Here is a 70,645-nt window from a genome sequence, read left to right as displayed (position 1 = left end):
TTGTCTGTCTTTCCCAGTGAGTTTTCCCCACAGTATGGGCGGCTCCCAACTTCACTAGGTTCTCTGTGCCTGCTGGGCACAGACCCTAGCGCATGGCAGTCATCCCTTAAATGTTAACTAGAGATGACATGTCAGTCAGGATTCTTTGGGGCTACAAGTCGCCCAGTTAAGTACCCAATTAAAGCTAGCTAAAGCAAAACAGGAGTGTATTGGCTAAAAATATCTGGGATGTTCGGAAATAGTTCTAGTTTCAAATGAGACTTGATCAGTAATTCAAACCATGGCATCCAGGACCTAATCAATCTCTGCTCAGCGTCTCTGTCTTGTCTCTGTCTCTCTCATCTCGTGTGGTGTGTCATCGTTAGGCTCCTCCTGGTGGCCCAGATCTCCAAGACCATGTCCTCACACCACAAGGTCCAGGAGAAGAGAGCAGGTCACTTTCGATAACAGCAGCATGTGTTCTAGGAGTGGTGGTGGGGTGGAAAGGAGGGGTCACTCTCTCTTTAGCCTAAATTGGGCACAGGCCTTTCTCTGAACCCATCCCTGTGGCCAAGGGGATGCTAGAGCTGGGGGTGGGGTCAACCCCAGCCAAGTCCCAAGCATGAGGATAGAGAGTAGATGGATTCACAGAGGAAGACAACAAGCGCCCACTAGAAATGAATGATCACACAGGCAGGTAGGAGAATGAGTCGAGTATTGAGGAAGGTGGGCAAATTATCTTCTGCCCAGATAGTTTAGAATCTAAGAAAGGAAAATGCAAGGAAGGAAGGAGCATGGCTCACTAGGCTCCGAGTCCCCAACTCACCAACAAGGTGCAGAAGCAAAATATAGTGACACCCACATCAGTCACGAACCCTTGGGCTTGTGCTCATCAGGTGTGAAGGGTTTCCTTCTCCTTCTCTCTCACCTCTATCCCTCCTCCCTCCCTTTCTCTGTCGGCATGCAGGTGTGTTTTTCCCCATCTCCTTCTCTCTGTGTTGCTGCTATCAGGTATTTGAACTTGATCAAACACAGTTACTACATTATCAACCAAGTAGGCGCTCAATATTTGTAGTATGATTCTGGAACTTCAAATCTCCTTTCTGATAAGTGAATCCTGTTTATTTCCATAGACTATGAAGCCTTAAAACACACTTAGAATGTAATTTGATTTTTAAGAGCCATGACATGGGTCTCCTCACAGAGATCAAAAGGCCCCACTTCCTGCAGGTGGTACAATGGACTGTACCTGTGTGTTGGCAGAGATAAGAAGGGCAGTGCTCAAGCTGAACTAATTTCAGAGCACGCCTGGCAGACTTCTGGTCAGACTTTTAACCGGCTCTGCTGAAATGTCCAACAGCACTGCCTTGCAGCGACCGGAAAGCTCTGGTCTCTGACTGGTGGTATGTTAGGGTCATTTCAAAGAAATGCTTCCCACGTAGAATCAGGCAATCAAATGAAGGGCTTTAGGCAGGAGGGCAGACTACTGACCAGGAAGTGGTGGCAGCCATTTCTGGATCATGTGACATTCTAGCTTCCACTTCACCAAAGCAATGTCTGATCCACACCCATAATGAACCTGACCAAGGGACTAAGGATATTTTCCACTCAGCTCCCAACTTTGGGACCACAGTTGAGACCTCCCCCACAAATTTTGTCCTTTTTCTCCATAAAGGACCATCATCATGGTAATGAAAAATCATTCTGTGGGTGCACTTTCCAGGCCAGCGCCGAGCTAGGCAACTCTTCACCGCTTCATTCATCCTATAGTTCTTCATTGACCAACTACTGAGTGCCAGGCTGTTCTGGGTGTTGGGGCGACCGTGAGGGATAAAATACACGAAGCCTGGGTTCTCAGTGGGAAGAGACAGGTCATTTAAAACGAGTATATAAAGACAGAATATCGAGCAATGAGAAGTGCTCAGAAGAAACCCGGAGCTGAGTCAAGGGATAGCAGGTGAAGAGGAATGCCATTTCTGACAGAGCAGCACAGTCTTTAGGACGGGGTGCCATTTGAGAGAGCCGTAAAGGAAGTGAGAGATCAAGCCACAGGAGAGGGAAGGATGGTCTGAGTGGAGGAAATCGTGTCTGGAAAGGCGACAGACTGCTTGGTTTGCTGGAGGAAGAGCTGGGAAGTCATCAGAGACGGTGCAGAATGAGCAGAGGGGAGACAGTAAGACACGGGACCAGGGAGGTCATGGGCCATGTGGGAGGATCCAGATTTGGGACTTTATTCCAGTGCCATTGGAGAGTTGTGAGATGGGGAGAATCTTGTTTTTTGTTTTTGTTTTTTAAAAACGGTTCTGGCTTCTGAGGGGAAAGGAGGGTCTGGGACCAGAGTGGAAGTGGAGGCACAGTGAGGCAGCAAATGCAGTCGTCGAGGTGAGAGATCTTAGGGCGGGGAGGAGGGGCTGCTGTGCATGGATTTTAGAAGCAGAAGGAAGAGGTTTTGTCGCTGAATTAAGCACAGAGGAGAAGCATACGTGGAGGATAACTGCAAGGATTTTAGCTTGAATACCTGGGAGAACCAGTGGTGCCATTGACACACTAAAGACTCAGGGGCGGAGCTCATGAGGGTGTGGGGGCGGACCCAGGATTTGACTTCAGGTGGGTTATCACTGTTGGGGCTGGGTGCAGGGAGACCAAAAGGCTGAGGAATTAACCCCAGGGGAGTCCATTGTGTGATTGAGAAAGTGAGAATGGCATAAAGGAGGCTGAGAAAGAGTGGCAGGGAGGCTGGGAGGGACCCAGGAGAGACAGGTGACCCCTGCCTGAGGGCAGCAAGTATTCCATGGAGAACCAGAACAGCCGTGTCAAAAGTTGCTGGTAAATGGAGCAACGGAAAACCAGGGATTGACCTTGGAACTGAGCAGACAGCCCAGGGAGGCTCAGTGGTGCCCCCGAGGCCACATCAGCAGTGAGAGGGTTGCAGTGTGGGTGTATCTGTGCCCCCATCAAGGTCATCACACCCCAGCCATCCAGGCTCCTCACTCCTGTGGCCTCTGAGAAGACAGACCTGACTTTACTGCTAAGGGGTTGGTGTCAGCAGGCAGTCCTTTTAGAAAGCAGCTTGACATGGTTCAAAACACGAGCCTGACATTTCGTTTCCATTGTTTTGACTCCTAAAACTTACTAGGTTTTCTCTCGGCCTGGCTTTGAGATGATATCTTAAAAACGTTATCGTTTGTAACTGGACAATTTTTGGCGAGCTAGTTTTGAGGGCTAACTCTGCCCACTTGATGACCAGGGGAGCGGGTGGCCGCTGTCTCCCTTCTCTGTGCCTATCACCCCCTTGAAACTAACGCGAAACGACAATGAGTGATTTTCTTTTCCTGTATCTTTGGACTGTCTTATGGATTACAGCGAACATTAGATACCTTTGAAATACAATTTTTTTCAGATTATGTCATTTTTATTAAACAGCTCGTTACGGAAATTTTCAAACACAAAGTTGAAAGTATTGTGCTGTGACTGCCTATATACCGCCACCTAGCGTCTACATGTAACATTTTTTTCTACTTGCCTTACCCCATCTACCTATTTATCCTGCTGTCTGTTATCAATTGATTTTACTTTTTGAGGCATTTTGAAGTAAGAGGTAGATGTTAGTACACTTCACCTCTGAACACTTTGGTGTATATATCATTAACTACAGTTCAATATTTGCTTAAGAAGGTTTTTTTTTTAGATAAATTTTGCAAAAACAGAGAAATCAACACCTATCATGCATACATATGCTAAACTTGGACAAACACATTCACACCTGGGTAACTGAAACCTCTGTTGAGATGCAGAGGTTTCCTTATCACCCCGGAAAGTTCCCTCACACTCTTGCCCAGTGGGTTCCCACCTCCACCCCAGAGACAACTGCTAATCTGATGTTTTTCACTGTAGATGCCTTTGCCTTTGCCAGGGTTTTGCATAAATAGAATCCTAGAGTGTGTACACCCTGTGTCTGCCTTATTTAGCTCAGCATAATGTTTCTGCAGTTGGTGCTTGCAATAGCGGGTTACGGGTAATCCATTTCCCTTCCCTGCTACTTGTGTCCACTAAGGACTGTATCGCAGGTGGTTCATCCATCCTGCTGCTGATCGCAGTGATTATCTTAATAAAGGAAATTACTCTTTGATGAACTTCTGGTTAAGATGCTTCTGCCTTTCTGTTAAGCATCTGCTCATCGTCTGAAGCAAACCTGACCTGAGTTGTGGCTGCGAATCTGAGCTGTGGCTGTGCGTTGTCTGTGACATCAGAAAGCTCTGGATTCCGAGTCCAGCTCCAGCTGTGATAACCAGGAGCCCTTGGGCCAATTACAGACATGCATGTGCCCAGCGTCTCACATCTGAACATTGGAAGCAGAAGAATCTAAACGATGTGAGATGCGTACTAGGATCGGAGCCATGTATTCGATCCCAGGCTCACTCATGAACTACAGTTAACAAGTGTCTGCTATTCTAACTTCCCTAAGCACTGGGAAAATGATAGGAAACAAAAGTGGGCCCAGACCTCATGGGCTTTTAGTCCAGTGGGCAACATGAACACCAAACAACTGACTGCACAATTAATTAATTGCCACTGTTCTCGGTGCTGCTTGGGGAGCTGTGACAGCTGCTGAGGGCATCAGACAGAGGTGCTCAAGGTGCTGAGAGTGTCATATGGGCCAGAGTGAGGCAGGCCCGGGGGAGCCTTCCAGGCGGGAGCCATCCATTGGAGGAGCCGATGAGCGCTGTGTACAGATGGTCCTGCACATGGCCAGGGGTGGGGAGGGAGGGGGTCGGGGCGTACGTGGAGGCTGACGGGCCAGGCTCCGTGGACAGTGTTCAAAATGTGGGAGTTTACCCGCAGAGCCACGGGCAGCCAGGGCAGCATCACACAAGACTGTCCTGTTTCATTCTTTCTGCTCAGAGCTGTGCCTGCATTGATTTCAGGAGGGGCGAGGCGGCCAGAGGCCAGCAAGCAGAGGTTTGAGATGCATATCTTTCATGGAGCCTTGGTGTGGGGGGCGCGGGGGGAAGCTCAGAGACGCTGGGGCTGCTCGGGCTGCTGTGCCAAAACACCACAGGCTGGGGCTGGAGTGGCAGAAACGCATCTTCTCAGGGCCCTGGAGATGGGAGCCCAAGATGGAGGTGCCACCAGGTCTCCCTTCCCAGCTCACAGACGGCCAGCCTTACGCTGGCGTCTCACAGCCTTTTCACGGTGCATGTGTGGACAGAGGGATCACTTGTGTCTCCTCCTCTTCTTAAAGCGACCACAGTCCCCTCAGACTAGGGCCCCAACCTTACAACCTCTTTTAACTTTAATTAGGGCTTCTCAGGTGGTTCAGTGGTAAAGAATCCACCTGCCAATGCAGGAGAAGCAGGTTCAACCCTGGGTCAGGAAGATCCCCTGGAGGTCTGGCAACCCACTCCAGTAGTCTTGCGTGGAGAATCCCATGGACAGAGGAGCCTGGCAGGCTACAGTCCACAGGAGAGTCAGACACGACTGAGTGATTAAACAGCAGTATCTCCTTAAAGTCCCTTTGCCCCATGCAGTCACGGTGGGGGTTAGAGCTTCAACACACGGATGGGGGCAGCAGGAGCACAGTTCAGTCCACAGCAGGGTGGGCGTGTGGATTCCAGTCAGATTAGGGCGGAAGTGCTGACAGCGTGGGCTAGGTATTGGCAGTGATGGTGAAGGGACACTGGGCAGAAGAATCTACCGGAATCAGTGGAGGACATCACGAGGCGGGAGGGGAAAGGAGGCGTCAATTCCTAGGTTTGTTGTCAAGGGCAAATCCTAGGTTCCTAAAGTACAGTGAGCTGAATGATGGCCCCTGAAAAGGCATGTGCATGTCCCAACTTCTGGAATCTGTGAATGTGACCTTACTTAAAAAGAGGGTCCTGCAGATACAACTGAGATGACATGATCCTGTGTTACCCATGGAGAAGGCAATGGCACCCCACTCCAGTACTCTTGCCTGGAAAATCCCATGGACCGAGGAGCCTGGTAGGCTACAGTCCATGGGGTCGCTAAGAGTCGGACATGACTGAGTGACTTCACTTTCACTTTTCACTTTCATGCATTGGAGAAGGAAATGGCAACCCACTCCAGTGTTCTTGCCTGGAGAATCCCAGGGACGGGGGAGCCTGGTGGGCTGCTGTCTATGGGGTCACACAGGGTCGGACACGACTGAAGTGACTTAGCAGCAGTAGCAGCAGCAGGGTGTTACCCGGGTGGACCCACACTAAAGGACAAGCTTCCTTATAAGAGACAGAGGGGAGAAGACACAGACACCCCAAAGGCGGAGACTGGCCTGGTGTAGCCACAAGGTCCCCAAAGCTGGAAGAGACAGAAAGGACACGCTCCCCGCTGACACCTTGAATTTGAGTTCCTGGTCTCCAGAACTCTGAGGGAGTACGAGTCTGTGGTTTGCAGCCACCGGTTTGGCGATCTATCCTTTGCTAAGGCAGCCCCAGGCAACCAACGCAAAGAGTCCCAGAGTGGGGGTGGGGGGGATCGCTAGGGGGCAGGTCCTGTGGGATGGGAGGAAGAATTTAGGTTTAGAAATATAGAATTTGTGACTCTAAGATGTCAAGGAGCTGAAAGGATAGCAGCCGGGCTCACAGAAAATACTCAATAAATGATAGCTATTCTCCTTATTATTTAGTTTTGGAATGCTCCGATATTAGAAGGAATGGCTCCCCTTAAGCACATTTGGTTTTGCTGGAATCTTGGGAGGGCAAACAGTTTGAAGCTCTGCCAGGACACAGGGCAAAGTGCAGCTCTGTGTCAGCAACACCCCAGAGGGGACCAGCACTTCCTGGTACAAAGTTCTGTTTGTCCCTCTTCACCTCAGGCTGATACCAACCTCATACCCACCTGGAAAGGCTACATCACAGCCACATAGGACAGGTAGCCCAGGGGAGCACCGCCGGCCCTGTGCCCTCCCTTCCCTCCTCCCGGCAGGGCTGTTGGCGGCAGAAGCTCGCCACCTTGTGGACACCCACAGTTCTCGGCCTGGTCTGAAATCAGAATCAGGATTGGAGAGAAGGAGCTGCAAAGACCTACCTACCTACCTCCATATAAAGCCTCATTTAATCAGGCTCTGCAAGTCAAGGTCTGGGTGGAAAATCTCTCTGATCTTGAAAATATCTAAGAAATAAGGAAGATGGCTCCAAGCAGGCCCTGAGGGACGGCCCCTCCTGCCCGTGTCTCAAGGTCTCCTCCCCAGGCTATTCGGCAGGAGCAGCTACTTCTCTCTCATGGGTGGGAGAGCCTTGGGCCCACCCAGACCACGGCTTCCACAAACCCAGAGGAAGCCTCCCCACTGGCTTGGAGACATCACTTGGCTTTATGACTCAAAGCGCAGAGAGCTGGGGTCTTTCTCAACCAGTGTATTCAAAAGCTAGTCTATGCCTCAGTTTCTTCATCCATTCAATGGGGGTAATAACAGTGTCTATGTAATTGATCTGTTGTGGACATGAAATGAGTTAACCTAAATAAGGTGCTCAGATGACTGCTTGAGCAAGCTGGCCCAATACCTGTTAACCAGTATGTGCCCCTCTCCCCACCCACCCCGAACCACCATCATCAAACCCAGCTTTCAGCAATATCCTTACATCTCAAGGCATCCCCACTCACTGTCGGATACCAGTGGTATCGAGGTATGCCAGGTACTGTGGGAGGAGAATAAAAATAGGTAAGTTATAGTCCTTTCCTCCAGCAGTTGCGGGACAGTCCAGGAGCAAGGACGACACACGTACACACCAGTGCCCCGCCTGCTCTCAGATGCCGTCACTGACCTGGTAGACTGAGGCAGCCCAGCGGCGTGAAGGCCCGCTGCCAGCCTTTCTGCAGAGGGAAGCCAGCACTGACAGGCCGCTGCTCCCTTCCAAACCTCGTCCTCCCCGTGGTAGGTAACACCGCTGATGAGAAGGGAAAAAATGGAGTGACTTCTCAAGCAGAGCTCTCTGGGAAACTGGAGTCACTTAAACTTATTTCTCATGACTTCTCAGGCTAAGCTTTCTCTTCCCTGTGTTTGCAAAAGTTGGACAAACATACAGCAGGAGGATTTAGAGGATTTCAAGCATTGGCATAACTGTCGAATTGTGATTTTAAAGTCATCATTCTGTGCTGTGAGTGGTAAAAAAAAAAAAAAAAAAAAAAAAACCACCCACACAGGCTTACATAGAAGAAGGGACTGTGTTGACTCACAAAGCTGAAGGGTGGTGAGATGTTCCCAGTGGGGCTCGACCCAGAGCCTTACGTGATGTTACCAGGTACCTGCCTTCTTTATCACTGAGCTCTGCTTCCCCCACCTGGACTCAACCTCAGAAAAGCTTTCTCCCAGCAGCTCCACCTTACACAGTACCAGCTTAACCCACTTCTTTTTAATGCTCCAGCTAGGGTTACTGGATTTAGCAAATATTTGGGACACACTTAAAAAAAACTATTTCTTGTTGATCTGAAATTCAAATGCAACTAAACATCCTGTATGCTATCTGGCAATCCCTCCTCCAGTACAGGCCCTAGGACTGCATCTGGGCTATCTGAATCACACACCACCTCAGACCCAGTTGCTATGGTCAGGAGGATGGGCTGTGCCAGCTGGCAGACAAGGGTCACCTGCCTGTCTCATGTCAGCCCTCCTAGTACACGTGCCCTGATGTTAGGAGACAGGGTCCCTCCCCAATAACTGGGATGCTGACCCTAGAGGCAGGGGGATAAACCCTGCACCAGCAAAAACAACAGATGTCCACACAATGGCCATGAATGTCCTGGTCAACACTGAGAATAGAAAACTCTGGGTGGTTGTACAGCACACGACGGTTTATAAGGCCTTTGCCACCACTCTTTCTTGCCTCCCTTACCTCTGTTTGGCTGGCAGTGATCACTTCCTGTATTTCTTTGTAAGACCATCACAACAAAGTGCCACAGACTGGGGCGGTGAAGCAGCAAACACCTATCATCTAACTATAATTCTGGAGGCTGGGAGGGCAAGATCAGGGTATCAACAGGCTTGTTTTCTCCCGAGGTCTCTCTCCTTGGTCTGCAGATGGCTGTCTTATCGGTATGTCCTCAGTATATGTCTGTGTATATATCTCTTCCTGGCTACTGGTCATACTGGATAAGGGTTCACCCATGTGACCTCATTTGACCGTAATTTTCTCTTTGAAGACCCAATCTTCGAACCTTCCTGGAGTGCGCACAGCAAGCCCCCTTTGTGGTCCCTACACCAAATAAGGGGGCCAGCCAGCCAGTGTTTCTGAAATAAGCATTCTTTGGAAGGAATGAAACAGAGAAAGAAAGAAAAAAAAAAAAACCTAAAAGAGTTTTAGGAGATTTAGCAAAAAGGAGAGGAGCACAGGAGTACACGCTCATGATTTGAAGGGATTAAGACTTTTTAGAACAGCAAAAATGATGAGGCCTATGGATGTGTAAATGAGCCCCACGAAGAACTAATCAGAAAAAAAAAAAAAAAAAAACCAGAAAAAGGCCCGTAAAACAAGCGAGAGGAGAACAGTGAATATTTCAAGTGTCTTTAGTTCATAAGAAATTCATGAGCAAAACGTGTGGAGATCTTGTTGGTTTTGGTGGTGGGAAAGAATTGTAAATATGTATAATATGTAAATACCTCTGATAATAAAAGTCCATGAAGATAAGCGAGGCTGTCTTCAGAAAAGCTGTGAGCTGTATGAGATGCTAATATCACTGTCGTCACTCTAAGAAATTACCATAATGCTTACAGCGCTTTGAAAGTTTCCCAGCTTTGAAAAGAAATGCATAAATACTAACCAGAAGGCGTGCACTCACACGCATACGCACACACACACCTTTTTTCCTTGTTCCTTCGCTCCTCTCTTCTTCCCTTCTAATCTCCTCTAATTTTTTTAAATATGAGGAAGACAGCCTTAGTGAAAACTGATGTTGGAGTTGCACCTTTCTGGGTTCAAGGGCAAATTCCTATCCCCACGGACCAGCTGTGAGATGCTGGGACGGCCACGCGGACGCCCTGGGACTCACTCTCCGCGTCTGTGAAATGGGCAGACCCCCGCACATCCCCAAGTTTGGGGAGGAGCGAATGGGGGCACACAGGGAAGCCCGCTCGGCGCCCCACCCGCCCCGGCGCGCGCCGGCCCGCGGCCCCGGACCTTCCGGCGAGCGAGCAAGCGGGCGGGCGGGGCGGGAGGAGGGGCCAGAGGTGGACCGCACTGCCGGGTGGACCTGCGCTCCGCCCGGGCCGGTCTGTCCTGGCCGGTCCCGTCCCGTCCGCCCGACCATGGCGCCGGCGGCGGGGCGCAGGGTGTGGGGCCTGTGGCGCGCCTGCAACTGGCTTATGGGCGCCTTCTTCGCGCTGGCGGCCTTTGTGCAGGTTAGCGCCCCGGGCCGGGCGGGGGCGGCGGGAGGGGAGCCCGGGCTCGGACTCGAGGCCGGTTGCGGTGTAGACCGACCGACCAGCGGTGTCGCAGAAGCCGGCCGGGTATGGGTAGGGCGGGAGTTAGGGTTGATGCTTGGGGAACCCCCACCCAGTCTGGGCTGAGACACAGATGCGGTCACATGACCCCGTTTGCTCACTGGCTGGAAGGAGCTGGTTTGGCGCGTGTCACTTTGCGGGGACCTTTATAAAAAGGCAGCCCAGGGGCAAGGCTGTGCACAGCTCGGAGAGCAAGCAGAATAAAAACCCTCACAGCTACTTATCCTTTCAAGTAAGATCTGGGGCCCCCTCGCGATAGCTTTCCTCATTTCTTGAGACTGGAGGGCCGTTTAAACACCCATTCTGGGCTTGGCCCACACTTTGCAGAGCTTCTGTGCACTTCTTTACAAATAAGTGTGGCTGTGTGTTCAAACCAGGTGCTGGGTCAGCCAGAAACACCCCCTACACACACACATACAGCCAGAAGCACCCCCTACACACCTACACACACAACCCCATCAACTAGACTGTCTTACTCCTATTTGTATCCTCCTGTTGGGCTTAGCAAATGGCTGACATGAATGAAGACCAGACCAAATACTGGAATAGAACTGTTGACAGCCTGGGGCTAACGCTGCCGTTCTGGCCTTCCAGGTGAACGATCCGGATGCAGAGCTGTGGGTGGTGAGTATGGACTGCTCTCCCATACCTAAAAGAATCAGGGCACTGCAGGAAGCATGCAGTGTGGCTGTTTGCCTTCCTACCTGCTTCGTGTACTTAAGAGCTTAGAAATCAAATCCTTAGTAAGCGCCTTTTCCTAAAATATTAGGAGGAAAAGTGAAAGTGTTTGTTACTCAAGCATATCTGACTCTTTGCCACCCTATAGACTGTAGGCCGCCAGTCTGGAATGGGTAGCCAGTGCCTTCTCCAGGGGATCTTCCTGACCCAGGGATCGAACCTGGGTCTCCTGCATTGTAGGCAGATTCTTTACCATCTGAGCCACCAGGGAAATGTGAAAACATTAGGAGGAGAAGGATCAAATTGAGAATTCAGAATTTTACAGAGATACAGGGGCCTTTCAGCTGTATTCCCTTTGAATAAAACAGGCCAACTGAGAACACTTTTCTGAAGACAGAGTAGACCTCTCAAGGCCATGTGAACCAATCCTCATGAATTTCTACCCAGAAACTCCAACAAACGTTGGACCAGAAAATGGCAGGCTTAAGGTTTGTGGTTCTGCTAATTCAGTGAGTTATATTCACAAAAAGTAATTAAAGCCCATTAAAACCTACAGTATATACTGAACTGATGCTCTGACTAAACCATTTAGAGGAGGGGGGATTTGTTCCACACATTTTCTGAAATATCTGGATTTTGTTTCTTTTAATAGAGGCACCTAAGACTATACAATATCACAGATGAGATGATCTTAAGCTTTGGAATAATGTTGACTTTGTACAAGTGGCAACAAGTGAAAGCATTTGGAATGACAGTACATACAATATCACGTATAAATATAACCACATTCTTATATTCTTATTGTCCAGATTCTCAGGCCCCTGCATCAAATCAAACTGCCTCTTCCTCAGCACTCTGGTCCATGTCCTTAATTCCAAATGTTATCTCTCCTGCAGTTCCAACTATCCAGCTTAATGGTGAATTTCCAAAAGACTCCTATATCCGTCCACCAGTACGTCACACTGGCTCCTCTAATACGCACAAGGTCCTTTTCAGCGTCTTTCCTTCCAAAACCCACTCTTCCTCCTGACTCACCATTTCTGTTATCTGCAGAGTCATTCTGAGTCATCCTTGCTCAAAACCTCAGCCATCTCTAATATCTCTGTTTTCTTACCACTGTCTTTGAGATCCCCTCAAAAAACAAAATGAAGAACAATCCACCAAAAAGCAGTGTAGGTCTAATTGCTTATCTGTACAGTATCTGTACATTTTACCCTTTACATCATGCTTGGATGATGAAATATAAGCATCAACACCAGACCCCCACAGACATCCTCACTCACCTCCAGTTTAACCCCCCATTACCTCCCGTGTGAACCCTTATGGGTCCTTTCTAATTCTTTGAGCTGTCTCTGATCTCTTCCATTCCTATAATTCTTCCCACATATTGCTTCCTGATTCAGAAACTTTCGTCATTTCCCAAGATGTCTCAGTTGGCCCTCCACAGTATGGCCCTAACCTACCTTCCCAACTTGGTCTTGGAAGCCTAGTCCACCTATATTACTTTTGGGACTTGCCCTGAGAATTCCTGTGTCAGACTCCTATTCAGGTTTCCAGGTCTATCTCAAATGCCATCTCACCACAAAATCTCTCCACCTCTTTCCCATAAGTTCCAAGCATCCTTCCTTTGAACCTTCACTGTAGCACTGACTCATTCTGCTTTGCATTAGAGTTGGCTCTGTATATGCCATCTCCCAGGGGTCAGAGGCCAGTTCCCTCTTCTTGCTTGGCAACCTAGCATAGAGCTTTCCTATGGCAGTCCTTCCAAGACTGACTCTTAGAGTGAAGAATGAACACACAGATGAACTGATACTAGGTTACTGGGTCCTGGGGGCTTGTACTGTACCTGACTGTGATGTCCATGTTCCCTACCACAAATTGTATCAGGATGCATACAGGAGCAAATAACTGAATATCTGACTAGCATCAGGTTATAAACATACAGACCATCTCATGAGAAGAAGTCTAGAGGCAGCTGCTTAATGGTCAACAGTGTCATCAAGGACCTGGGCTTGCTTTCTTGTTTCTCTGCCAATCCTCAATGGGTAGGTGATATATCCTCTCATGTTTACAAAATAGCTGCTGCAGCTCCAGACATCTCATCCCTAGACAAAAGCATCACAAGTAGGAAGAAACAAGGCAGGAGGCAAAACCAGTTTTCCTCCTGTGCTTTTTCTTCCTTTCATCAAGGAGCAAATGTTTCCCAAGAAGCTCCCCAGACAGGCTGCTATCCAGTTAGTACATATTACTACTAATAAGCTTATGGTCTAGGATCCATCCTGCTTGGTCAGTACCCATAAATATTGAGTGTTAAGGGCTCTGCATATCAGCCTTGTCTCCAGAAGACTTTTCTGTACATTTCATTGCTGGGACGTGATGGCCCCTCACTGCTAAAAAGGGTAAGAAAACAAATTGGCTTTTTTAGTTTTTATAGTGGCAGGGAGACAGGGAGAGCGTTGTTAGAAATGACTGTCATGGGTCTCAGTGGCTATATGTTCAATTAAACTAAATACAGTAAATAAATATTATAATACCCTTTAGTTTAAAAAATCCACCAACAAAAAGATAAAAGACCATTTGGATTCTACTGAGTTCATTACTGAGTGCTTATACTATGCATTATTTTTACTTGTGTACTAAAAACAATTACTTTCAGTCTCTCTGGGTGTAAAAAAAAATCCTTAATCTCATTCAAAACAGAGATAAGCATTTAAATAAGGATTAACATGGCACAACTACCATGGGAAACTATTACTTAAGGATTTGTCCTGTTCCTGTGTTTACAATACACTGAAATAAGATCTTAGACCCTTTAATCACAGATATCTGTTATACTTAAATGCACATTTAAAAATCTCTGCCAAACACTTCTTATGGAGAGCACAGTTAAATATTGAATGATGTGTATGTGTTTAATTTCTGTCTGGCTGCCTGTCTCTGTCTCTCCCTCAGTTGCTAAGTCATGTAGTTTTTTACTGGGGGAACTAACTAACCCGTTACTGCTCTAAGTGTGGTCCTTGGAACAACAGCAGCAGTGTCCCCTGGGTGCTTATTAGAAAAGCAGAACCTTGGGCCCTACCCTAGACCTCTGGATTCAGATCTGCATTTTAATCAGACCTCCAGATAATTCATATGCGGACTAATGTCTGGTCTAATCCTCAGCAGCAGGGCTGTCCTTGCAAATGTCGGTACCGGCTGATATTCCAGTCATCACTGGGGACCCTTTGGGAAGGATGAACATGGTTAGTAATACAGATACCATCTCTCCCCACGGTCAAGACAGGTGTTTTCACAGTGACAGCAAATAACTTAAAATGTTGAGCCCTGACAACGTCCAGATAAACTAATGGTTTCTAACTAGGCATCACGATTGATGTGACTCACAGCTATGTTTCTGGGGAGGCCCCCATGCTTCTTATAAACCTCCCACCTCTGCTTGTCCTCTGCCCACGACACACAAGCAATAGGTTTTTCTAGAATCTGCCTGCTTGCTGTGAATGAGGCCTCTTCAGGGCCAGTCTTCACAACTCCAAACCAAGTTATCAGTTTCAGAAATGAAGAACCTGATCTTATTGGGCACATGTGATCCATACACGGTTAGTAAACTTTCTGTGGTCTCACTTGCAGAGATGGAGTATGGGGCTGGATGGCCCATGGGTCTAGACCCAGCAGGGCCACGTAGCTAATTATGGCTTCTCAAGTCCTACTTTTCATAGAGCAATTTTTGAAAAGTAGGGGAAGGCCATTTAGGCATGGATGTCGCTTGGGAGAGATTAGGTCACTGTGTCTTGAGATCAAAGCTCTGCTCACTGCTAGAGCTTGAAAATGAATAAGTCTTTCCTGGAAGAGCCTACGGTCTAGGAAGAAGGCAGGTAAAATGACACCCTGACACGGTAAGTGCTGTAAAAGCAGAGGTTACCACTTCCTTGGTTGTTACTAAAAGCTGGAGGTAAATCATGGCACATGGGACCACCACTGGGGTCATCTTTCTTTACTCCCTAAACGTCTTGGAACATCTCCTATATTGGGCATCCTTCTTACCCCTGTAATTTCCTTTCTGCTTACAGGTTGTGTATACGATTCCTGCCACTCTGACACTGCTTGTTGGACTTAACCCTCTTGTCACAGGTTTGAACCTTGAATTCTCAATGGTGATAGGGAACATCAGATTTCCTTTTAATAACGAGTCTGTCTGCCCAACCCCCAGTAAAAAACTGGAGCCCTCCATGTCTTTCTTCTCCCTGCTGATCCTAAGAGGAGGCGAATTCCAATCTAGATCATCCCCTTCCATCTTCAGGAAAACTTGATGTGGACGTGCCATACTAAGACAGGCTTTATGCACTCGGTCCCAGCATCTCTGATGCTGATGTGGAACAGCAGTTAGGCCGTGTAGCTGGAGAGAGAGGGGCTTCAGTCACTGCGATTATTTCTTAAGCCACTAAGCTAATGGAAAATCAGCAACAATCAAACTGCTAACTTTGTTTCCATATTCAGTGGGGAATCAATGTCTCTTATGTATCTACTCTATACAAATCATTCTCGCAGTACCACTCTGGTTCATCATTTTCTGATTTTCAATTCATCCAAAATGAGTGAGCTGCTATGTATCAGATACCTATGTATCTGAATTGCTACTATTATATAGAAACTGTCTATAATGTCTGTAGCAAATCTCTGGATTTCTCATTAATACATATTGCCCTCTCTAGTCTCCCCATGTACCTTCACAGTGAAAGTGAAAATGAAGTCGCTCAGTCGTGTCCAGCTCTTTGTGACCCCATGGAATGTAGCCTGCCAGGCTCCTCCGTCTATGGGATTTTCTAGGCAAGAATACTGGAGTGGGTGGCCATTTCCTTCTCCAGGGGATCTTCCCGACCCAGGGATCGAACCTGGGTCTTCTGCATTGCAGGTAGATTCTTTACCGTCTGAGCTACCAGGGAATCCATCACAGTAACTCCCGCAATTTCCTGCACGCTTTTATATATGTTTACTCTATCTAGACTGTAGGCCCCTTAAAAGCAAGGTCATGTCTAACTCATGTACCCAATACTTGTTGAGTCAATGAATGGCTGTGTAACAGAGGCTTTATCATGTATTTGTTTCATAACTTATTCCTTGGATTCCTTACACATACATATCCCAAGTGAGAATACATATAAAACATTCACTTAAAATAGCTGGCTTGTATGGGCCACAGGTCACCAACCTCAGGCAGGGGCAAAACATAGCTGCTTCACCTTTTATGGCCCTAAAAATTCATTAAACCTAAGTTGGACAGTTTTATTCTATAAAAGTGTCTTATAGCAGAAAAAAAGAATTTTTTTTTACACTGTTTACTAACATTTTCTTATTAGTGGGGAATATCAGTCATGCAGGTTATTCTTCACTTTCTTTAAATCAGCTTCTGCTAGTGGGGCTGGAAATTTCTCAGGGCCTTAGAATAAAGACGAATGATTCCTGCCCGGGTGGGGAAAACTCCATCGCCCAGATGTACAGGCTCCTTGTACATGCCCGTAGAACTCTGTTTACATCTTTAAGGTGTATCCATTAGGGCTCCGTTAGTTCCAAGCAAGGAAAAAATACTCAAGTCAAACGGCCTATAAGTTGAAGCGAGATGTACTGGGGTCCTTTACTGAAAAGACTGGAGCGGTGCTGGCTTCAGGCGCCGGTGGTGGCTCAGAACTTAAACTTCTCTGCAGTCTTAGTTGCACACCAGCTGCACTTCAGCCCTGGGCTCCACGTGGTGGCCCTGCCGCTCAAAGGTCACAGCTTCACCATGCTAGGTCCAACAGAATCTAGAATCCACTTCCCTGATCGCAAAAGCTCAGGATGGAGCTGCTGCTCCCGATTGGTTATCTGTTCATCCTGAGACAAATCACTGTCACCAAAGGGATGGAATACATTGACCTTGTTAGTGTCCAGTCGTCTGGGACACCGGGACATGTGTGGGAGCATGTGGGAAGGGTGGTTCCCCAGAGAAAAGACGGGTCGTCAGCGTCCGAATGGGAGACAACCAAAATAATACATGTCCACTTAAGTTTATAAATATCGTTTTCACTTGTTTTAACCTTTTGATTTAAGGACAAATCAACAACAGAAAAAAACCCCAGCCTTTTCTGTATGCTTTCCCTGAAGGCAGATGAAAAGCCAATACAAAGAAATCTTGTTTCTCTGGGGCGTGGTTCCATGATTGACAGCACCAGGATATCTGTTTTTAGGTAACTTTATTTGGAAGAGTGTGTCTGCAATACACATATGCCTTTGTGTCCTGTGGGCTATCAGCTTGGCATACAACCTCTTGCTTCATAAGAAACAGAACCTCTTGCATGAGGAGGAAGGCAGGTGAGTGGGTGGGGAAGAACTGAGAAATCTGTGTCTTCACAACACCTTATCTTGGTGATTTAACTTCCCCAATACCTAGAGGGGCAGGGAAGATATCTCCTTTACAAGCTAAAGAAACTGAGGCAGTGATGGAGCTGGGGCCAGGATTTAAACCCAGCACTGCCTACCACACTCTGTGATCATTGCTACACATCACCTTATATTACCATCAGGCACTTGGACCTTGGCCCCCGCTTGTGATGAGCAGTGATGCCATAAAGTGATGTTCAGTCCAGGCTAATGAGGTGAAAACTCCGTCAGCATCCGGGTTCAGTCCTGGTGCAAGACAAACTCTTTACTTACAAGTGTGATTGGCCTCCTCCGGGGGGCCTCTGCCAGCCTTGCCCTTGTACATCTCCTGTCCTCTGCACCCTGTCACCATCACTGGCTCTTGTTTTATCACCTCTCCCACTGCTTCCCACCCCTCGCCCCCGCCGCCACCGGCTTTTATCACCTTTTCCTCTGCTTCCCCCCACCCTTGATTCCCTGGCCTCACAAAGAGGCCTTTCCTTTCCTTTCTGTCCCACTGCTAACATCTGCCAACACCAAGATTGAGAGTCCTGTAGATTAAGTCCCACTGGTTTTGTGCTGCTGTTACAGGCCCTAATCTTTGGAAACTAGATCAGTTTGGGGATGGGAATGCAGAGCAGATGGTTTGAATCAACCTCCACCTACTTGAAGCCCACAAGATTCAGTGAAATCAAAGAGGGGTTTCCAAGTGGTGCTTGGCCAAATACGATTATCTTCTACTCTGTGTAGAAGATACGACCTTTTAACAAATATTTCTAGAAGCATATACCCACCCCCAAATCATTAGACTGACTCATTCGACAAATCATTCTTCTCCTCTAAGACATGACCTGATCTCCTACAATGTGTACTTGAATTACTGATTTGAGCTCAACCTGCCTAACACTGACCCCTCTAAAACAATATGAAGAGAGTGCCTGATCAAATCTGGGATTATGATCTTGACTGTAGTATTCTTCCCCATGAAGTAAGTGATTTATCTGTGGTTTTGTTTTGGTGGTTTCTCTATTCATCTATAAATTGGGAAACAATCATGAAGTTCACATCTGCCTCATAAGATGAAATTTATTTTCATATAGGGCTTTAAAGGGTCTGACAAAAGTAATTTATGAGTCATGGCCAGACTTGAAAGTATTTTGTAGATGCTTGTATCTTGGAGCAAGTCATCAGACAATCAGCAGAATCAAGTGTCATTGTAGATGCTCTGTATCTTGGAGGAAGTCATCAGACAATCAGCAGAATCAAGTGTCAGGGAGAAAATGGAATGATATGCATCTCACAGCCTCTTCAAAAAAAATGAAATCTCTGCTATTTTTTAGGGAGCTGTTTGGTCTCGTGATCATCACAGCATGGCTGGGCCTGTGCCACAGCTCTTCAAAGTAAGTTTTCGACCCATCAGTTAAAATCAGATGTGCTCATGTAGGTGAATGAGAATGTTGACACAAATGTAAACAGGAATCTTTTGAGAGAAATCTTCCCTTTCTGTAGGGGAAGCTAAGAGTAGTTGGCTGTGTTTCACAATCACTCATACTTTTGTGAATACGACAATACAAAGTTTTCTGTGTCATCTCAGGGAGTTGCCTGTCTGAGAGGGTGTCCTTCAGGGAGAAAGTGATCTCAAAAGGAAGCTCGGAGATAGAGGAAAAGTGAGTAGCAAATAAAATATAAAACTGGAGGTATATATAAGTGCATATTAACTTTGTAAAACAGTAATAGAAAAATAAAAATACATAACAACTGAGCATGTAAGTTGGAAGGGGAAAAAAAATGGAGCTAAAGCAGTCTGGGGTCCTTGAATTATCTGGGAAGGGTAAAGTACTAACTTATATCAGACTTTGATAAGTCAAGGATTCATGTGGTAATAATCTAACAGAAAACCTCAGATTATTAGAAAAATAGTTAAGAAAGATAATATTTTAAGAATCTTAGAAAAATAAGAGGAAACCACTTAGAGAAAAGCAGTACAGAGGGCAGGAAAGGAGAAGAGAAAGACACAGAACAGGTGGGGAAATAGGAAGCAGATGCTAAGATAGAGAATTACATTAAAATATATGAGAAATTACATTAAATGTAAACAGTCCAATAAAGATTCAAACATTTTCAAAATGGATAAAAAGATTAAAAACCGAACCAAACACTGCTGACAAAAGAGAACTCTTAAGTACACAGAATCAGAGAGACTGAGAGTCAAAAGGTGGAAAAATCACAGTATACAAACAGCAACCAAATGAAAGCCTGTATAGACATTTCAGTTTTTAAAAGTAGACTTTAAAATCAGCATTAGAGTAGAGGACTTTTTTTTGGTAATGAAAAAAATTTTGTTTTTTTTATTTTGAAATATCCAAACATATTCAAAAGCAGAGAGACTAATATAATGAATCAGATGTACTCATCACCCATTTTCAACATTTATTATATATCCAGTCTTATATCATCTATCACTATCCTGATTATTTTGAAATAAATCTCAAACATCATATTGTTTTATGTTTTATGTGTTTCAGTATGTATCTCTAAAAGGTAAGCACTTAAAAAATAACCACTCTACCACCATCACACACACAAAAATAAAACAGTAATTATTCAGTCTTGAGCTGTCCAGCCAATGTTTACATTTCCACAACTGTACGACAAATGCTTGTTCCTCTGTGCTCCATATTTCCTATAAACTGGTGGTAAGATCACAGGCTTAGACACAGGCTGGTCATTGTTGTTGCCTTCTTCTCTTCTCATCATCATCACCACCACCAAGCAAGACCACTTCATGGGTGGTGGTATGTACTTCCATCAAAATGTACATCACACCTAGATGTTTCTCTGTAACGTTAGTATACAATCTTGGTGACCATTGCCTAAATCCACTAATTCGAGTTGCAGAATGCTGATACTCTAATTATATCATTTCTTTTCCTGGAAAACTTCTAAAACTTCTACTTATCAATTCTTTGACTACTCAGATACAAATCGTTAAGAGGAAAAGGAGTTGATTCTCTTTAATTTCCCGTTTTTCAGAATAATGAGTTTTTCTTGCCTGGGCATCTTCCAAAAGTGACCAGTGAGTTTTGTTTATTTAACAGTACCATTATAAAGTCATAGATCTCAACATACTTGATGTTTTTTCAGTCCACGGCAGTTGCTTCAACTGTTCCATCTTTGATCAGTGGCACTTATTTACGTTGGCTCCAGAATTCTGTTTAACGTGATCCTAGTAAACTTTTAGTTTTTTTGGTCTTAGTAAATTTTGATTGCTTCCTTGCTTTCTGGTATGACAAAATGTTCCATGCTAAGGTGTACATTTTATGCCACAGACATGGAATCAACCATTTCCTCCAAAAGCCTTCATTACTTTTGGTAGCTAACAGTATTTAGAGGTCACATTCTGGGTATAAATGGTGCTCACTGCTACTGGGTTGAGTTCATTCTTTTTAGTGGTTAGAACTAGGAAATTCACATATATGTACATATGTATGTGTATACACACACATATATATGTATTGTCATAAATCTATGTGCACATATATGTATGAGTATATAAAATATACATAAAGTATCTATATGTATATATATATTTACATAGATACCTCAACATAACTCATCTGACTTATCCGACAATACAAACACAATCTCAGAATAACAATATAATTATGGAAAATAGGTACTTTGTGTTGTTGTTGTTAGGGAATATCTCTTTAAGGGATGTGCATTCAAATTACATGGAATAGTTACTCTATATGCTAATCTCACCAAGTGAATACATAGTTTATTTCATTTTGCTTTACATTTCTAGGGATACTTTATTTAAAATATATTGTTTTATAATTACATAAAATATCTATATGGTTCTACACACAGATCTACAAAACAGAGGACATCCAAAGGGCTCTAACTTCTCTACCCCCCAAACCTAACTCCCCCCTTTTCTCTATAGGTAAAACTTTTTTCTACTTTGTGGTTTATCCTTCCGTGCTTTCTTAATGGAGCAAATACATGCATTCACTGGTGCTCCTGCTTGTCTTAGATAAAGTGGAAGCACATTATACACAACTGAATTCTTCATTTTACCCTTACCACATCCTGGAGATCATTCTGTGGTAAAGACTTTCCTTATGTTGATATGTCCACAGTATATGGATCCAGCCCTCTACTGTTCAGACTGTATCCAATCGTTTGATATTAAAAACGTTACCAACAGAATGTATTGTCAAATTTCTGAAGTCTTACTAATTGGATAGTTGAGAAATGTATAGTAGCTTTCACCTGCATTTCTCTCATCAGGAGTAAATGTGAGCATATTTTTGCATGATTAAGAGCCATTTGCAGTTCTTTTTCTATACATGTTAGTTCATCTCTGAGAGATGCAGGTTTAACCAGTTTCTAACGCAGTTGGTCTTCTCTACTTTTAGAAGCTCTTTAGGGCTATTAACCCTCCATCTGTGATATAAGATGAACATTCTTTTTTGCCTTTATTGTCCTTTTACTCTACTCATGCAAAGTATGCTTTGCCATGAAAAAATACTTTAATGTATCCAAATTGATCAATCCATTCCCTTACTGCTTCTGGATCTGGAGTCACAGGTAGGAAAACTTTCCGTCCTCTCAGGTTTTAAGTAACTTACCTAAGTTTTCTCCTAATACGTGTATGGTTTCATTTCTACATTAAAGTCTTTGACCTGTTTAGAATTTATCCTAGTATAATGGCAAAAAGAATGGATGCAGTATTATCTTTTTCCCCTTTGGCTCTCTGGTGATCTCAACACCACTTATTAATAAAAGGCATATATAATTAACGTAGCCTCAAAATAGATAAAATAAATACTGACAAGCCAAAAAAGAAAAACTGAAAAATTAACAATCATTTTGGGAGACTTTAATACACTTTTTCCAGTTACTAACAGAACAAGATTTTAAAAATCAAGAAAGATATAGAAGACTAGCTACACAATAAAAAATTGACCTAATGGACATGTATAGCACACTAGCACCAGGAAGGGCAGAATTCACATTCTTTTCAAGTAAACATTGAACATTTACAAAAAGACTTCATGTTGAGCATGAAATAAGTCCCAACAGATTTCAAGAACTGTAACATGGAGCATGTTCTCTGATCACAGTGCAGTTAAGCTAGAAATCATTAACAGAAATAATAATTACATAACCACTGTATGTTTGGAAATCAGGAAATATACTTCCAAAGAACATCTGGAAGAAATCACAATGAAAATTAGAAAATATTTTGAACTAAATGATAAAGAGAACACTACATATTAAAATTTGTGGGATGGTGGCTAAAAAGCATGCTTATGGGGTAATTTATAGCCTTAAATAGCTGTATTAGAAAAAAAAAAGGCTGAAAAATCAATGAGCTAAGCTTCCAAGAAGTTAAGAATTCTCCAGTTAAAGAATTAAGGAAAATAACAGTAAAATAAGCCCAAAGAAATAATGAGAAAATAAACACAAGAGCAGAAACCAATGAAATAAAAACAAAATCAACATTTCATTCTCTGAAATGATTAATAATATTGATAAACCCTGGCAAGACTAAAAAGGTAAAAATAATTAGAGCAAGGAAAAGAAGGCACAAAACATCAATAATCAGGAATGAAAAACAAAGTTATTACCCATGCAACAGACATTGCAAAAATCATAAGAGGAGATTATTAACTTTTTCCCAATAAATATGAAAATGTAGATGAAATGCACAAATTCACTGAAAAATACAATTTGTCAGAACTGACACAGCAAGAAATACTCAGAATGGTCTCATAACTGTTAAAGAAATTGAGTAGGTACCTTTTCCTAAAAGAAAACTCTAAATGGCATAATTGCAGAATTCTACCTAATATTTAAAGAAGAAATAATGCCAACCTTCAACAAACTTCTTTCAGAGAACAGAGAAAAAAGAAGGAATATTTTCCAGTTTATTTGTTGAGGGCAGAATAATCTGGATACCAAAACTTGACAAGAATGTTACTCCTAGCACCCAAAAAAAGGAAAGAAAAAAAGAAATTATACAGTGATCTCATTCACGACCACAGACGGAAAAACCCTAAACAAATTAGCAAATCAAGTCCTGCAATTCACGACCCAACCACCAAGTTGGTTTTTTTTCTAGGAATACAGTTAGTTTAACATTTGAAAACCAACCAATGTTTTTCACCAGATTAACAGAAAGAAAAATATATCTATACAAAAAGAACATTTGATAAAATCCAATAACCACTTATAATAAAAACTCACAGAAAACAGACTTACCCTGACATAGGGTTGTTGTTTAGTCACTAAGTCGTGTCTGGCACTTTGTGAATCCATGGACTGTAGTCTGCCAGGCTCCTCTGTCCATGGAACTTCCCAGGCAAGAATATTGGAGTGGGTTGCCATTTCCTTCTCCAGGGGATCTTCTGGACCCAGGGATCAAACTCATGTCTCCTGCACTGCAGGCAGATTATTTAGCACTGAGCTCCCTGCCACTGCTGCCACTTCTCACCATCGTTCTAGCTCTTGTCCTTGCCAGTACAATAAGGCAAGAAAAAGAAAGAAAAGGCCCAAGGATTGGAAGGGAAAAATTAAATTTTCCTTATTCACAGATGACATTAATTGCATATGTAGAAAAATTTTTTTAAAATCTAAAAAGTTCTTCAAATAGGTGAGTTTGGCATGATTGCTGGACACTATGTCAATTTACTAACATCTTAATCAGCAATAACAAAATGATAAAAAGTTACCATTTATAATATCAAAATATCAACACCCCAGGACTAAATATAGCAGCTGCTGCTGCTGCTAAGTCGCTTCAGTCATGTCCGACTCTGTGCGACTCCATAGATGGCAGCCCACCAGGCTCCCCCACCCCTGGGATTCTCCAGGCAAGAACACTGGAGTGGGTTGCCATTTCCTTCTCCAGTGCATGAAAGTGAAAAGTGAAAGTGAAGTCGCTCAGTCGTGTCCGACGCTCAGCAACCCCATGGACTGCAGCCTTCCAAGCTGCTCTGTCCATGGAATTTTCCAGGCAAGAGTACTGGAGTGGGGTGCCATTGCCTCCTCCAAAATAAAGCAGAGATATGCGAAATTCCTACAAGCAAAACTATAAAAACTATAAAACATTATGGGAGAAATGAAAGATCTCAATTTTAAAATAAAGAACACCTAAATGATTCTTTGGCAGTATATGATAAACCCATACTGGCAAAAGGATAAATGAATGAAAAAGAGAGTCTAGAAACAGTTCCATGTACATACAGACCGTTGACTTAGGACAATGGTAGCACTCTGGGGTAATCTTTTCAATAAATAGTGATGGATCAATTGAATATCAATATGGAAAAAGGAGAAACAACCCCTACAACTTTCATAAAAATCTATTCTAGGTAGATTACAGATCTAATGTAAAAATCAAAATGATGGAACTTTTAGAAAAGATAATTTAGTATCTTCAAAACCTTGAGAAAAAGTTTTCCTCAACAGGACACTAAAATCATTAGGTGAGGATCCATTTTAACATTGCTTAATCAATGATCTCAGTTCCTCACAACACATTATTAAGTGAGCAGGAAAAGCTATGTAGAATAGATATAAAAAAAAAAAAACAGGGATGTGTAGTACAAACATATAAAGAACTACAAGTAAGAATTATATTTCAATTTAAAAAATTAAAAAGACTGTACAAAAATGCAGTGATGTTGTATCAAATTCAGTCTTCATATTTGTTACCAAATCGTAATTTTCATTGGATTTTTGTTTCTAATCATTTTTGTGTGTCCGTAGGGCTCCAGGTGGTGGAAGAATTCAGCTGGCCATTGCTACCACGGTCGCTCTTCTCCCGTTTATCTCCTGGGTCTACATATATATAAACAAGGAGATGCGCTCTTCCTGGCCAGCTCATTGCAAGACGGTGATTTAAATGAAGAATCCTGTTCCTAAAATGAGAGTTCTTGATTTTGTATAAACATGGTTGTAACAAGCTGACTTCCTAGGAATTTATTTCAGTTGAGTTACTACTAGAGATGATTTTTTTTTTTTTTTTTTTTTTTATCCTAAGAACTTTGTATGCCTGCCTACAACACAGGACTGGATGGGACTAGTAAGAGAAGGGTCTGACGTTGTTTTATCATAGTGTAGTAGGAAAGTTAAGAAAGAGGAATTCCAACTCTGCTTCATCACTATCCATGTAACTTGGACAAATATATAAATCTACTTTAATTCTTTGGAATTAAAGAATTCCAAAGATAATTGAAATTCTCTCTTGGATAATTCTTCATCTATAAATACCAGCCCGCATACTTATTTATATAACTGTGAAGATTAGAGCAGATAATATAAGAGCATTCCAAACATAAAGTCCTCTGCACAGGGTAACAGAGGGAAGCAGGGTTTGGATGACAGACAGGAGTTTAGGAGAGGGCTATGCCCTTGAACTAACATCATTAGACTGGATGGGTACTGTGAATTAAATGAGGACTTCGGGTGAACAAAGTGAACACCTATGTCTTGGAAAGAAAGGAAAAGTTAGTTAAAGGAATTTGAGACCAAAAAGAAGCAGATAGGGAATATTAATTACCATATGATTGAAAAGTAAGACCAAAATCTATACACATATCCTTAACAATGTCAAAAGTAGCTCTGGAGAGATCATTTCAGAGCTGCACCATCTGGCAACCACAAGCCACATGCTGTATTGAGCACCTGAAATGTACTTAAACTGAAGTTTTAATTTTTTGTTTTAATTTACAAACATCAATTATGACGAAACTGATACATGTATTTGGAACACTTGGTTTAAGGTTGTTTGGAACTACTGAAATACGTGAATCCACTTCTTCAACTGTAAATTTTGTACCTAAATACAGACCAAGTTTCCAATGAAAAGTTATTGTCCAAATGGATGGATTATAAGCATAAAACACACATGACATTTTAAACTTAGTATAAAAAGAATGTAAAATATTTTTATATTGATTACATGTTGAAATAACATTAGATGTATTGGAATAAACAGAATTATATTATGAAAATTAATTTTATGTTTCTGTGTACTTTTAAAAATGTGACTGCTAAAATATTTCAAATTACCAAGGTGGCTCACATGTTGTTTCTGTTGGCCAGTGCTGTTTTAAAGCACCTGGATGCAACTCTTAGTTGATGGCATCAAATTCTGCAGTTTGATGATACGCAGGCATCAACCTCTGTAGTCAAGACAGTTTCCTGAGATTTAGGAAATATTTGGCTCAAAAAGTATTAGCACCAACTATATGTCAGGAGAGTGAAAAGAGTCTGGTAGTTTGTCTCTTTATATAAAGGATTTTAGTGTTCTAGTGTACATTTATGGTGCATATTTATGGTTTTTGTATATATAACTATTAGTCAACAAATGAAGAAACAGACATATTTTCAAACTCAATAAGGACCTACCCAACCTCCAAGCAATGCTTGACACTGTGCAGAAAGCACATTACAGCCAAGTGTATAAAGTGAATAGAGGGCTTCAAACGTAACTGGATCCAAATTCTTATGAATGTTACCTTACATCACAATATGTACTTCCCAGATGTGATTAAGGATCTTGAGATGGGGATCATCTGGGTGAGCCCTCAATGCCCTCACTGTTCTAAGAAGGGGGCAAGGGGAGACCTGGCCCCACAGACAGAAGAGGAGAAAGGCACGTGGCAATAGAGCAGCAAGAGCCTGGAGAAGCCGCGAGGCTGAGCAGAGGGTGGGGCCGTGAGCCAAGGACAGCGAGCCACGCAGCTCTGGAGACCGGAACTGGCCAGGAAGCAGTCTCCCCCAGAGCCCTGGCCCTGACAACATGGTGCTCTCAGCCCAGTGAAGATGTTCTCACACTTATGACCTCTGGAACTGTCAGAGAACACACACACAGTTTATGCCACCAAGTCTGGGGAAGTTTGCCACAGCAGCCAGTGGAAACGCATATGCTGTACTCCACAGTGCCTTGGTACTCACCAGGCACACAACGCTGACTAGCACTGGCTTTTGCCGTCCCCTTCTTTAGGCCCTGAATCAAACTTTCTCTACACTTGGACAGTCCTCATTTGCCACTGAGTAAATGTTTTTGCAAATAAGCCTCAGAATATATGACAACTCACTTAAACACGCCCCACTTGTCTATGAAGGGAGTCAGGGGTAAATTCATTTACCCACTGCAGTCTCACACAGCACCGGCTGGGGGCCCAGACAGGCAGGATGGCAGGCACAGTCGCACTGGCGCTCGGTCCTGCTTTGGCTGAAGACACAGGAGGTGTGCAAGGAGACCACACGTCTACCCGTGTGAACAGAGGAGCCATCTGTTCACCTGTGAGGCAACTGGTGATCTTTCTGGCTTACAAAATAGGAGCATAAACCCATAAAAGTACAAATATGATGGGTACTATAAGCAAAAAGTGTCCACAGCTCATTCACACAGCTGGGTAAATGGAAAAAGTTTACCTGGGCTTATTTTACTTTTTTATTGTGAATTTTAAGTTACACGGCTAACAGTGAATGAATACATTCTCCTTGTAAAAAGTAAAAAACATCTCAGGTAAGGCTAAATAGTGTCTGTTTTGAGGATTATATCCACCTTCCCACCTCAGTCTCCTCCCTGGTTTACTCACGCTACTTTCATTCACCTTCTTTCCAATTTTCAGCATGGGATATATTACCCAAAAATAACACTTCAGAGTATCTTATGAGCTAACACACACTGAAGCCATTTATGGCTATCTGTTATGCAAATAGAATCCTAAATAACGAGACTGAGGCTTGGGTAATGGGGGGCAAACAAAACCACAAAGCCAAGTCAGTCTCTTTCTATAAAAGTAAACAAATAAAATCAGACAAAAAATGGAAGGAAGGCTTATTCCTTCCTGTAATTCATAATTCTGTCTGGAACTCTGCCCCTCCCTTCCAACATCATTTTGTCAGGATAGACGTGAACGGTGCCAAAGGCCTGGCTGTCTGGAGCTGTTTCGATAACCCCTTCTATGTTGACATGGTGCACACCGTAAGGGTCCTCAGAGTAGCCGCCATCGTGAGTGTGGCCGGCGAAGAAGCACACCACACACTTGTGAGACCAAATGACTGCCAGGGCGTCTCTGTAATTCCAGGCCAGGCACACAGTGTCAGAGGCTTCAGGGTAAATGGGAAGATGGCCTGTTCAAGAGAAGAAGAGTTATGAACCAATCAAGAAATACCTCTTTCACAAAAAACAGGCTAGCAATGAGTACTCAGGAAAAAGAAAACGTGTACTGCTACTCATCCTGGAGTGAGAACAGAGGGAATCAACATATGCAAAAAACTAGACACTCTACAGCCACATCTCTGGAGCATAGCGAAGGGGGAGACGGTTCATACCCAAGGGGGGAGCAGCCACTGTACATGCAGAAATCCGAGATCTACGGCCTCAGGGTCTCAAGATGCACAAACACCAGGGGAGACGGAGGGCGACCTGGGCAGGGCGGTCAGCAAAGGCAGCCACCGGTCAGGCAGATGCCATGCTGGAATCCAGCCTTGCCAACTTTCCTATGTGTATATGAGTGTTACACACAAAGAAGGAGCTACTCATAAGTAACAGAACAGTCTAGGGAGGCGCCCATGGATTATATGTCATTTGTATAAATACTCGATGTTTTATAAAGAACTGACTTGTGCCACTTTAAACACTTCCAGGAGGTCAAGATGGTCACGGCCATTGTACACAAGAAAACTAAGTTAGAGCAGAGAAGAGTCACGCTAGCTTCCCCGGGAGACAGAGGCAGAACTTCAGATTCCTGATGCCAAGACACGTGTGAGGCCCCATCACACGGCAGGTGCGGTTTCATGCCCAAGTATGGGCGCTACAGCTCACTGGTCTTTACTTCTTCCCAGTAAATCACTTTCCTTTTTTCTGTTACCATTTATTTTTATTCTGAATATTTTTATTCTGCTTAAAAAGTGTTAGTTGTTTTTTGTTTTTGTTTTTTTTTTAAAAAGGGAGGCGGTAACAGAGGCTTTAGCACACAGACATACACAGACACACACACATCCCATCACCACCACCACTCTCCAAGCTGTGGTAAGGGCTGAGAGTCCAAGGAGGCCATGTGACTTTCTAGACCCAGTGTTATGCTGGACACATCTATCAAGTCCCAGTGGTGTCTCACACAGTCAGCTGTTCCCTTCTTCTTGAAATACCTGGCTCCAGAACACCGCCATGCCGCTTCTCTTCTCCCAACCTTGACCGCTTCTGGCACTCACCCTCCTTTATTGCATTCTCACTTCTCCGGGTCCTATCCCGGCTGCCCGAGTGCTTGGTCCTCGGGATACACTACACTATCTACCCCTAAGAGCATAGTGACCTCTTAGTAATTTACGATTTTAAACATCAGGTCTATTCTTTCAACTTCCACATTTAGATAGCCAGCCCAAACTTCGATTCCAAGTTTCTGACAAGTATGTCCACAATGCTCACTCAATCTCTCTCCTGATATCTAAAACGCATCTGATGCTTGAAAAATATTTTCAAACCTGAACTCCTGAATTCTTCACCCGAAACCCCTCCTACTGCCGTGGTTCTATATCTCAGCTAATAGCAATGCCATCCTTCCAACTGAATGCCCAAAACCTGAGTAGGCCAAATACCACTGAGTAGCCAAAATCAAAGTGAAGAAACAAAATAAAATGTCTCTTAGCCATTTTAAACTTTGCTAAAGAAAACCCAAGGCACTCAGTTATTACAGGTTTGTTTACCTGGCCTCTGAGCTGAGAGCAAAATGGAAGAAACCTATCAGAAGCTAATGCAGACAGGTGCGCTGAGAGAAGCGCAGAGAAACGGGAATACAGAGGGAGAGACGACAAAGGGGGCTCGTCTCAGGAGCTGCACGCCCTGAGCTACGCGGTTCAATCTCTGCGTTCAAAGACATCAGAGTATTCAGTACAGGTACGTTTTGTACATTCAGTACAGGTAAAATTAACAGGTACACTTTGGCAGTAAAAACCAAGAAGCAGAGACAAGAAGTATCCTATTCTGGAGACCACTTATCACAGAGCCAAACAGTGTCACACCAGAGCTATCACCCCTGAGGGCACCTTATTTAATTTTATTTAATTTTCCAAGCCTTAATGACATTTGATATTCTAGAAAAACTTTATTCTGAATAAAATTTAAGAATAAAACACCATCTCGTGTACCATCTTATCACATCAGTGAAAGACAGAGAAATAAAAACTGATTTACAGAAATGTAATTTATTTTTTGGCTGCCCCACATGGCGTGCAGGATTTTAGTTCCCCAACTAGGGGTCACAGAACCCAGGCCTCAGTAGTGAAAAGCGCTAAGTCCTAACCATTGAACCACCAGGGAATTCCTTGGATATAATTTTATATTACGGACTATCTGAAAAGCTTGTCACTTTCAAAAGGACTTCATGTTCATAATTTCATTTGATACAATGAAAGAAAACTGCAGTGTGTACACTGAGCATTTGTCCAGAGTCACAGGGATCACAGGAACAAGAGCCAGAAAGGCATGTCATCCCTGTGCCCTAGTCCAATCTTCAGGCCACATCAATTTTAGACAGGAGAACTAACCTCAGCCCCCACACCACGTACACCAGACATACCGCAACCCACATGCAGTTCATGTGTGTGTGTGCGTAAGCACCCACAAACATTGACATCTGAGTGTACTTTAAGCACCTCCAGGTTCCTATGATCTCTGATGGCAATATGCCGTGAAAAATGACTCTAAGTGAAAACCACACACTTATTTCCTTGCAACCGCACGGAGGATTTACAGTCCTGCCAGACGGTCCTCTCACACTGACCTCCTGGGACTCCAGCGTCGCTTCCAGTGGGCAGCAGAGGCCACCGCACCCACAGTAGGGCTCCTGAGGCTGAGATGTGGGCCGGGGCCTGACTGGAGTTTTCCACTTACACACACTGGTACACAAATTGATCCTGTTTGGGGAAATTCTACTTTGAAACCTAAAAGGCCAAATCACAATCTCTAATATATGTTTTTCTCCTTTTTATTTTACAATTCTTAAACATTAATTTTATATTGATTGTTTCTCAACAAAGAGTTTTAAACTTAGCTTTTATTTTATAAAAAAGAGACATCTCGATATTAAATACTGTTACTATGCTTTAACTAAACCCATTCTCTAAAATGCTAAGAGTAACGGAATCATTAAAATACTTACTCACAATCACCACCTTCTCTTGGTTTCTGTCCGAGAATGTAAGAACTTCGTTCAGCCAGTTCAGCTGTTCTTGGCTAAATCCACCATTAAACTGGACAAACTGGGGCTCACGAAGTCCTGAAACAAATCCAGTCATTTACACCCGTCAAATGTCAACACTTCTCTCACTTGGGCATCCAAACTTAGCTACCATGGGGGAGACTCGTACTTTTTTCTTCAGGAATACTTGGCAGCAGTTGACTTAAAATAGGGAACTAAAAGAATTTAGAGCAACGTAAATCACGCTGTGTCTTACTCCTGGTCTCAATACTCCTCTGCTTACTTCCCTTGCTCCCCGTTACACAGAATACAAAACAGACTGTTTTCATGTCCACTGAGTTGCTATAAAGTCACTTGCACCCCCAGACCCTTGCACATTCTTCACTAACAAGGTCTCACTCTGCTTTGCATCTCTGTGTTTGTTTGTCTTGAACACTGCGCTCCACCCACTTTTCCAAAGGATGATGACTCCTTCTCACTCAGGTTTCAGCTGAAATGCTTGTCTCCTTAGAGAAGCTATTTCTGGCCAACTAACTACAATGGTACCTCTAGTCCTTTTCTGTAATATTATACTATATTTTCTCGGTGGCGTTTATCACTTCTCTTTCATTTATTATCTGTCCTGCACACCTTCTTCTCTTGCTTCCTCCACTCTGTCCACAAAAAAGTGGTGCTGTCAATACTGCCTATAGCTCTGAATCAGTGCCCTAGTGAAAGTGCCGGGCCAGAATATTAGGCCCTCAGACATCTGCTACATAAATGAATCTTGAACCAACTGCCACCACTCCATGTGCCTTGAGGTGAATGAGAAATCCTGACCCTGAACAACAGGACAGTATACTTTTACCTTAATCGTCCATCTTCCTGCTGAATAAAAGGTAGCTGAAGAATTTAAAGACAATGTATAAGATTCTCAGCTCAAAGGAATAATTCACCTTGAGGACTATTCAGTTCCGTATTTGGGTTGTGCTCCCTCAGTATCTTCAGACACTGCTGGTATTTTGGAGAAGACTGATCCACGCCCAAGACACTCATGTCATAAGCATCGAGTAAAATGAAGCGGAATTTAGGGAATGGTACAAAGTGATACGCGTAATAATCCTCCGAGGGCACAGTCTCAGGATGGTGGGCAATCTGGTCTTCCAGGAACTTTGTGTTAAGTTTGGAGTTTGTTAAATAGTCTCTGCTGAAATTATAGAATTCGTGGTTTCCCCACGTGTGATGAACAGGGACTTTCAGCATCTGGAATGTGTTCATGACGCGCTCCAGTGACCTTTCTGATGCTTTGTACTGAGCATTGTATCCATCGATGATGTCTCCAAGCTGAAGCACACAACGGGGAGGGCTGCTTTCTTGATTCCAGTGTTCGATAGCACCCTGTAAGTGAAGAAGACTGTGTCTGTAGTACCTCCGTCTGTTTCCCTGGAAATTATAGCCATCTTCCAAATCAGCATATTGAATATCTGCTATCACTCCAAAGGAGAAGAGACGTTCTGAGCTCTCACTGAGGGGTTCGGGTTCGGGCTTATAATCCATAACCTCCAAATAGCTTTCTAAATAAAGAAGATGAAAAAGGTAACTATGTTATAAGTGTCTTAATTTCCTACTGGACTGAAGAAAATGGTAAGATGAATATTAAACTTAATGGTCAATCCACTAGGTAGCTAGATAGAAAAAAGTGCATGGGCTTTAAAGTCTGTTGGTTTAAGTCCAAATTATCAAATCCTCAAAATGCTTCTGCTTCCTCACCTGTAAAATAGATAACTTCTATTCTGCAGAAGAACAGCAATTAACAAAAGGGTATTAACATATTAATGAACAGGCATTCTAGTTCCTGTGAAGTCAAATTCAAGTCTGGTATAATTTGTAATTTTTAATAAATATACACTAATTTTAAACACACACACATGCCCTTCTTCCACAGACACCAAATATTCTATCAAAAGCTCAGGACACCTACTTTCAGTCAGGAACTGTTTTAGAACTTACTATTTACCATCGTAAATTTAATAGGAAGAAGTTGTATAAAAATACTTTAGTAAACAAACACAGGAACAAACTATTAGAAGAATCACTCTGGCAAATAAGAGTTAACAGACCAGCTGAAAAAACATTGAATTCAATTTTAATGTATCTGACGGCTGTCTGATCAGTTAACCTACAACTGAGCAAAGAGGTGAACAACCTTTTATATGCTCACTGCCTGAATAAGCAAGGAACTTTTGTGTCTTTTTGTCGATTTGACAAAAACAGAGACATGGAGGGGGGCGGACCTTAACCACAGGCAAGTTCAAGACAGAAAAATTTGTTCAATTAAAAACGATTTGATGTGCTAAGTAAATATTTACTTCCAGCATATATTCTAGAGAATTCCAGCATAATTCAGGAATCAAGAAACATGGGTAATAGCAGACCACCAACTTCCTGGTTAGCGAGCAGAGGTGCACACTAGCTAAAGATGCCAGTTCATAGACAAGATCATGTCCAAGGGTCACCATTGCCAGATGCTTCTGCTCAGTAGAAACCTTGGGGGAAAGAAAATCCCCCGCAGAAGTGGGATCCAAAGTTAAGGAAGTTAGAAGGCTGATTGCTCCTGGGTTTTTTTCCTATATTTTGCAAATCCGCCTCAGAGATGGAGAACGGTAAGATTAAGACAGCAGATGTTGAAGCAAAGGCAAGACAGAATGAACTCGAGTTAAATTTTCACAAGGAATGAAAAATAAACCTGTGAGTGCTCTCCCCCTCGTTAGTGTCCGTCGCTCAGTCATATCTGACTCTTTGTGACCCCATGGACTGTAGCCCACCAGGCTCCTCTGTCCACGGGATTCTCCAGGCAAGAGTACTGGAGATGTCCAGGGGATCTTCTCAACACAGGGATCCAACCCCAGTCTCCTGCATAGCTGGCAGATTCTTTACCGTCTGAGCTACCAAACAAGACATCCCTCATTAGTAGTGGGGTTAAATAAACGTAGGCTTGCATCAATCACAGAGCCCAGGGGGACCAGGTCCAGGGCTGGGATATAACACAGAACAAACACTGCTCCGTACAGTACCGTTATTTGTAGTTCGGTTCCTTATAACTTGGGAATATAAGTTCCAGGGAGTTCGGTCATACTTGACTAGTCCTTGTCACCCTGCACTACTCAAATATCCTAACCATTTTTTTTTTCTTTTTAAAGTCAAGCAGTATTTCAAGTGCAATGGGTGCAAAGCGGTCAACGACCGGCCTCTTGGCTGGGTTGGCCGAGGGCGCCCGACAGGGTGGGGACGGGGGCTGCCCGGTCCCGCCCGTCTCCCGGCGCCGTTTTCTCTTTTCCAAGGCTGGGGGCGCCGGGGGAGGAGCAGCTGCTGCGGGCGCCGAAGCCTGGGGTCCCTGAGCTGTACTCAGGCCTCTCGGCCCAGGACCCGCCGCGGAGCCCAGCCCCGGAGGCTGCCCCCTCCTCCGGCACCTGCCCCATCCCGGGAGCCCGGCCGTCTACCTGGTCGGACCGGCCCGCGAAACCCCAGCCCAGCCCGGTCGGCCCCGCCTCCGGCCGCGAGGAACCACCTACCGCGCGCCAGCTCCTCGGCGAAATGCTCTCGGGCTACCGGATGGGTTACCGCGTCACCATCGAGCGCAGCGGAAAGAGCGGCTCTTCCTCACTTCCGGAAGAGGTGGAAACGACGCCGGAAGTCGAGGGGCGGGTCAAAGGAGGCGCGGTCTCTCGAGCTCATGGCGGGGCTGTTGCTCGTGCCCGGCTGGATAATGCGGCTTCCGGGCCGCCAAGTTTGGCGTCTCTTGCCTCGCGGATTCGGGGTTTGGGGCTCAAGGAAGGAGACTGCTAGCGTCTTGCTAGGGCGGCTCTGCGCGAGGCCAGAGGAGGCATGGCGGGCCTCGGGGCTCGCTGCCTGCTGCCTGGGGAGCCGTCCCCTCAGCACTGCAATGCCGCCCCCGCCCGGGTCGTCAGGACCCGAGCGGAAGGGCAGCGGAGACCCCATGCGCCCCTCGAAGCCCGGGGTGAGTACATACCAGAGCCTTGCCTTTGCTAGTCTCGGCTGTCGGTCAGCCCTGCGCCCTTCCCGTACCACTTGGTCATGACCTCAGAAACCACGCTACCTGGCCTCAGGTTGACCTCCACTCAGCCTGCTCACCTGAGTCGCAGATTCTCACCCCGCGTTCCCCTCCGTTTTGCACGTACCCTCGTCATTAAAGGGGCTTCCCTTGTGGCTCAGCTGGTAAAGAATCCCACCTGATAAAGAATCCGCCTGCAATGCGGGAGATCTGGGTTCGATCCTGGGTTGGGAAGATCCCCTGGAGAAGTGAAAGGCTACCCACTCCAGTATTCTGGCCTGCAGAATTCCATGGACTGTATAGTCCATGGGGTCGCAAAGAGTCGGACACGACTGAGCGACTTTCACTTCCAGCATTAAAGAAAGATACCGGACTTGGATTTTAGTTAGCTATTGCGCGAAGAAAATAAGTTTCAGGTTTTTTCAGGGGGTCTCAACCGTAAGTTTGCCATAATTAAAGAGTTAACGTTTTTATAATTTGTCACTCGACTCTCCCTTAAGAGGCTTGGTGTGTTGTATGCTGATACTGAGCAAATGTGCGTCATGGTTGCGTGCTGGGTATGCCTTTTTCCCTTTGGTTTTTCCAGGATTCTAGGACCCCAAAGGAACTTAGGAGCCACTAGGCTGTAGTGATAAGTAAGAGAAGTGGTTATTGGAGCTGGAGGAAGATTAATGAGTTATTTTACTTATCGCGGGACTTGGAAGAAAGTACAAAGAAATAACGATGCCATTTGCAAGAAGTTCCACTTTTAAGTCTCTTCTACTTTGGCTTTGTTACTTCTGGAAACCAGATTTAGGTTCACCTCCCAGATTTATTTGGTTTATTTCTCAGTATCCGCACAAGCAGGTGATTAACTGATTTTTAAATCAGCAGTTGGGATCTCAGTCACACGGGGTAACACTCCTGGTGCTTGAGCCTTGGATGCTTTTTTCAGGTGAACAGAAATTGATTGAGGGAACGTTCCGTTGGAAAGAAGTGCCTTAGTAATTGTGTTAGGAGCTCAGATGCAACTGTGTTTTTTCATCCCAAGGTACTGTGAAACATCCTGTCTGTTTAACAAGATTGAGGCCTCTGTGTATGTATTTTAGAAACTACTGCAATAAATTTAGTGTAATTAAATGAAGTTTACTAATACTTTTAATTTTGAAATCTCTGCCCCAGTAGCCTGTTTCCTGGAAGTCTTTAGCCGTCACATTTGCTATTGGAGGAGCTTTATTGGCTGGAATGAAGTACTTCAAGAAAGAGAAGACGGAGAGTAAGTAGATGCCATCCAGTGAGCTCTTATTATAACTCTTCCTGGCTATGGACTAGCATCTTGGTGGTGGTGGTGTTAAGCTTTGTATCTTGAAATAATTTTATGTTTATGGTAGAGTTGTAAAAATGACAGTTCCCACCTATCTTTCACGTTATCCTCACCTAATGTTAACATCTTGTATAACCATGACTATTCACTATACTACAAACTTTATTTGGGTTTCATCCGTTTTCCCACTGTCCTCTCTGTTCAGGGTACACTGTCCAGCTGTGTGGAAAGACTTACTGTGGACAGATTAGGATGCAGATGGTAAGAAGTCCAGAGGGTACAAAGATGACTAAGGTGCAGTCCAGCCATTGAGGCGTGCATTGAGTGAAGCAGACACAGAAGCAAAGGACTTCACTCGATGAGGTTCTGCCCGGCCAGGGGACGTTATGAGAACCTGGGATGGATTAACTCTTGGAGTTTAGAAATTGTTTACAAGAACTTTATATTTTAGTGAGTATTTCAGGACTTTTAAGGTTTGTTTTAGAAGTTTCTAGGAAATCCCTAAAGTATCACTCTGTTTTGATTCTTTAGAGAGTCTCTTTTGAAGCCATTATACAAAGGATAATGTTTATATCTGGGAGTGAGAATATGTAGGCTTTAGAACCTTAGGAATATTAGCACCATACTGATACACAGATATATTTCTTTCATGTAGCAAGCAGTGTTTTACTAATTACGATTTTCATATTTTACTATGCACTTAAGTTGCTTCAGTTTCAAAATGAAATAAACTTGACAAACTAGGAAAGTGACAGTTCTAGAAAACCCAAGCTTCTTTTGACTTTAGTTTGGAATTTTCACCTTCTGTTAATAGTCTTGTTTTGTAAAAACTTGTATGATGAAACAGTATTAAAAGTGAGAGTATTTTTGAGATGATGCTGACATGGTCATTTTCAAATATTTTATTGTGTATTTTCTACAAACAAGGACATTCTTCAACGTGACCACAATACAGTCAACAAAATCAGAAAATTACTGCTGTTCAGTCTTCAGATCTTGTTCAAGTTTTGCAAATGATACCCTCCTTTTATTTTTTAAACATTTTTTGGCCGTTCCTCATAGGATCTTTGTTCCCCTACTAGGGATTGAACCCTCACTCCCTGTAGTGGAAGCGCACAGTCTTAACCTTTGGACTGCCAGGGAAGTCACAGCTGTTGCCCTCCTTTTACAGCAGAAAGATCCAGTGTTGAACCACACTTCATAGCTATTTCTCTCTTTGTTCTCCTTCAGTCTGTAACAGTTTTGCAGCCTTTACCTGACTGTCATGACCTTGACAGCTTGGAAGATTACAGGCCAGTTATTTTTCAGACTGTCCCTTAGTTTGGGTTTTTCTGGTATTTCTCCTGATTAGATTGAGGATTCTGTGTTCTTGTTGCATTTAATCAGGTATCACGTGATTTCAATTTGTCCCATTACTGATAAAGTTCAGTCTGATCACTTGATTAAGGTGGTGTCTGTCACTCTTCTCTACTGAAGATGTAACTGTGTGTTTTGTGATGTCCATTTATGTATGTAAATATTCTGTATTTATGCATGTAAGTATTCTGTTCTCCATCAGATTCATTTCATGTATTTATGTCAGTGTGGGCTTATGATTTTCTTGCAAGCCAGTGAGTTGTAGTCCATTATTCTCTTTAGTTTGACGCTCCCAGTCCCAGATTGGTCAATGGGAGTTCCTGCGAACAGACTGTTGTTTCCTTTCAACAGTCCTCCAATATTCTTTTGAGTTCATCCTTAATTCTAGTGTGGTAGAATGTCCTGGGATCGTGTACTTTCTCTGCTTAACCCTGGTACCAGCCATTTCTCTAAAGAGCCTCATTTCCCTTTAGTGGAAGATGATGATATTTGGAAGTCAGGACATGAGCTCATTGCTGTTGGGGTGTGTCCACTTCTGCGTCCTTTTAGTGGACAGAGCTAGGAAAGAGATACACATGTTTATAGCTATATTTACTTCTGTATCTATATGTATTGAAACCGAGAGTTCATATGCTACCTCCCGTTTCTTTCCAACATTTCAAGTTTGTTCTGCTGTCTCTTTCCATCGTCCTAACTCCTTTTCCATTTGTTTTAACTCTTACGTTTAACATACTTACTTATTTGATCAGGCTCCTGTATGTAACTAAGGTCACATTTCTTCTCTCCTCTCCCCATGCAGCTGCCCTCCTGCCCTCTCAGGCTCCAGCATCACTGCCAGGCCCCCACCTCTCCCACTTGGTCTCAGACATTCTGTTCTGCTGTGACCCTCCTCCACCCCATCATGGCCACACCTAATGGCTAAGGATTGAATTGTTCTGAAAGAGGAAGAAAATTTTTTTTACTGCCTTTTTTTTATAGTCCTTATTATGTACAATAGCATTTCATTTCATTTTACTTTATGCTTATTTCTCTTAAAATATATATTTTTAAGCTTCTTGGAAACAGGCTCTTTCTTCCACATTTTATGCCCACAGTCATTAATATAGTGTGAACCATAGATCAGGCATTTGAGTACCTGTGGTTAGATTGACTTTTTTTCCCTCTCCTTCTCTTTGTGTTTTTTTAAGAACTGGAGAAGGAACGGCAGCGGAGCATTGGAAAGCCTTTACTTGGGGGCCCATTTTCCCTCACAACTCATACTGGCGAGCCCAAAACTGATAAGGACTACCTGGGTCAATGGGTATTGATTTATTTTGGTTTTACTCATTGTCCTGATATCTGTCCAGAAGAACTAGAAAAAATGATTCAAGTCGTGGATGAAATAGGTAAGAAAGCTGTCTCATTCTGTAAAAAGTACATGTTTACTTGATACCCTTAAAGTTACTATGCTTTTCATATTCTTATGTTACTGATAGGTGGAGGGTTGTAATTATTCAGTTTGTGAGAACATAATAATCTCAGTGATAGACTTGTTAGTTGCTGTGATTCCTGTGACCTTATTCTCCACCAAAGAGGAAGTTTGTTTTGATGCTAAACGTTAGATTGCTTAAAAATGTCGCTGTGGTCTGGGTCTCCCTGAACTCTGCCTTGTGTCCTTTGGTTTTTGTAGCCTTTCATCACAGACCGTGCCATTGTCTTTCCCCTGGTGACTGCTGGTTAGACTAGGAAATGAATTGTTCCAGGATATTCAGACGTTATTAATAGTTTCCTGGCACTTGAGAAATGGTTGTGGGGGGAGTCGGGGGCAGGAATCCTACAAACACTGGATTGGATTAGAAGTCAGGATGTCCATACGATGTGATTCTGAGTAATAGCATGTCCGCACTGGTGCGGGTGTTTACTAGGATTTGTATCTGACTGCACCACAGATGTGTGTGTACCTGCACTTCCTGAGGCTCATCTCCCCTCCCCTATCGGGGTTAGCTGTCCCTTTGTGTTGCCTGACCGCCTTGCTGTGCTGCACAATGCTGTGATTGCTACTTGTCTTCTCCCTTAGAATGTAAATAATGACTAACGAGAACTTTCTTTCAGACAGTATTCCAACTCTGCCAAATTTAACTCCACTTTTCATCACTATTGACCCAGAGAGGGACACAAAAGAAGCCATCGCCAATTATGTAAAAGGTATTTTTTATTTCCCACACTTCATGTCTGTTTAGTGGTTAGAGCTTTTGAAAGATCAGCTCACTCGAACCTTGCAGTGCCTTATGAGATACAGGGACAGGTGGTACCATCACTCGTTGTACAGGTGAATAGAAAGTGGCTCAGAACTGTGACTCTGGCTGGTAAGTAAATTATTTTGTCACAGGGGAAGGGTTGAACTTAGCCTTCATATATCAAAAAGGAAAGAGAGAGCCTTGAGTTGAGAGGCCGTAATTGCTTGTGAGCAATTCATCGGGAGCCTCTCGATGAAATGAAAGAAGAGAGTGAAAAAGTTGGCTTAAAATTCAACATTCAGAACACTAAGATCATGGCATCTGGTCCCATCACTTCATGGCAAATAGATGGGGAAACAATGGAAACAGTGACAGACTTTATTTTCTTGGCTTCCAGAATCACTGCACATGGTGACTGCAGCCATGAAATTAAGACACTTACTCCTTGCAAGAAAAGCTGTGACCAGCCTAGACTGCATATTAAAAAGCTGAGACATTACTTTGGCAACAAATGTCCATCTAGTCAAAGCTATGGTTTTTCCAGTAGTCATGTATGGATGTGAGAGTTGGACTATAAAGAAAGCTGAGTGCTGAAGAATTGATGCTTTTGAACTGTGGTGTTGGAGAAGACTCTTGAGAGTCCCTTGGACAGCAAGGAGATCCAACCAGTCAATCCTAAAGGAAATCAGTCCTGAATATTCATTGGAAGGACTGATGCTGAAGCTGAAACTCCAATACTTTGGCCACCTGATGCGAAGAACTGACTCATTGGAAAAGACCCTGATGCTAGGAAAGATTGAAGGCAGGAAGAGAAAGGGATTGCAGAGGATGAGAGGGTTGGAAGGCATCACCGACTCGATGGACATAAATTTGAGTGAACTCTGGGAGTTGGTGATGGACAGGAAAGCCTGGTGTGCTGTAGTCCATAGGGTCGCAAAGAGTCGGACATGACTGAGCTATTGAACTGAACTGAAGTTCAGTTGCTTCTGATTCCAGCTCAGAACCTCATTCTCCCTTTTGTAAAATTAGGGCAAACATGCATTCTTGGAGTATGTTCATTGGGAGATTAAAGAAAAATAACTAAGTATAAACCCATTTTTGAACTCAGTGCATATTTTACAAATCTAAAGTATAAATGATAAACACATAGCTGTTTTAAGGAAGAATTTCAGTTCAAACATCTCAACTTGTACTTAAAGCCTATTAGAAGGTACTTTTAAAGGCTGGAAATTATGGTAGATTTAAGGGTGAAAATTTAGATTCTTATGAGTTTGGGTAATTTCTGTGAATTCAAGTTTTTTCAGCTAAAAAAAGTGATGAGAACACAGTATTGTAAATCTGCCGTAATTAAATATAATTCAAGTAAGAGAAAATATGTAAAAGGAAAGAAGAGAATGACTTGTTAAAATGTGTGTGATTAAACACTGGAAGCAAAAAAATAATAATGAGTAAAAATCTGATCAGACAGGTTTTGTGGTTATACTAGTGTGTGGAACATGGGTGCTTAAAAATCAGGAATTTCGATTTTAATTATGGTGAAATTGATTTAATCTATTGTCAGAAGGACTAATGAGTTGTTTTCTAATTACTTTTATTATATGACACCTAATACATATCCTTGAGAACTTTGAGTCATTTTCAAATATGTTTTATGAAAGACCTGCTGTATGTTTTGTTATTTAACACATGTAATGAGAGATGGTTGATATATAAAAAGAGTGCTTAAAGTACAGCATGCTGCTACTGCTGCTAAGTCACTTCAGTCGTGTCCAACTCTGTGTGACCCCATAGACGGCAGCCCACCAGGCTTCTCTGTCCCTGGGATTCTCCAGGCAAGAACACTGGAGTGGGTTGCCATTTCCTTCTCCAATGCGTGAAGAGTGAAAGTGAAGTCGCTCAGTCGTCTCTGACTCTTAGCAACCCCATGGACTGCAGCCTACCAGGCTCCTCTGTCCATGGGATTTTCCAGGCAAGAGTACTGGAGTGGGGTGCCATTGCCTTCTCCGAAAGTACAGCATAGTGTGTTCCTTTTGACACATGGAACTCGGGACATCATCACCACAGTCCGAGTGAACGTATCCATCACCCCCGTCAGCTTCCATGTGTCCTTGCTGTTCATGTCTCTCCCCTGCACCTACCTTCTATCTCCAGGCAGCCACTTATCTGCTTTCTGTCGATACAGATTATTTTGCAGATTTATAAGTTTATGTAAATGGGATTATACAGTATATGCTGTTTATTTTAATGACTTCCTTCAGTATAATTATGTTGAGATTCATCCATGTTGGTTCAGACAGCAAAGAGCCAGCCTGCAGTGCAGGAGACCTGGGTTCGATCCCTGAATCAGGAAGATCCCCTGAAGAAGAAAATGGCAACCCACTCCAGTATTCTTGCTGGAAAATCCCATGGATGGAGGGGCCTGGTGGGCTACACCCCATGGGGTCACAAGGAGTCAGACATTACTGAGCGACTGACACACATACACAGACACACACCTCCAGTATAATTGTGTTGGGATTCATCCATGTTATGGTGTGCATCAATAGTTTATTCATTGTTATTGTTCAGTAGTGTCCCATTGATGCACACTGGAGTTATTTCCAGTCTCTGATCCTTACAAATAAAGCTGTTGAGAGCACTCGTGTGCACCTGTTTGTGTGGACGCATGCCTTCATTGCCCTTGAGTAAATACCTCGGAGTGGAGTGGCTAGGTCAAGTAATAGGTGAGTGCTTAACTTTTTAAGAAGCTGGCAGACTTTTTCCCAAAGTGGTTGTGCATTTTTACACTCCCACTGGCACCATATGAGAGCTCCAGCTCCTCCACATCCTTTCCCCACTTGGTAGGGTCAGTCTTTTTAATTTTAGCCGCTTCAGTAGGTGTTCTAGTGGTGTCTCATTGTGGTTTTAATAATGCATTTCCCTTAATAACTTTTAATATTAAGCATCTTTTTCATGCTGTTGCTTGCCATCTGTATGTCTTTGGTCAAGTGTCTCCACATCTCTTTTTCATTTTTATGGAGCTGTTTGTTTTATTTTACTTAAGTATTTGCTTATTAGTTATATTCCTGATAAAAGTCTTCTATTAGGTGCATGATTTGCTGATATTTCCTTTTAGCCTATGGCTTGTCATGTCAGCCATGTATTTTGAAGAGCAGTTTCCATTTTGGAGGGCTTCCCTTGTGAGTCAGCTGGTAAAGAGTCTGCCTGCAATGCGAGAGACCTGGGTTCGGTCCTTGGGTTGGGAAGATCCCCTGGAGAAGGAAAAGGCTACCCACTCCAGTATTCTGGCCTGGAGAATTCCATGGACTGTATATTCACAAACACAACTGAGTGACTTTAACTTTTCACTTCATACTTCCATTTTGGAGAAGTTCCATTTATTAGTTTGTTCTTTTATATTAATGGATAATTTTTTTGGTTTCATCTGTGAGAAATACTTGCCTAACCCAAGGTTACAAAGGATTATTTTCTTACTGAAGTTTTAGAATTTTTATTATAAGCAAAATTTATATCCACAGCTTACAGGTTTGTCAGAAATTAGAGGAATAGCATTGTTATTTTTTAAAAGCAGGTGTAACTCATTGGGTAATAAATGATCTCAAATTTAAATATGATGATAAAAATGATCTCAAATTTAAAAGTCATACTGACTTTTACTTATCATCACATACTAACCAAACTTAGGTATCCCCAAATGAGTAGATGTTTGAGTTGCTGTACCTAATGGAAATACCAAGACCCTATGGTAATATTCTTCATTAGTCAGTACAGTGGTTGATGATGATACCATTTCTAGTTGCATTTGGGGAGAATTCTAAGTTGATATTTAGAAAATTACTGGAGTTTCAGCAATTGTTTTAAAAGGTTTGGATGTGCAGCTAGTTCAGGCTTCACTTAGCTTCTCTTCATTTACTCAGAGGATAGGGAAGTAAGACAGACCACCTTGCTTTTTTAGTTTCTGAGCAGTTTTTCAGTTTAGAATGAGTTAGACCAGAGGATGATAATGGGCTTCTCTCTTTGAAAGAAAGTGCTGCTGTTAAATGCTGGACTCAGCTCAATGGTCAGATGAATCCAAGTGTTGTAAGTGACTTCCCCAGCTTACTTATGCAAATTCCAAAAACTTAATCGCAAATGCATGCTGTGAGATTATGTGCTGGAAAATGAGGCACAGGTATTTTGACCTGGCATGAACTAATCATCAGCCAAGTTTTTTCTCATGATGCAATGGAAAACTGTCATGCTTAATTCATAAGAATATCTTTAAATTTCAGCATATCTCAGAACTTTACCTAAATGTTTAAAAACAACTAAATTAACAAAAGTTAAGACACATAATTAAAATACATTGCTTCCAGCTTTATTAGATAATCATGAAAGGATTTGACATACATTATCAAGAACTTGTGGTTTCATTGCTCTCCTCTATTAATACCCTGTTTTAAGTTTCATTGATTTCCGCTCTAATTCTCTTCTGCATACTTTGGATTTAATTTGCTCTTTTTCTAGATCCTAAAGTAGAAACTTATAGGTTTTATATCTTCTTTTCTACTATATTCATTCAATAAGTTGTGTTTCCTTTTTGATTTTTAAGTTTCTCTTGAGATTTCTTCTTTGGCTCATGTGTTGTTTAGAAGTGTGTTTAATTTCCATGTGTTTTGGGGATTTTCCAGATATCTCTCTGCTACTGATTTCTGGTTTAATTCCAGTGTGGTCTGTCTTGGTGAATGTGACACATATCATAGAGGAAATTTTTCACTTGTTTCAGATGAATTTCTTCTTTGAAACATGAAAAACCGTTTAGGGACTCGCAGGAAGAAAGTGGCAGTACCTTTATAACTGTTCTTTGAAGTAGGGATGGTTGTTTTCTGCCTCTTCTTTTTCACTGTCTTTCTCATTTTTTATTTAGAATTTTCTCCCAAACTGATTGGCTTGACTGGCACAAAAGAAGAGATCGATCAAGTGGCCAGAGCATTCAGAGTGTACTACAGCCCTGGCCCCAAGGACGAAGATGAGGACTACATAGTAAGTAAATGCTCAGTTTCAACACCTGGGCGGGCTCCCAGGTCTCAGACATTTACAAGCTTTCCATGGCGACTGGCTTTAAAAGCAAAATGAAAACGGTAAATAATCTGAGATGATAGCAAATTCCTTAATACCTAGGGATGCTTGAGAGGTTAGAAAAGTATATATAGTTTTTGAAGGATGATTAATTTATATTTTTTGTTCTAATAGTTTATTTAATTGCCTGCTTTTCTCATGGCACATAAAATTGTAGAGCAGTATATTAAAATCTGGGATATCTTAAATTCACTAGAGATAAAATAATCATTTTGGGCAAAGCACATTTTTAGTTTATAAACACTATCGGTTCTCTCTGCCCTCTAATGAAGAGGTTTAAGAAATATACTCCTTTTGAAAAGTATTAGGCCTTAGGGACCTGCATTTTTGGGTTGAGTGAGTAAGAATTCTGAAAACCAAGAGAAAAGAAAAGCCAACAGTTACTTTTTCTAAGATTTCTTTTCATACCAACTTTATACATTTGCATAATTTTGTGTTTAGTTGCGTTTGCAACTGTTACGCTCTGCATAATTAGGTGTTCAATATGCTATTTAAAAATGAAGAACAAATGCTATTAGGTGGTGTTTCTGCAGCCCTTACGTTAGAGAGCTGTCTTCACGTTCATCAGCAGACCCAGGAGTCTCAGTCACCTTGTTCCTCTTCTTATCAGTGGTTTCTCAGTGCAGCGTAAGCACCACCCCTACCCACCCAGTTTCCTTCCCAACATGGACATACTTCCCTATCACATGAAGGGCTTAGATTGTATTTTAATATTTCAAGATTTTTTCCTCAGTTGTCATGCTCTATTTTCTCTGTAATATTCTTGTGACAAAGTGATGACTCATAAGAGACGTTCCAGCTGCAGAGCTGGTTTTGTAGAAAGATAGTCAGGACCCTGAATCCCTGGTGTGCCAGCAGCGCCATGGCCAGCTTCCAGGAGGATGTGCAGAGGGAGCGTCTCACTGCAGTGCTGCCTCTACAGCCCACTGCGATTTCCCCACTGCCTTTGGACCCGGAGCATGTGGGTGCCCCATGCTTTGGCCTAAATTGAAGGTGTGTTTCTGGTCCCTTTGCCTTAAACTCACATAGTAATCTTATTTTTAGTTCTGGTGCCTCATAGACTTAGGGAAACTTGAGTTCATGGGAGAAAAAGAGAAAAACCAGCATTCTTTCTTACACTCTAAGTTTAAGCAAAGTAGGAGGACTTACTGTGGTTTCCTCTTGTCACACTAACAGCATGAGAAGAAGCCAAGGAGAAAGGAGAGCTTTTCAGACTTCTATATCTTTCTGTAAAATAGAGTTGTACTCACTGGTTTTGAGCTTAACTTATGATAATAGTGGGAGCATTTGAGATAGTCAGACTTCCAGGGTTGAACAGCTTTATTAAACATACACACAATTGTCAACTAGTTAACACTCCTTAGTCTTATGCTTATAGCTCATAATCCTAAAGTTAAATTTTACAGGTTAGACCAAACAACCTAAAATACTCAGTTAAAGCATTCAGCTAATGTTAAGAGATACTTTGCTGAACCCAGAGCACTGCTTACCACAAAAATGTGATTTGGGTCACGCTGCTGTCAGACACCCACATCTATCGTCAACTGACCCTCATCGTTTTTTATTTAAAATACCTTGAGGGAATTCCCTGGTGGTCCAGTGGTTAGTGCTCCATGGTTTCATTACAAGGGCCAGAGTTCAGTCCCTGGTTGGGAAACTAAGATCCCACAGGTTGAGCAGTGCGGTAGATGGTAGATAGGCAGACAGACAGATAAAAATACTTGGAAAGCTTTGAACTGGTTGGTCTTCACGTAGTAAGAGTGCATCTTCCCTTGTCTGAGCATAACCAGCAGTGAAAGGCAAGGTGCCAGTGAGCTCATAAACATAAACCAAACACAGGTGCTGAGATTTGTACCCTAAGATAGCGATGCAGATAATCCAGAATATGGGTATTAATCTTTTGATCTTTAAAATGTGAGTATTTAAATCTTACGGAGATTTCTTAAGCCCTCTAGAACCCATCTGAGACCCATTTTGAGAAATAAATACTGATCTACTACCATAGAATGGGATGTTTTGATAAGAATCAGCGAGTTCACTGCTATACACTTGCAAAATCAGCCAGTAGGAGGAGACATTCTCCAGCATCTTGGTTTCTTTCATACTAGTGTTATTCTGTTCCTTGAGATGGTAGGGGAACTTAAGATTTAAGGACATGCAGGGAGTGAGGGAGTACTTTAAGATGGAGAGGTAAAGGAATGAGATTTTCTTAATCTCAGTAGCAACAGAGATGAGCTTCTGGCTGTGAATGCTTGTGGCATCCTCAGACCCATAGTGTGCATACCCTGAACATGCTACACATTCCTGACAGCTAAGTGTGCAAGCCATCATGTGATATGTGTAATGTTGTGTTATTTTCTAAGTGTTAGTTAGAAAATACTTTTGGAAAAGAATACACGTGGCTTCAAACCTGAGATGTTCAGTCTTAATAAAAGAAGTGTGAGTTGTATAATGTGATTTCATCTTTTACCTGTTGGATCAGAAAGGCCAAATATATTGTCATGATCTTATTTACGGAAAGAGAAAATAAAGTGAAATTGGACCCACTGGCACTTCCGTGCCTTGTTGATGGGATTCAACTGATACGCCCTCTTCGGAAGGCCATTTGTATTATCATCAGCATTTAAATACTTTTTAGGTTAGAGACCCTATTTTTTGGAATCTGCCCTACAGATAAAACCTACAATGTTGTTTGTAAATGGACTGAAAACCAAGCAACCATCTTTTAAAAGGCTTCTCTACATGTACTGATAAGAACATCCAGTATATTGCCAAGTGGGGGAACGAGTATAGTGTGGTGGTGGTTACTCAGTTGTGTCTGACTCTTTGCAACCCCAAGGACTATGGGCCACCAGGCTCCTCTGTCCATAGGCTTTCCCAGTTAGGAATACTGGCGTAGGTTGCCGTTTCCCTCTCCAGGGGCTCTTCCCAACCCAGTGATCAAACCTGCATCTCCTGCATTAGCAAGTGGGTTCTTTGCCACTAAGCCACAAGGGAAGCCCCATAATGTGTTGTCACATTTGCATAAAAAGAAATAGGTGGGTATTGACACACTGATAAATGCAAAAGGCTTGTCTGGAAGAATCCAGCAGGACCTGGTGGCAGTGGTGCCCCCGAGGAGAACTTAGGGAGTCTGAAGGAGTATGTATGTATGTGTACAAACTTGCATGTTAGAAACACTGCGTGGTTGCTCCCCAGCATTCCTACAGAGACAATGGTGAGACAGTCCAAAGATTATGGACTTTGGAATGGGGTAGATCTAGGTTCTAAGCTTGCTCTGGCACTTACTAATTATCTCACTTGCCCCCCTGGAGCCTGTTTGTCGAGTGCAGAGCAGATAATACCTGTATCCTGGGTTAAGATGACACGTGGAAGTGCTTGTCAGCAGATGGTAGTGTCCTTTCTCTGCACTAGAAACTACTCAAACTTTACAGTGGAAACATGATAATTTGCTCTGCCACAACCCCAGTGAACACTGAGATGTGGCCACTGACAAGACTGACAGTTTGGGTGGGACAGTATTTTTACTATGTGTAAGAATGTAATTTATATGAGGGATACTCATAAAATTAAGCCAACGCACACTGAAATTCTGGTTTTTTAAGGAGAGAGAACAGAATAGAAAGAGTAGGAATAAGGAGGAAATGGGATGAAAAAAGAAGAGGTGTGAGCTGTGGAGTAGGGCGTCAGGAGACGCCTGGAGGCCTCGATCTGACTCTGTCAGCTGTTTGGAGAAATGCAGGCCCCTGTCCTCCTGAGGCGAGTTACCCCCAGACCCCTGAGAGCAGCAGCTGTCTGAGCCCCTAGGTCTGCATTCTTTCCGATGTGAGTAGGCTAGGACTCTTTCCATTTGCTCTCTCTTTACGAATGTGTGTGTGTGAAAGCATGACAACTTCACAGACATAGCCTGTGTGTCGGGTATATTTGGGGTGTCTCCAGTCTGGTATGTGTGATCACATTCCTGTGTTTGTCTTGCCGAATAGCAGTCAAGCCTGGAATAAACACCAAGGATTCCAAGGGCCAAGTCTTCTGCTCATTTTCATGTTTCCTTTTGAATCGCTAATATCATGTGTTTAGTGGTTAGTGTTCTGGGTTTTTTCTCATAAAACATGGCAAGTAGAATTAAGGATGTGATGAATGATAACTAGTTCTTCCAAAAACATAAAAGAACATATCCAAGAACTTAATAAAGAAAGTAATTTCTCACCAACACTTTTAATCCCATGTGATATCTCTTTATGATATGGTCAAGGGGTCAGATAAAATATTTTACTCGTCCATATTTAACATGGACTCTTTCCAAGCAGGCATCGGTGATCCACAGCTTTGGCTGCTCTGTGAAGGCCAGCAGCAGCCATTTCTTAGAAGTGTGTTCTTCCCTCAGAATTGTGTAGATGAGTGTGTTAAGGATTGAACTGAAAGAATCCCAAGTTCTCGCTTGATGTGTCAAGCAATAGTTAGGGCAAGTTTCTGAAACAAAAGATTTTAGATAATTTGTGGTTGTGAATTGACTGTAGTAGACTTAGGCCCATTCCATAAATGATGGAAATAATAGATGCTGCAGGGGTTAGGACCTTACCTGCAGGATTTATTCAGTATAGTAAGAAGCTTATTTTGGTGAACTTTTTGTCACCTTTCCCCTTTTCTCTGCAGGTGGATCATACAATCATAATGTACTTGATTGGACCAGATGGTGAATTTCTAGATTATTTTGGCCAAAACAAGAAGAATGCAGAAATAGCTGGTTCAATTGCTGCACACATGAGGACGCACAGGAAAAAGAGCTAATAACTAACACACCATGGCCATGCTGTATTCTCCTGCCAAAGAGGAGGGACTTTTATCTCCCATAGGAGCCAATACATACATGTACATACTGCAGCCTGCAGAAAGGCCTTCACACCAGGAGAAAATCTAAATGTTAGACAGGGCATATTACGCTTGGGTTCATCAAGGATGAATTCTTGGAACTGTATAGATTACAACCCAAAGTCTCCCAAATTGTGGCCTTGAGACCAGAGAACCCAGTTGTCTTGAAACCAGTGGAATGGACCTCAAGGAAGGATACAGCTGGAAAAGACACATCCAAGGCATCTCCCCACATGAGTGGGGCCCTCTGGTCACGTGGCTGCCTCTCCAGAGTCTTGAGGCCTTGCTCAGACAGGTTGTACTGAATTTCCAGGAGGAGTGTCGCTTGCTTTCCTCTTTGAGGTGGCTGATGCAATCAGACCAGGCTCTCTGACATTCATAATTGATCTTTACGCTTGAAAGCATTAGCACAGTCTTCCTTGTGAGTGAGAATCATTGTCATTGTTCGCGGTGTGATCCCCTGTCGGCGGGTGCTGATTTTACTCACAGCGAGGGAATCTGTTGTTGGGGACAGACTATTAGATCGGGTTCCCCAGGGGTCTGTCTTGTGATTTTTAGCAGTATGATGTGTGGGGCTTCCAGGGACCTCCCGGAGGGCGTGAGGATATGGACCATGAGTGTGTACGGAGTACCTGCCTGCCTGTGCTAGACTGCACTTGTCTGAGATAAAGGTGTGCTCAGCTTTGCAGCTTGGACAAGCATGGCCTTTCTCATGGGTGCAGAGATGACAGCTTACAGCTCTTGGGGCTGGTAGGTAGGTGCTTGTTAAAGTGCAGGCGCCCGGGCCCAGGTTCCTCTGATGCAGCGGCTGGGGACTGGGGCCTCGAGAGGCTGTTTTAGGGTCAGGGGGATGTGGGGAAGGCAGGTTTGGATCTGGGTGAGGACTCCGCTCATCTTTGGCGCGTCCATCCACAGAGTGCTGGGGTCACAGCCATTAAGGGAGATGCTGGCTTTTGTTTCAGAATTTAACTTCCCTGGAGTCTGGACTTGACTGTCTTATCACTGTTCTCCACCTGAAGCTGCTGCAGAGCCTTTGCCAGCGTCCACACACTCTGACAGGTGTGGTGCCTCGTCAGACATGGACTTTCCCTTCACATCGGTTCTGTGCATGTGACATGGCTCTATCTTTTGGTTTTTAAATCCTCTTCTCAATACTTAAGTTAAACCTACTACAGATATTTACATGAAGGGGTGTGAAGAAAGTCAAACTCTGGAGCTGTTCTGGACTGAACTGTATCCCCTGGATTCGTATGTTCGTTGAAGTTCTAACCCCAGTCCCTCAGAATGAGACTGTGAGGAGACAGGGTCTCTCAGAAGTTAAAATGAGGCCTTTCAGGTGGGCCCTCATCCAACATTCTTGTTGTTCTTACAAGAAGAGATTGGGACACAAGCCGAGAGAAGACCACGTGAAGACACGGAGAGAGGCCTTCAGAAACAAGCCCTGCCCATCCCTTGATCAGGGGCTTCTGGCCACCAGAGCTGTGAGACAGCGTCTCTTCAAGAGCTGGGGCAGTCATGCTTTGTGACGGCACCTAGTGGGCTGCCACAGTGCCATTCTCCCTTTGGCGCCTTCATACAAAACTACCCAGATTTAGTTTACATAAACTTAGCTGCAGGCAGAAGTCAATTGGTTTGGGATGACTTTCCTAGGAACCTTGTCAAGAAAGTGAGAAACTTAAAAGAACCTGGTCTCCTACATTGCAGGCAGATTCTTTACACTTTGAACCACAGTGGAAGCCCCAGTAAAAGCCTAGTCTCACATAACAAAGAAGATCTTAAGTATCTGAAATGCCAGACATTTAAAAAGATGGTCTGTTTTAAGCCACAGAACATTTGTGCAGATCGCTTTGCAGCAGCTTATGCCGGAGAAAATTCAATCTTCATTCTCAGCTGTTGTAGGTTAGAGCCTGTGTCATGATCCAGAAAAGGAACAGAAGCTTTTGAAAAAGGCCGTTTATTTGCTGTTCATTCCAGTGTCAAGTTTAAAGGCTTAGAAGTTGGACAGAGGACCTCAGAGACGACGTCCAAATGTCTCTATGCAGGAGGGGACGCTCCCAGAGATGAAGTGCTGGCATCACTCCTAAATCTGCGTTAGAAGTTGGGTCCCAGTTTGTGGTCAGGTCCCTGCCTGTCCCAGGGCTGTGGGGTGCCTGTGAAAGTGAAAGCTGCTCCGTTGTGTCCAACTCTTTACAACCCCGTGGACTATACAGTCCATGGAATTCTCCAGGCCAGAATACTGGAGTGGGTAGCCTTTTCCTTCTCCAGGGGATCTTCCCAACCGAGGGATCGATCCCAGTTCTGCATTGCAGGCAGATTCTTTACCAGCTGAGCCACAAGGGAAGCACGGGGTGCTCATGGGGGCCAGACAAAAGCTGATGCAGGGAGGGGGTACACTGCCCATGGGGCACCCGTTCATTTTAAGCCTCAGGAAATTAAAGTCAAGGCTGCCTCTCAATAAAGTACCACTTGGCAAACCTTGACCTGGGTGGGTTGTGTTTTTGCTGGACTTCAGTGGAATTACTATTTTAAGAAATGGGATTTATTTGAAAATTATAAGAATCCTGTCCATGCAGCAGGCCTGAAAGTACTGTGCACCTGGCTATCGGTGAGATAGCTGATACGTCAGGTGTAAAAGCTGAGACTCGCTGAATACCAGTAAAAACACTGTGTGGGTTGACAGCTAATGTGAACCCAGTAAATGGTTTGAATTTGTGAATATCTGCATAAGAGATTATAAAATATCTTATGTTGTTTTTAAATATAAGGTTAAAAGAAATTAAAATTTTCAGATCACCAGTACTGCTCTATATAATGTCTTTTCTTTTTTTGCAGATGGCACAGTTTAAGTTGTATGAGTGTGTGTATGTTGCAAGAACTACCCTTTCAAAGACCAGTCACACAAGCTTTTTTCATCTATTGAGCTAATAGATTTTACCTGTGGTTCTTAGTTACATTACTCTATAGAGATATGGGTGGTTATTCCTATTAATGAGGTGCAATTAATAACCTCTTTAGCCATATGTTCCCCTTTAGAACCTACAGGTTGTTTTCTGTTCGTTTTAAGACTGTATTTTAAAGTTGATTAATCTTTCCATGATTGTAACATAAACATTTGTAATATTCAGAAAAGTTGGAATGTTTAAGTCAGCATTGTTCCCCCACCAGGAAACTTTGGATGCATTTCCTTTAAATCTTCAACTTTAGTCTTTGTACTGGAAATCCACCAACGTGTCCCTTTAAAAATTAAACGTTAATGGATCAAGGTCAAGCTCAAAACTAGACAGCACTTCCCCACCATCGTCACTGCCGTTAAATGCTGGCTGGGTATCATTTCGAAATACTAAGGACCCACTCGGGTTGTGTTCTCAGGCTCCAGTTATGAACACTTAAACTAGCACGTGTGCCACTTGAGTCTTTTACATAGCTGTTATTTTTGTTATATTTTTTCTATAGTTATTGAATTTGGTAAATATTGAAGGTAGCCCAAAATAGCCCCCTCGTGCCCAGGTAATGTAGTGGACTAACTGGAGAGCAAAAACGTTTTCAGGGTGAGCTTCAGTTGTTCCCTCACCTGTCACTATTGCTGAATGATGCCATCGTTTCAGGTATGTTGGAGAAACTTCATTCTCAGGACAACATGGAACTGGGAACCACAGGACAGGGACCTTCAGAGCTGGCCAGACTCTGGCTTCCCCCGTGCAGGTGCGGTTGCTGTGCAGCACTTGCACACAGCCTGGCTCCCCAGCTTGTATAGCTTCTCGTGTGCTGAAGCCAGTCTGGTTTCAATCCTGGCGATGGTAAGGTAACTCGAGGCCTCCCTTTCCTTACCTGTAACCTGGGAACGTACGAGCACGGGTGGTGCAGGGTTGGTGTGAGGGTAAGAGAAGCAGTGTGGGACACCAGCACGTGCTCAGGGGGTGATGGTTCATGTTGTTTTTGGTCCTGATGAGGGTGGTGGTTTGGGTCTTGCTTTAACAGGTGGTGTCAACAGTGGGTTTGTGTGTGTGTCTACCCTCCCTCCACCCCTACCCAACTTGAGCCTGCCTGTACCCTAATGCCTGGAACCCCCACCTCTTGCTGTTTCCCCACCCTCATACACATAGCTGAGCCTAAAGCTGTTTGGTTACCTCGGCTTACTGAACTGTTCACACCTGCTTTCTTAAATGGTGTCCAGATTTAGAAGAGTTGTGGAAAAAGCCATCAGGTTGAAGCCAGGACCTTGGAGGCATTTGGCCCCGACAGGAACACCAGGGCATGAGCACGTGGTCATGGCCAGAGCAGGTTCTGCTTCAGGAGCGGGTGGGCGCTGGGGCCCCGTGAAGCTGTTGGACTTCCAGCACCTCTGAGTCTGCTAAGGAGGAGGCAGTTCTCCAAGTTCTAGAATGTGATGCTCAGGACAAGGGGTGGTTGGAGTGGTCCTGGCTTTGCGAGGGCTTTGACCACAGGTGTAGCTGCTGTACCAGACCATGACTGTTTCTGTCAAGCGTTTCTGGTTTTAGCAGTGGTGTGTCACTCCCACTTCGACCTCAGGAACCAGTCGCTGTGTCTCACTGCCCAGATTGTCCCAAGGCCTCGTTCCTCCCATTGAGGGCAAAGTTTGTTTGATTCTGTGCCATTTCTGCCTACACTCGGTTCACAAGGTGGTACCTTCTTGCCTTTGAGGGTCCATCAACAGTCATGAGCGAGTGTGTCTTCATGTCTGGCTCCAAGACACCCTTCTGGAGGCGCTGTGCTCAGCAGCCTGCGAGTCTGTCTCTTCAGTGTTGATCATGCATCTGCTCCCCATCTGTGCAGGCCTGACCTCTGTGCTGGAGACAGAAAGGGGCTGAGCACCTCCCTGCCGAGTGCAGGCCTGACCTCTGTGCTGGAGACAGAAGGGGGCTGAGCACCTCCCTGCCGAGTGGAGGTCTGACCTCTGTGCTGGAGACAGAAGGGGGCTGAGCACCTCCCTGCTGAGTCCTGGCCTGTCCTCTGCTGGAGACAGAAGGGGGCTGAGCACCTCCCTGCTGAGTGCAGGCCTGTCCTCTGCTGGAGACAGAAGGGGGCTGAGCACCTCCCTGCTGAGTGCAGGCCTGTCCTCTGCTGGAGACAGAAGGGGGCTGAGCACCTCCCTGCTGAGTGCAGGCCTGTCCTCTGCTGGAGACGAGAGGGGGCTGAGCATCTCCCTGCTGAGTCCTGGCCTGAGCTCTGTGCTGGAAACCGAAGGGGGCTGACTACCTCCCTGCTGAGTCCTGGCCTGTCCTCTGTGCTGCAGACGGGAGGGGGCTGAGCACCTCCCTGCTGAGTCCTGGCCTGTCCTCTGTGCTGGAGATGGGCAGGTGGTGGGGTAGGGACCGAGCACCTTCCTGCTGGGGGAGCTCATCTTCAGTGTGGCAGACAGACCGTCAACAGAGAAATACATAGAGCTGGTCATATAGTCAGAGGTGCTGGAAAGAAGAAAGAAGGTAAGGGCCTGGAGAGCAATGAGGGTGGGTGACAGTGCGATTGGTGATGGAAGGACTCCTTCAGGAGGGGGCTGTTTGGAAACGGAGTGAGCCGTGTATCTGGGGAGACCTTCCAGCTTGAAGGCCCTGACCCCAGAGTGAGTGTGTGGCACTTAAGAGCAGGAGCCCAGTGTGACAGTGGCTGGTGAGTCTCAGGGACAGGAGGGCTGGAGAAGGAGCCGGGAGCCGCATGTGTCAGGCCCCAGAGTTCATGGCAGGGACCCTGTTCTATTTTGAGTGTTCAGGGGGCCCTGGAAGGGCTGAGGGCAGTGCATGAGCTGATCCACCCGCCAGGGTGCCCACCGTGACTGTTGCTTTGACCACGTAGGGGTCTATGGGTGCCAATGTCACCCCCTCAGGGGGTGTTAAAAGTCACTCACCCTGTGTCATATTTCAGGAGAACATCTTTGTGAATGTTTAATTGAAAGAAAATGTAAGCTTTTTCTTTTTATAGTGGGAAATTTTAAACATAAAGAGTGGCCTAGTTTAGTGAACTTGATATGCCCATCACCAATTCTGTAATTCTCAACACGGCTGAGCTTATTTCTTCTACACCTCCACCCCCTCCTACCCAGTCCCGCATGCGTGCACATCTTGCTTGGTCTTTGGAAAATAACCACAGTCTCATTATCACACCAAAAAAAGTTTATCTGTTTTTGCTTCATATCACTGAATATCCAGTCAGTGAAAAGTCAAGTTTATAATTGGGTCCTTTGCTTTCTAGGAGCCACAACACCTCGTTGTGGAGGGGTGTCCTGTCCACATCACACGTGTGACTCTCGGGTTTGGGTTTGCACCCAGTCAGGGAGGACACAAAGGGTTTAGAGTGAAACAGCCAGGCAGCACCCCTACCATGGTATTCAGGTCAGACTCTAATCACACTTGGGCCCACTCAGTTAGTTCAGCTGCTCATTCATGCCCACCTCTTTGCGACCCCATGGACTGCGGCACAACAGGCTTCCCTACCCATCACCAGCTCCCAGAGCTTACTCAAACTCATGTCCATTGAGTGGGTGATGCCATCCAACCATCTCATCCTCGGTCATTCCCTTTTCCTCCCCCCTGAGTCTTTCCCAGCATCAGGGTCTTTTCCATTGAGTCAGTTCTGTGCATCAGGTGGCCAAAGTATTGGAGTTGCAGCTTCAGCATCAGTCCTTCCAATGAATATTCAGGACTGATTTCCTTTAGGATGGACTGGTTGGATCTCCTTGCAGTCCAAGGGACTCTCAAGAGTCTCCAACACCACAGTTCAAAAGCACCAATTCTTCGGCACTCAGCTTTCTTTAGAGTCCAACTCTCACATCCATACATGACCACTGGAAGAACCATAGCTTTGACTAAATGGACCTTTGTGACAGAGTAATGTCTGCTTTTTAATATGCTGTCTAGGTTGGCCATAACTTTTTTTCTAAGGAGTAAGCATCTTTTAATTTCATGGCTGCAGTCATCGTCTGCAGTGATTTTGGAGCCCCCCCAAAATAGTCTGCCACTGTTTCCCCATCTATTTGCCATGAAGTGATGGGACCAGATGTCATGATCTTAGTTTTCTGAATATTGAGCTTTAAGCCAACTTTTTCACTCTCCTCTTTCACTTTCATCAAGAGGCTCTTTAGTTCTTCACTTTCTGCCATAAGGGTCATGTCATCTGCATATCTGAGATTATTGATATTTCTCCCCGCAGTCTTGATTCCAGCTTGTGCTTCCTCCAGCCCAGCATTTCTCATGATGTATTCTGCATATAAGTTAAATAAGCAGGGTGACAATATACAGCCTTGATGTACTCCTTTTCCTATTTGGAACCAGTCTGTTGTTCCATGTCCAGTTCTAACTGTTGCTTCCTGACCTGCATACAGATTTCTCAAGAGGCGGGTCAGATGGTCTGGTATTCCCATCTCTTTAAGAATTTTCCACGGTTTGTTGTGATCCACACAGTCAAAGGCTTTGGCATAGTCAATAAAGCAGAAATACTCACCCACATGCAGTAAAGCCAGTCTACTGACACCCCGTGGTGGTGAAGGGAAGTGCAGCATTTATCACAGCACTGAACAGGGAATCCAGGTAGCTCGTGCTCTAAAGGCCCAAACTTCCCTGATAAATTCTGAGAAAGGTTTTTAAAGACATGGAGAGGGAGAAGGTGTCATGGGGTGTGTGATCCGCTGGAGGACATTGTTCTGATTGGTTGGTGGTGAGGTAATCAGGAGTCAACTCCATCAACCTGGCTTCAACTACTCTGGAGTCTGTGTGCTTGTGATGGACATGCAGTCAGCTTCGTGCACCTATGGGGGTTTTGGTATCTGCAAAGCAAAGGAAATGGCTCAAAATATTATTTGTAGCCCTTGAGGAGCAACTGAAGGACCTTGACTTTCTTAATGGCTAAACTCTTATTTTGTCTTGACTATTTTCCTTTCTGTATTTTCTCACTTCTCAGATTAATTTACTCTTTGGAACTCGGGGAAGGCCGAGGAGGCAGAAGCTCTTCTGCAAACAGGAGGCGGACTGGGGATGTGGACAGGGGGAAGGGTAATCTGTTCTGAGAAGGCCACAGAGTCCTTCTCAGTTACAGGACCAGGTCAGAAAGACCAACTCACTTGTCTTGGGTTTGTTATTTGTAGAACACGAGAAACAGACGACGAGATGAGACACTGAGAACAGGGAAACCTAATGGATGGTTGTGAGGAGAATCAGAGCTGTGCTCACCTGTGGCAGGAGGTGGGTGGGGCCTGAGGGCACAGAGGCCTTCCAGGAGCAGTGGAGATGCTCAGAGCTGGAGCTGGCTGGTGACTCGTGTAGCTCAAGAGGTGTTAAGTATAAACTTGAGATGTATGCATTTGATTGTTTATAGCTAAAAAAAAATGGTGGAAGGGACAAAGAGCTCTCCTGAAGGCCAGGCTTGAGAGAGAACAGCATGAGATAGCGAAGGCATTGGCCATCACTCGCCCTTGCTGCAACAGCCTGGACCGGGTCTCGAACACCCAGCACCACCAGGTCACAGGTAAGAAGGGGCTGAACAGAGACCCTCCGAGAGCTCTGACGAAGCAGAGGTGGGTTGGGGCCAGAAAAACGGGGCTGCGAGGGGACACAGGCCATCAGACAAGGGCTCCTCAGCACCACTCAGAATTGCAGGAGAGCAGACAGAGGTCGAGGCGAATGCTGGTCCTGCTCTGAGAGGCTTGAGGGGGCTTTCTGGGACCCAGGACACCAAGCGGGGACTAACCAGAGGACAGAGCCGGCAGGTTCCCTGCAGGTGCAGTGAGCAGCACTAGGTCAGTGTCAGTCTTGCTGTGGGGCTGGTGGTCTGTGTGCTCGCTGAGTCTTGGGTGCTGCCCTTGAGCCATGTGAAGTACTCGTGGGGGCGGTCTACAGCTGGGGCCCCTATCTAGTCTCCCTTCAGGATGACTCAGAGGTAGGAGGCCAAGTTGAACTTTGTAGTCGGGGCCCAAGCCCCCCAATCTCGAAGCCCCTGGGCTCTGCGTCTGCTGGGCTCCGAGGTCTCTGTGGTGATTTGGAGGACGTGGTGTCATCACGTATCAGATGTGGTAGAGACCATCCCACCTGTCCTTGCTGTGTAAGAAGGAAGGGCTGAGGGAACCCGTCTGCCAGTCTGTCTACAACCTGGCTACCGAGACGTGGTCCTGTACCTGCAGCGTCACCTGGGAGCTGACCAGAAATGCAGAGTCAGCCTCCATGCAGGTGTCCCCAGTCGGAAGCTGTAGTTTAACGAGATCCCATGTGATTCTTGTGCACATAACTGAGAGCCACTGCTCTGCAGCACGTCAGCTCTCCACCCCCACACCACAGAGCCTACCAACTTTTCCCCAATGGAGAACAGCAAGGAATAACGAAGTAATTCATCTTACCCTGACCAGGAAGCTCTTTAATTAATTTTGCTTCCATGAAACACATAATTTGAAAGCATCTCTCAAGTAAACAGATTCCATTTTCTGGTAACTGATCACTCCATTTAAAAATTTTAATCAAAGACATACATCATTCCCTGTCAGAACTTCTGTTCAGCCTTAGGATACCAGGGGTTCCTCCACTGACTTGCTGTAATTCCAGCAAAAAAGCAGAGATATGCTGTTTGGTTAGCCTGTGAGGCTTTGTAAGGTTAATTGCAGTGTTTCCATTTGAGCATTTTCGAATATTGAATTGAAACCAGATGAGGAGCATTTGACCGTCAGCCTGCCCTCGTGCAGTCAGGCTGATGAGAACGGCTGATGAGATTAAATGAAGCTGGGAGAGGCTAAATTGCTCATCTCCTGCTCAGCTCAGACTCAGAAAGGCTCTGAGATACAGAAGAGAGTGGGGCTATGGAGCCCAGCAAGAATTAACTCCCACCCTTGACAGGGACAAGCATGGCGTATGTAACTTGGTACACACACAATACACTCCTCAGTGAACTAATACTTTGCAGCAGTGTTTTTTTAAGAGCTCAACAAAAAGATTCTGAAATTAATCTGGAAAAGTAAATGTGAAAAACAGTTCAAGATACAGGCAAATAAGGGAAGACAGTAAAAATAACAGCAAGGAGAAAGGACTTGTCTACTGTTATTAAAATACATTACAAAGCCATGATGACTTAATACCCACCATTCAACAGATGGATCAAATCACAAAAGTATGGAAACAGATACATGGTTTATCAAACTTGACTGTATAACAAAGGTGATATATTGTGCTGGTGAAGATTATTAAAAATGATTACTGCAACTTAATGAACTTAACAAAGTGAAGAAAGGAATTCCAGTGCTACATCCTCCTTTAAAATGAACACGCAGGAGAGCAGCAGCCCACATATGCGGGTCCCTGGGGGGCAGTGCTGCCCACTGCACCACAGGGTCGCCCCCACCGCAGTCCGGAGCCAGCCCTGAAACACGGACAGAGGAAGAAGAAGGCCCTGCCGATCAGCAGTGGGGACTGAAGAAAGGAGGCCAGAGCAGCCTCCACCAGCCATATGCAAACTGAAGAACGGGGTGCAAACCAGGCAGCAAAGGAAGCCTGTGGGTGGAGCAAGAAACCAGCAGGCAGAGGTTGGGGGGGGGGAGGCGGTCGCTGAAAGTCATAAGCCTGACCTGCCTCCTCCAATATATGCACATTTACTGATTTATACATTATATATTATACGTGCAGGCTTCCCCGCTCAGTTGGTGGAGAACCTGCCTGCAATGCAGGAGACCTGGTTTGATTCCTGGGTTGGGAAGATCTGCTGGAGAAGGGACAGGCTACCCACTCCAGTATTCTTGGGCTTCCCTTGTGGCTCAGCTGGTAAAGAATCCGCCTGTAGGGACTTCCCTGGTGGTCCAGTGGCTGGGACTCTGGGCTCCCAGTGCAGGGGGCCTGGGTTCAGTCCCTGGTCAGGGAGCTACATCCCATATGCTACAACTAAGACCCAGAGCAGCCAAATAAATAAAATTTAAAAAAAAAAAGGAAGAATCCACCTGTAATGCGAGAGACCTGGGTTTGATCCCTGGGTTGGGAAGATTCCCTGGAGAAGGGAAAGGCTACCCACTCCAGTATTCTGGCCTGGAGAATTCCAGGGACTGTATAGTCCATGGGTCGCAAAGAGTCGGACACAACTGAGTGGCTTTCACTTTCATTATACGTGTGCTATTGCACAGACGTATTTGGCAAGTGGTTGTTGGGGTAGCATATGGAAAAAAAAATTTGAAAGGACAAGACAGCAAGTAAATGGTGTTATTAGCCCGGAGGATGGATACCTGAGTATTATTCTGTAAGTGGAACTTATTTTTGTACACCTCTTGTATGTTCTGTTTTCCTGTAAAATCTTAATGTGCACAGAAGTAGAAGGGCTGATATTTTCTTTCTACACCCCCTGTTGGATATGCTCCTGAGTCTGGAGATGAGTGCTTTGGAGTCCTTGGTGTCCCGGGTTTGGATCCCACCTATGCCCACTCTTAAAGTACCTGCCGTCCCCACCCCAGCCCCCCTCTCCGGAGTTTCTCATGAGCTTCTGTTTTTCTTCAACCATAAAAGGCAGACTAAAATAGTAGTGAAATCCTTTGTAAACATGAAAATAAAGGCAAAAAGCATAGAGTAAGTCATTGCTAGGCTTAATCAAAATCATACAACAGAGTTACTGTCACTAATATGAAAGGAATGTTTACAGATCCATGAGGAAGTAGAAGATGAGCACCCCATGAGAGCTGGACAAAGGACATAAAGATCTCAGAAAAGAATATCAAATAGTTAACAGCCATACCTACAAAAAAAAAAAAAAAGCCAACAAAAAACAATAGTGGTCAAATAATGCAAATTAAATCAGTGGAGGTATTATCTCTCAGGTTGACAAAACACAAAAGAATGTTGCCCAATAAGGAGGTGGCTCAGGAGAAATGGACCCTCACATAGAACTGGCGGAATATAAAGTGCGGCAGCTAGCCAGCACGTGGAGACGCTGGGGTTTATCACTGTTTCCTTGGGTTCAACCTGACTGGGGAGAGACGTAGCCAGGATCCAGCTCTGGATTCCCACCTGGGGAAGTCCAGGGAGGAAAGGCTCCTGGTCACATGCCATTGTGGACATTCACCCCACACTTCATACATGGAGAAGGACAACCCAGCCCTCCTCCGGCCCCCATAATACTAGAGGATGCTGTCAGGGCCCTGCTGGAGCAGCAGGACAGCTTGGTGCCACCAGACTCAGCAAGGAAACCATGGTCCACCCAGGGCCTCTCACCACCAGCCAGTATCCCTCACTGAGTCAGTCTCCACATCAATTAAGTGGGGATAATTCCACCTGTTCTGCCAGTCCCTTCCCCCCAGGATTGTTGTGAGGCTCACATGAGATGAACAAATGGGGAAAATATTTGCAATATACGTGAGAGGTTACCAAAATCTCTGATATATGAAAGTTCTTGAAATAGAAAATGATTAACATTTCGAGAGAAAAAGGACAAAGGACATGAAGACTATTCATAGAACAGCAAATGACCGGCAGCAGCAGGTGGGATTCAGCCTTGCTCATGATGAAAGCAAAGCATCAGTGAGTCACTTTGTTCACTTATAAAACTGGCCCGAATGAGTGGGGATACCCAGAGTTGGCGAAGACAGGAAGTGAGCCCTCCACAGTGGGAGTGGGGGACTGTAAATGGATATAGTCCTTCAGATTACCATGTCTATATGTGCCAAAAGCATTAGGTTCAGTAATCCCATTTTTAGAAGTTTATCCTAAAGAAATAACGGGATAAATGTTAGAAGAGGTAAGGGTGTTCCTCACTATGATATTTTCAAAGGTGAGCTTTGTTAAATTATGGTACCTCTGCAAAATGGAATTGTGTGGCCCCATTGAAAATGATGCGGGAACATCCCTGGTGGTCCAGTGGCTTAAGACCTCGTGCTCCCAATGCAGGGGGCCTGGGTTCCATCCCTGGTCAGGGAACTGGGTCCCACATACAGCCCCCAAGAGCCAGCGCAGCCAAATAAATAATTTTTAAAAATGATGATGTGAATCTGAAGTCCTTGACAAGGAAGGATGTCCACAGTCTGTCAAATAAAAGCAAAGGTGGTTACAATTACATTTCTGTATGATAGGCTTTTGGTTTTACAGTGAGCATGTGTTGCTTTAACAAAAATACATAAAAGTCGCCCCGTTTTATTTTGAAAAGACAAATACGAATACAATGTTTGGAAGCAGTATATAACATTAGTGACTAAGCTCTGAGTGGGAGGTTATGATTTGCTTTCATCTTCTATTTCCTTAATTTTAATTTTTGTATAAATATTAATTTTACAATCAGAAGAAAACCTTGGGGAAGGGAGCATTTTCCCACAAGATCTGGTTGGGGCAAATCATTTTTTAAAAATAATTTTTTTGGCTGTGCTGGGTCTTCATTACTGCGTGTGGGTTCTCTCTGGTTGCAGAGGGCAGGGGCCGCTCTCCAGTTACCCTCTGCGGCTTCTCCTCGCGGTGGCTTCTCTCGTTGCAGAGCACGGGCTCTGGGGTGCTCGGGCTTCAGTAGCTGGGCAAGTGGGCCCCGCAGCATGTGGGATCTTCCTGGACCAGGGTTCAAACCTGTGTCCCCTGCATTTGGGAGGTGGATCCTTAACCACTGGACTACCAGGGCAGTCCCCCAAATCACTTCTAAGTTAACTCTTCACTCATTGCCATCCCCAGTTTCCTGAAGAGGCCACAGCTTGCTTTTCTAGAGTTGACTGTTCTGCTCGGGGGATGATCCCTAGCCTGACCCATGTTTCCACTGAGCCCACAGTCCAGGCCCCACCCGGGGATGAGAAAGCCATGGTGCTTTCACACTTTGGGAGGAAAAACTAGTGAGGGAAGAAGGAGGCCTTAGGCCCCGTGAGGGAATGGATGAGGTGACCGACGGGGGACATGGTGACAGGAGGGTCAAGGCAGGGGGAAGCTGACTTTTGCTGCCAGGGGGCTGGGTGGTGGCCCTTACAGCCCCACCTGCTGCTAAGTCGCTTCAGTCCTACTCTTCGTGACCCCATGAACTGCAGCGTACCAGCCTCCTCCATCCATGGGATTTTCCAGGCAAGAGTACTGGAGTGGGTTCCCATAAGGGACAGATGGGTGTAGGTGAGAATGCCGTGGGATGGAGGGAGTGTTATTTGGTGAGTCGGGAGGGATATGTGTGAGGTGTCTTGAAACTGCCTGGAAGGACATTTACTAACCCTCCCAGGTGGGGCGGGTGGGGGGCTAGGCCCCAGGCGGGCTTATGTCCAGGTCTGAGACACTGAGTGAGCTCCTCAGCACGACCAAGATAGGAGGAACTCAGGTTCCCAGGATGGAGGGTGGTGAGGGGAATCTGGAAGGAGAGGCGGTAACATGGAGGAAGGTGATGTTCCCCTTCCCCTCGCATGTCCCTGAGACTGACACAAACCCTGGGACGCTCCCTGCAGCTGAGTTTCTTGTGCAAAACAGGCGAGGGCTGAAGTTTTGCACTGAAGCTGACAACTGGGTAAACTAAGGTGTCCCTGAAGTGCCAGAGCAGGGAGGCCTCCTGCCTCACCCGGTTCCTTCCTGAGCTCCCCGCATCTCCTCTTTCAGCACAAGCCGACCCACAAAGGTCAAAGGTATGGAATTCATCCCTTAGTTGCACTGTCTGTTTTGGGTCCGTCTGGTTCACCACTTGGCTCTGGCTGCCTGGCACAGGCCCAGGCACATCCATGGGGGCCTCTATTTTGGGTGGGGGCCGGAGAGTGTGTCAGTCGACCTGAAGTCTAGAGGCCTCGGGGACTGGAGGAGCGGGGACAGGGCCCCTTCCTCACGGTGACCCCTGCCAGACAATGGCGATTGTAGATCAGAGCTCCTCTCCCACCCCCAGGATGAAACTTAAGATGCCCCCCACCACGTGGAGGGCAGGTTTGGGGATACAGGAAGAAGTGGGCAGCATCCTGAATGGACTGTTTCCCAAACAGTAGAACATTTCTGGAATCCACCCAGTTACTGTGAAGTGACAGAATTTAGTTTTCTCCTCTGGTGGAAGTGGACGTTTGTAAACGAAGTCAGAATCTGTTAAGAAGAAATAATGGCAATTACTTCTCTGCCTTCCCCTGTAGTTGGGAAGTCAGTACTTGCTTCACAAGGACAGTCGCACAGGGAGACAGGGCTGGCCAGGGGCTACCGCTGTGGAGTGGCTACCCAGTGGGGTGTGCCCGGCATCCACATGCCTCCCGCCTGCTTTACTATGACCGTACAATGACTGTTGTGACACATCAGAGCCCACCTCAACCTTTTCAGGGCATGTTCATGCTTCCCTTTAGTGAGAATGGTAAAAACAGAGGAAGGAGGGAAGCTTGGGGACCTAGGAAATCAGAGGGACCCGTTTCTCAAATGAGGGGACTGAGGCCCAGTGAGGAGAAAGGATAAGCCAAAGTCTCAGGTCGAGGCTGTCTGACTCGCTCCTCTTACCTGCCCCCCACCCAGGAAGCTAAAACGTTTGACCGAAACTCCTTGCGTTCTTTGTCCTGCGCCCACACCTCCCCTCCCCTTCCCCCGCAGGTGTTAGAGTCTAGACACAAGGGTGAGGCCTGCGGAGGAGGACAACCCTGCCGCCTGCTTTTCCCCAAGGCTTCTGGATTCCCTGGGGAAAGGGTCTCACCAACTAAGGAAAGAGCTGGTCAGTTGGGGTGGGGATGCCCAGCCCTCCCAGATTTGGGAATCAGGTCCGTCAGGGTTGGAAGCAGCTGAAGAACTTGGTCTGACACTAGTCCCTACTGGGGCCTTCCTCAGCATGACCTGGAGAGCCTTAGGAAGCCCACACACCCAAGTCCAGCCCCCAGAGATTCTGACTTAACGGGGTCTGGGTTAAGAAACCTCGGCTAGATCAGCTACTTCATGAGAAGAGTCTGAGCATCCCTGGACCCCTGGCTGCAGCTTCAGCCACTGCCCTTTAGAGAGGCTCCTCGTTCCCTCCAGAACCAGCCCTCCCCTGACACACCCGCACCTGCTGGCTCTGCATCCTCTTCTTGCTCTTTTCAGTCACTGTTCGGGGAATATCTGTGTGCTCTCAGATCCATCTCTTCACTTCAGAATCCTATCACTAGGTTATTTCCCCTACCCCCTGGAACTCTGAATGGTTAGTGCTCACATGAAGGTTTTCATCAGAATCTGGGTTGCACTAGATGGGGGAACCTCACAGGTGGTACTCAAGCCTAGAGATTTGGTTGGTCTGGGGCAGGGGCAAGGCTGGGACCTTTTCTTGTTGGTTTTTACATTCTCCCCTCGCTATTTTTTTTTCCACCTCTGAGGCATTTTATTTGTATGTATTACATCGCCAGGCTTCCCTGGTGGCTCAGACGGTAAAGCGTCTCCCTACAATGCAGGAGACCAGAATTCGATTCCCTGGGTCAGGAAGATCCTCTGGAGAAGGAAATGGCAACCCACTCCAGTACTCTTGCCTGGAAAATCCCATGGACGGAAGAACGTGGTAGGCTATAGTCCATGGGGTCGCAAAGAGTCGGACACGACTGAGTGACTTCACTTTCACTTACATCCCTAGAAAAAGAATCCAAGGATTTTCCCTCCTGTGCATTTTTATCTTGCTTCTTCATGGTCCATGATGCCAGCTGAGGTTGTCAATACAATGAAACCAAACTGACAGGTGGGAGCAGGTTATTCTGCCATTCTTCTAGATCTTTGAGTTGCACATCAAATCTGGGGCTGATCACTCCACACTTATTTAGCCTGCCTGTGAGGTTCACAGTGATTTTCCCAGCCCTGTGATCATCAATGATTTCAGATTTGCCAATGTAACCATGCTTCGTGATCACTGTTAGAGACCTGAGGATGGCTTTGGAGCACGGCCTACAAGGACCTGGCGTTTGTCTCTCTCTTCGGCATTGTTGATACTCGAGAGCATCAGCCAGGACATTCACGCGCACCATTCTGGCGGCAGAGAAAGACGGCAGAAACAGCTCTCCTCACTTTTTATTTGAACATTTTCAAACTCACAGAATGCGGACTTACCCTTTCCTTCGAGCGAGCCTATTGTTACTTTTAAATTTGGTTTATCTGGTTGCATGTATCTTTCTTGCTAGGCACAGGCTTCGTCTAGCTGTGGCAAAGGCGGAGTCTACTCTTCATTGCGCTGCATGGGTTTCTTGTGGTGGTGGCTTCTGTTGTTGTAGAACACGGGTTCTAGGGCGTGTGGACTTTAGTGGCTAAGCATGGGCTTTAGTTGCTCTGTGCCATGTGGAATTTTCCTGGACCAGGGATTGAACTCGTGTCCCCTGCACTGGCAGGCAGATTCTCACCCACTGGACCACCGTTGGATTCTTATCCAATATCAGACCACGGGACCAGTATTGTTACATCTTTGCTGTATTTGCTTTACCTGTGAGTATACGTTTCTTTTTTTTCCCCCCTTTGGCTGAACCATTTGAAGTTCCTGTGTAAGATTCTATCTCCCTAAAATATTTCAGCATGAACTATCTAGAAATAAGATCACTTATTCTGCATAGCCAAAATCACATTTTCACACCTAAGCAAGATAGCAGTAATTCCTTAAGTACCGTCTAGCATCCAGTTTATGTTCGGATGTTCTGTTTGTCCCCTCTTTGGGTTTCTTCTTTCTCCCTCCCCTCCTTTCTGTTCTCTTCCATTCTAGGATCTAAGCAAGGGCCATGTGTTACACTTGTTTCTATCTCTGCTGTCTCTTTTCCCCTAAAACACATTTAAAAAAAATTGATTCACTTTGAACTATCTAGGCCAGTCCTTACGGAATCCTACTTTCTGGATTTGACTGATCGCTCCTTCATGGTGTCGCTCACTTGTTTCTGTCCCTGCTTTCTGCAGTTGTGGACAGAGGCTTGCATAGACATGGCGAGGCAGCCAGCAGGTCCATTCCCAGGGGGCGCTGCGTAGTGCCTCCTGCGCCTGCTCGTTGCAGGCTGGCCCGCCGTCCGGTATCACCGGTGCTGCTTCCTCGCCTGGTGAAAGCAGTGACTGTCTTCTTCCCTAAAACTCTGTCCCTCAGTGTTTTTAGCATCATTGATGATCCTTGCCTGGATCGTTTATTTTATTAGCAGTGGCAAGGTGATAATGTCCCTGTTTTTATCATTCTGTCTACATGTATGACCAGCATCCTTCTTTAAAGAGGAAGAGCTTTTCTTCCTTGCTGCCCCACCCTGCCCAACCCTGTCTCACCTTAGGACTCACAGATTATTTCCACTCAGTGTTGGTATTTCAATAAGGTCATTCTTTCAGATGCTGTAATTGATTCAGATGAACTGGTCTGGTTCAAATATTAACATGGGGGTTTTCTTACCTTCTTTTATTTTATACTCACATCTTTTTTTCTTTTTTTCCTCTTAGGGTGAACATCTTGGTTTCTGTAAGATGAATATATTTATTTAGTTATTTGCATTATCTAAAAACATACAGCTATTTCCAATTTTAACCCAGATTGCAACTAATAATTAACCTACTGGGAAAGTTTCCCAATTTATACTTCTCTCTATGCTTTGAATACATCTCATGAAGAATGTACAGAGTACTTTTCAAAATTGACAGGAATTATTCTTTTCTAAGTATGGTTATGTTATTAATTTGATATGCATTGGGTTTATTTGTGCTTTTATAAATTTGATTTTAGGAATTGCCTTTTCCCTTCCTTTTTCTTAAAAATTATTTTTGAACAAGTGATTGGCATGGTTTAAAAGTCAAAACCATGTAAGAAAGTATATGGGTTTCCATTCGCCCTCTGTGGAGTGTGGGGAACTATTTTCTTAGTTTCTGGTTTATCTTTCTTAGGTTTCTTTTTGCAAAAATATCTACAAAAATGTAGACGTTCTTATATCTGCTTTCTTACACGAAAGTTAGAATTCTGTATACAATGTTCTGGACCTTTATTTTTTCATGGACAATATATCCTAGAAATGACTCCATCTCAGCATATAGAGTTCATTCTGATTTTTTTTAACTCATTAAAAAATTATTTTTGGCTGTGCTGGGTCTTCACTGCTGTGTGTGGGCTTTCTCTACTTGTGGTGCACTGTCTCCTTATTCCAGTGACTTCTCTTGTTGCAGCACACAGACTCAGAAGTTTCTGCTCTCGGGCTTAGCTGCTCCGCAGAATGTGGAGTCTTCCCAAGCCAGACATTGAACCTGTGTCCCCTGCATTGGCAGGTGGATTCTTAACCCCTGGACCACCAGGGAAGTTCTTCTTTTTCATGGCTGCCTCTCCATAAAACCACATATTCTACCATAGGGATAGAGCATAATGTGTTCAATAAGCTTTCTACTGATCGATATTCGGGCTACTTTTGATGTTTTGCTGTAATAATAGTGCCACAGTAGATGACCCAGCACTTGCAGTGTTTTAGTATTTGTGGACATACATCTTAGGAGTTGATTCCTAGAAGTGGTTTGATAAGTCAAAGAGAAACTGCATATTTAGGTGTTTTTTTCTCCCTAAATTCCCCTCCACAGCAGTTGCTATGCAATTTTTTACCCACTAGAAAATTAGGAGAGTGTGTGTTTTATCACAGCTTGCCAACAGAATGTTTTGCACAGCATTTGGATTTGTTCCATTCTAATTAGTGAGAAATTGTGGTTTTAATATGCTTTTCTCTTGAAATAATGATGAGCATTTTTTCACACATTTAAAGACCACCTGTATATCTTTTTGTGTGAGTTTTCTACTTATTTACTTGCCACTTATTTCCATCTGAGGGTTTTTTAAAAATCCTTTTCTTAGCTTTTAAAAATTATTTATATATTAAAGACATTGGCTCTTTGTGATGCAAATTGCAAATATTTTCTCCCAATTTGTCCTTTGTTATTTTATTTTTTTTTTTTTTGCCATGGAGTTCTTGTTCCTTGCTATAATGGTGTCTTTGCTTTGTTTTTTTTACAGCTCCGGATTTTGAGTCAGAGTTGGCCTCTCCCACCCCAAAATTGGAAAGGAATTCACCTATGTTTTCTTTCAGTACTCGTTTCATTTCTTTACACTTGGGTGTGATACATTCGTTGTTTAATATGTGGTATGTGTGTGGTATGAGGTATGGATCCAAATTTATCTTTTTCCAAATGGCCATCC

General features: G+C 44.4%; 3 protein-coding genes and 1 pseudogene across 5 annotated transcripts; 2 read left to right on the top strand and 2 right to left on the bottom strand.

Moving 5' to 3' along the window:
• Positions 1–10,187: 10,187 nt before the first annotated feature.
• Positions 10,188–26,411, top strand: TMEM220 (transmembrane protein 220). 3 transcript variants are annotated; one of them, XM_068977974.1, is made up of 6 exons: positions 10,188–10,327; positions 11,024–11,053; positions 15,175–15,235; positions 17,326–17,449; positions 18,838–18,897; positions 25,280–26,411. In XM_068977974.1, the coding sequence occupies exons 1-6, from the start codon at positions 10,235–10,237 to the stop codon at positions 25,413–25,415; spliced, it is 504 nt and encodes a 167-aa protein (XP_068834075.1). In that variant the 5' UTR covers positions 10,188–10,234; the 3' UTR covers positions 25,416–26,411. The 3 variants fall into 3 exon arrangements, with proteins under 3 accessions (XP_068834075.1, XP_068834076.1, XP_068834077.1); XM_068977975.1 differs by lacking the exon at positions 11,024–11,053; XM_068977976.1 differs by lacking the exons at positions 11,024–11,053; positions 18,838–18,897.
• Positions 26,412–28,059: 1,648 nt separating this feature from the next.
• Positions 28,060–35,320, bottom strand: ADPRM (ADP-ribose/CDP-alcohol diphosphatase, manganese dependent). Its single transcript, XM_068978851.1, has 4 exons — positions 35,280–35,320; positions 32,664–33,281; positions 31,690–31,806; positions 28,060–28,660 (listed from the first exon to the last, which is right to left on the bottom strand). Exons 2-4 carry the CDS (start codon positions 33,262–33,264, stop codon positions 28,365–28,367), a joined length of 1,014 nt encoding a protein of 337 aa, XP_068834952.1. The 5' UTR covers positions 33,265–33,281; positions 35,280–35,320; the 3' UTR covers positions 28,060–28,364.
• Positions 35,321–35,438: 118 nt separating this feature from the next.
• On the top strand, positions 35,439–53,426 carry SCO1 (synthesis of cytochrome C oxidase 1). The gene is made up of 6 exons (XM_068977578.1): positions 35,439–35,725; positions 36,944–37,034; positions 39,626–39,823; positions 40,530–40,622; positions 45,561–45,676; positions 50,426–53,426. The coding sequence occupies exons 1-6, from the start codon at positions 35,441–35,443 to the stop codon at positions 50,558–50,560; spliced, it is 918 nt and encodes a 305-aa protein (XP_068833679.1). The 5' UTR covers positions 35,439–35,440; the 3' UTR covers positions 50,561–53,426.
• A 13,675-nt stretch (positions 53,427–67,101) lies between these two features.
• Positions 67,102–67,490, bottom strand: LOC138082644 (small ribosomal subunit protein uS8-like; annotated as a pseudogene).
• Between the last annotated feature and the right edge of the window lie 3,155 nt (positions 67,491–70,645).

Source organism: Capricornis sumatraensis, chromosome 8 (genome assembly GCF_032405125.1).
Source record: "Capricornis sumatraensis isolate serow.1 chromosome 8, serow.2, whole genome shotgun sequence".
NCBI classification, from domain to species: Eukaryota; Metazoa; Chordata; class Mammalia; order Artiodactyla; family Bovidae; genus Capricornis; species Capricornis sumatraensis.
The sequence above is the reverse complement of the archived record's forward strand: the minus strand, read 5'-3'. Positions and strand labels throughout refer to the sequence as shown.

Excerpts from the sequence above, each read along its gene's own strand:
- TMEM220 (XM_068977974.1), top strand. The coding sequence starts at position 10,235 with ATGGCGCCGGCGGCGGGGCGCAGGGTGTGGGGCCTGTGGCGCGCCTGC. Across the intron at positions 15,236-17,325 it reads ACTTAACCCTCTTGTCACAG|GTAACTTTATTTGGAAGAGT; the intron begins GTTTGAACCTTG and ends ATCTGTTTTTAG. Across the intron at positions 17,450-18,837 it reads TTGCATGAGGAGGAAGGCAG|GGAGCTGTTTGGTCTCGTGA; the intron begins GTGAGTGGGTGG and ends GCTATTTTTTAG.
- ADPRM (XM_068978851.1), bottom strand. The coding sequence starts at position 33,264 with ATGGATTATAAGCCCGAACCCGAACCCCTCAGTGAGAGCTCAGAACGT. Across the intron at positions 31,807-32,663 it reads GGAACTGAATAGTCCTCAAG|GACTTCGTGAGCCCCAGTTT; the intron begins GTGAATTATTCC and ends GATTTGTTTCAG. Across the intron at positions 28,661-31,689 it reads AGAGAAGGTGGTGATTGTGA|GCCATCTTCCCATTTACCCT; the intron begins GTAAGTATTTTA and ends TCTCTTGAACAG.
- SCO1 (XM_068977578.1), top strand. The coding sequence starts at position 35,441 with ATGGCGGGGCTGTTGCTCGTGCCCGGCTGGATAATGCGGCTTCCGGGC. Across the intron at positions 40,623-45,560 it reads CATCGCCAATTATGTAAAAG|AATTTTCTCCCAAACTGATT; the intron begins GTATTTTTTATT and ends TTTTTTATTTAG. Across the intron at positions 45,677-50,425 it reads ACGAAGATGAGGACTACATA|GTGGATCATACAATCATAAT; the intron begins GTAAGTAAATGC and ends TTTTCTCTGCAG.